Source organism: Mirounga leonina, unplaced genomic scaffold, assembly GCF_011800145.1.
Source record: "Mirounga leonina isolate KUSES-001 unplaced genomic scaffold, KU_Mleo_1.0 Mir_53, whole genome shotgun sequence".
Lineage (NCBI taxonomy): Eukaryota > Metazoa > Chordata > Mammalia > Carnivora > Phocidae > Mirounga > Mirounga leonina.
Window position 1 is genome coordinate 34,510,189 of NW_023270807.1, and position 72,089 is coordinate 34,582,277.

Below are 72,089 nucleotides of genomic sequence, written 5' to 3' on the forward strand. Positions count from 1 at the left end.
AGGGCTATTTCCCCCTTCATTTCTCTCCCTTGTATTCAGGGACTGGAATCCTGAAAATCACATTTTCTAGACTCCTTGTCAGCAAGTTTCTTATTTAGATTCTGTCAACGAGAGGCACTTATATTGGATTTGGAAGTCGGGGAGAAGTTAAGACCCTATTTCAGTGAGAAGGTAATGGGTTTCGTGAAGTTTTGTGTCCTGAGAATTACCCCTTTCATTGGTATCACCAGCTGAGCTCCTCAGCACTATCTCCCTGCAACTCCTACACTTCCTATGCCTCCCAACAGTTTAAGTTTCTAATTCCTAGATTTAAGTCCCTTCCTGTTCAGAATACCTGAAGTGATTCTTGCTTTTCTGATTCAACTCTGAGCATCCAACTTCCAGCATTCAAGCTGAGCATTCCACGTCAGTATGCTAGAACTTCCAGATACTTTCAGAATTTCCTCCATTTTCTCTCACATGTTAGGCTCAGTTAGAGGTCTGAGTGTCCTTGTCAAACAGTATTACTCAGACTTTCCTTCCCACATTACTCTAGCCATCATCAAACTGAATCCAATCTCCTTTCCTTCCCTTTCTACTAAACCTGTGTATGTACCTTCTGGAACTCTCCATTTCTGTTTAGCAAACCCTACTGCATCTTCAGTATCTCCTCTGGATTTTTTTTTTTAACCTCCTTAAATTAAAATCTGGCTGTCCTGGAGGACATTGCTTTCCCTGAAGTTATTTATCTCAGAACCATGAATTGGGCAATGTTTTCCTTGCTTTCCAGTGTTTCAGTATTTCAGGGCTGTTTCTAAATCATTTCTCTTAGTTTCTTTGAAGAAATTATTATTTTTTATTAAGTTTTTAAATTTTAATTCCAGTATAGTTAACATACAGTGTTATAGTAGTTTCAGGTGTGCAATATAATGATCCAGCAATTCTATTTATTACACAGTGTTCATCACAATAAGTGTACTCTTTTTAAAGATTTTATTTATTTATTTGAGGGAGAGAGAGAGAGAGCGAGAGGGTGCACGAGCATGCACAAGCAGGGGAAGTGGCAGGCAGAGGGAGAGGGAGAAGAGGGAGAAGTAGGCTTCCCAACGAGCAGGGAGCCCAATGCGGGGCTCCATTCCAGGACCCTGGGATCATGACCGAGCTGAAACCAAGAGTCAGATGCTTAACAGACTAAGCCACCCAGGTGCCCCTTTTCTTCTGTTTTTGATTTTAGCCACTCTGACATGCTTCAAACACCCAGAAAACAACCCTGCTCAGCAATCATTATTGTTCTCTATTAAGCTTGCTTTCCCACTCAGGGAGATGACTTATTATACTTTCTTCTTTTTTCCTATATCCCACACCCTTTCCCTCTCTCTGATGATGATCTCAGCTCACACTTCATTAAGATGATACAGATTAATTTGGAAACTCTCTCATCTTCCCTCTACCACATCATTTCTCCTTAGTACATCTGCACCCCACCCCCTTTCTCCCTTCCTATTTCCATCAAGTAAGTGGTCCTCCTTTGATCACAGCCTGTCCTTCTAATTGTTCTTTGCACCCTTTTCCCCATTCTTTCTTAGGATCCTACTCCTTGTGTTATACACTCTTCTGTTGGATCATTGCCATCAACCAAAAAAGCAAAAAGCTTCAAAAACAAACAACTCCCTACAAACATCCTCTCTCTGTTCCCATTCACAGTAAAACTTCTGGAGTAGTATCCTGCAATTTCTGTCACCACTTTCTGGCCTCCCATTCACTTTCAGCCCTTGCCAATCTGGTCCCACGCTGCTGCAGACACCGAGATGGCTCCTGAAGAGGTCAGTGTCTCCATGTAGTTGAAGTCAGTGGCCCCTGCTCTGTCTTCATGTTTATCAACCTCACAGTAGCATTCAACTCAGTTGAACCATTCTCTTCTTCTTGAAGCATTTTCCAGTTCTACTTAATATGACCCCACAACTCCTTGGTTTCATTCAAAGTTCTGTTATTTTTCTACCCAACCTTTGCACTAGAGCATGTGTCTGAGCTATATATTCAGATCTTATCCTTATATCATCTCTTAATGTCTTGAGTCTATGAATACTAGTATAAAGTAGGGAATAAGAGCATGCGCTCAGGAGCCATACTGTCTGCTCATACATCCTGGCTCCACCATTTACTAGCTGTGTGACCAGGCAGATTACTTGACTTTGTTGGAGCTCAGTTTCTTTATATAATGAGGATAATAGTGCTTTAGTTACAGGGTTATTGTGAAGATTATATTAACAGTGTGCAGCTTCTAGTAAGCACTCAATAAATGTTAGCTGTTATTATATACTGAAAATGCTCAAATTTATATTTCCTGCCTAGACCAAACCTAAGGTTTAGATTCACATGCAGCTGCCTATTTAAGAATTCCACATGGATGACTAGTAGGATCCCCAAAATTTAGATCTTGATTAGCCCCCAAACCTCTTCTTCTCAGTCTTCACTCTCTCACTAAATGGCATTGTCTTCAACAATTCAGCAAATTGAAACTGGAGGTGCCTGTCAATGTTTCCTATAGTTTTTTCTTCTTTTGTGTGTGTGTGTTCTTGGAAACATCTTATTACAAGTGTTCTTTAAAAATTCATTACATGTAGTACAGAATGGGTATAACAAATTCACTATCTGAAAACTGTGCCTATAGTTCTTAACAATCTGAAATTAGAAAATTGAACTATAAGTAGGCAGGAGAGTTAAAACCATTGTAGTGTTTCTTGGATTAAATAATTTTACTAATAGCCAAAAGCACCTTGTTGAACTCCCGTGATACAAAGCTCTTCCCTCAGTGTGTGTGTGTGTGTGTGTGTGTGTGTGTGCATTGGCATTGGTGTGTTTGCCTTCTAGAAGTTAGGAGAAAAGTGACATGTAGCCTAGAAACAGAAGACCTGGTCCCATGACTCCTATTCCAGAAGACTAGTTTAAATTACTTGGGCAGATAAAAACAGAGTACATACCGAATCACACATATCTTTCAAACACTTGTGAGAAAACCATATGCTGTCAAAATAATTGGTAAATATCTGTCATGTCTTCATGATTACATCTGTCACTTGTTCCACTTCTAGTATTTCTTCCAGGGTTATTATGACATTTTCTTTTAAGCGGTTATTTCTTTTCTATAATACTTAATTCCCCTAGTCTATGTTTTTTGGCTACTTTTTTTTTTGCTTTCATAGTGACTCCAAATATAAATATGATATTCTTTTCTGGTGCAGTTATCAAAGGGAAGGAGGTTTGAGTTCACAAAGAAAATAGATGCCCTAGAATTTCATGGTGTTAGAAATTCAATGATCTTTTAGTGACCATTATATCTATCACACAATACCCTTTACTAAGCACATACTATATTCCAGCCACTTGACTAAAATAGTTTTCATGCATTGTATCATTTAAGCATCACAATAATTCTATCAGGTAGGAGTATTATTAACTACAAATACCAGAGCAGAAAATGGGCTAAAAGAGGCTTGTTATTTTGCTTACAGTCATATAGCTAGTAACTGACAAAGCCAGCGTTCAAGTGCATGTCCTCCTATCCCCAAAGCCAGTGCTCTTCATCATTAATATAATTTAAACCTTTTCATAGCAATTACAAAGAAATAGTTTATTCCTTAGTATGCCTTAATAGTTTATTAAGTGGCTTATTTTTTCTATATGTATTTTGTCTTTTTCCAGTTGATGAGTTCCTAATTTTTTTGAGATTTTCATATGAACAGCTTTATTAATTTTTTTACATGCTGGATAGAAAACTTCATTACCTCATTCTCTATTATTTACCCAATTGTAAGATTCAGCTTCCAAGTTCCAGCTAAGGGTTTATAAATCAGTTTTTGTTGTATTCACCATTTCTCTTAGTACTATGGTTTCATTGTGTGATGATCATTTTGAAGTCTGCATTTAATGCAAAGGTAAGACTTTCCACATATTAGTTGTTTTAAAAATTTAGCTCGATTCCCAGATCTTGTCCTTGGGTTGCCAAAAGGACTCGGTGGCAACGTTGAAAACTGATGATAAATAGGGAATGTTTAGATTGAGACCCGTGGAACTGGACTGAAGCACTTATCTTTAGATCCAGTTTCGGTGATGTATGTATTATAATTCCTGGCAAGGAAAAAGCCGTTTCTAGTTGATGGAAACCTTTTTCTGAAGTAGGCTCTCACAGAAACTCCCCAGGTAGCAATGAAAAGAAAATGTTAAATTCTCCAACTTTGTTATTAAAGAGTGTAGCAAGCAGTGTCTTCAGCAGCAGCTTTATCAGTCGTGCAGAAAATGTCTTTATGTGGCTGTTTCCATATAAAGCTGACATTCCACTGTCAGCTTTCAATGAGCATTTAGGGAATAATTTTTACATTGTAGTACTGAAGATATTCCCTACAGGTTGCTGACCTGAGGAAGGCCAAAGAAGTAACTTTCTTTTTTTTTTTTTTAAAGATTTATTTATTTATTTATTTGAGAGAGAGAATGAGAGAGAGAGAGAGAGCAGGAGAGGGGGGAGGGTCAGAGGGAGAAACAGACTCCCTGCCGAGCAGGGAGCCCGATGCGGGACTCGATCCTGGGACTCCAGGATCATGACCTGAGCCGAAGGCAGTCGCTTAACCAACTGAGCCACCCAGGCACCCAAGAAGTAACTTTCTTATGACCAGACCAGATCAGAAATAGTGCTGAGATTATTGAACCAGAGTGATTTGGCTAGAATGTTTCTTAGATTTTTTTTTTCTTCTGTCCGTCTTAATTAATTAATTAATCAACACCCCACATCATTCTGTAAAAGTTCCTAACCACGTTAACATACCCAGTTAAAAGATCAAACAACTGACGAAATTTGGGCAAGGAGAAGAGCTAAGTAAGGAATTAATAGACAGCAGCCACATTGACGCCCATAACACAACCCCCTGAAGAGTATGTATAGTAACCAAGAATTGGGCTCTAAGTTTCCTAGAGGTTAAAGAAAAAGTGAAAGGTAATTATAGAAGTCAGTGTCTGTAATAAAGAGACCAACTGAGTCATGAAAAGCATGACTATTTTCTCCCATGACTATATATAAACAACCTAAACTCCCTAATGATGTCATAATTGATGCAGTTACATATTGTAGTGTTTGAATATTTCATTTGGTGTAAGGTGAGTACATGATTTATCCTCATCATTTAGGGAAAGTAATTCTGTTGCCAGAGTTAGGAGTGGGAACAAAATAATTGGGCCCAGTTGTTAGCTCTGAGATAATATGACTTGTTTCAAGGGAAAAGTTAGACCATCTAGCTATATAGTTAGACCATATAGCGTATGTGAATGGACTATATATTCTTAGGACCATAAATATTTTCTAATAGTAATCTTTCATTATTACAAAAGCATCGTGTATATATATTGTATAAAATCAAAAAATATAGATAAAAATAAGAAAGAAATCATTTTACCCCCACTCAGAAAAAGATGATCATAGTGTGTTTTGCAAAAAAGCTGTATTATGCATAATTTTTTTTGCATTTTTTTTATTCTTATGTTAATCCCCATACATTACATCATTAGTTTTAGATGTAGTGTTCCATGATTCATTGTTTGTGCATAACACCTCGTGCTCCATATGCATAATATTTTAAATTGCTTTTTCCAGCTAAATCCTTAATTAAAATATTTACTTTTTCATGCCAATAAAGTTTTTATTTCTTTTAATTACTAGTCCCTATTCTATTCTCCCCTACTCCCTCTTCCAAAGGTTTTTTTATATAACTGGTTTGTTGTAACCAGAATCCAGTCTAGGCCCATGCATTGATTCTTATTATTATGTTGTTTCAGGTTTGTTAATCTGGAGCAGTGCTTTTTATCATGACACTAACTTGCTGAAGACTCTGCTAGTTGTCCTACAAAATATCTTATCTTCTGGATTTATCTGACTATTCTCTTAGAGAAAATCATCTATATTTCCTAATGAATTGGAATGAATTCCAATTAAACAATTTTGTCCAGAATACACCATGGGTCCTTCCTGTTGCATTACATCAGGAACACATTATATTTGGTTACCCTACTCTTAGCAATGCTCAGACTGACTTGTGGGTAGGGGTTATGAAAGCCTGATCCCCACTTTGTGCAGATATGTTTCCTCACTGAATCATGTAAGTAATCAGTAGGGTGTTACTTTGTCACCATATAAATGTACAGTTCTCCATCAACTATGATTTTAATGAGAATTGATAATCCTTATATGAATTCATATTTTTTCTATCATTTGATATTTATTTGCTGGTATTCTTCCAGGGCACTGAATAATAGGTCCAACTGAAGAACAGTTTCTGTTGGAAAATAAGGATACCTACTTAATTGTTTTACTTTAATGATCAATTTTCAAACTACAAAGTTGTCTTAATAGATACCTTAGAGAATGAGAACTGCATTTTCTGGTGTTCTCTTTTTCTGAGTATAATTGTGTGTTCATGAATTTCTAGGAAATGCACATGTTAATTTACTAGAACCACTATATTTTGTGTTGCTCAGATGTTCACAACTTTAGCCAGGGGAGCCCCTTCACATTACCTCATATCCTTTTGACCAACCCCACTAGTATTGGAAAGCTTCTTGCTTCCTGTCTGTATATTTCAGACTCACTTTGTACCATCCCTGCCCCAGTCTTGGAATTTGCTATTTCTCCAAGTGGAGAGCCTGAGATCTGACATAGCTACAATGGCAATATTTGCTTCTCATGATTATAAATATTTTTTTTCCTAACTGGTTTTTAATAAGCACTGGCAGCTGAAATGTCAAAGATGTGTTCACTCGTAATTACCTGGAACAGCTAAGTTACTTATTAAGGGCAGATGTTTATAATGTAACAACCAGTCCAAAGGTGGCATAAGGTCCTCTTAGGAAAATTAAGAAGACCTAATCCAGATTGATGCCTGAATGAATGACATTCTCACCTTTGCAAAAAGGTGAATTTAAAGGCAAGTCTTCAAATCCCAACCAACTTAGTTATTATGCACTTCAGAATTTAGCAAAGCTTATGAATAGGAGAGTTGTGCCTAAGTCCAACTTTTCTTCTTATGTAGCATTTTTGTTAAAGACACAGTTTTGCAGTTCTTGAAAAGCTATAATTTGAGGGGCCCATTCATCAAATGGCTAGATCTGTAAGTTTGGCAAAAGACAGAAAATAGAGCTTTTATGAATAGGAAATTTGATCCATAATCATCATTAAATACTGTCTCCAGAACTTCTTACTTATTTCTGTATTGACCTATTTGAAAAAAAAAGCAGAATATAACAGTATGGAGGTTCCTCAAAAAGTTGAAAATAGAGCTGCCCTATGACCCCGCAATTGCACTACTGGGTATTTACCTCAAAGATACAAATGTAGGGATCTGAAGGGGTATGTGCACCCCGACATTTAAAGCAGCAGTGTCCACAATAGCCAAACTATGGAAAGAGCCAAGATGTCCATCGACAGATGAATGGATAAAGAAGATGTGGTATATATATATATATATATATATATATATATATATATATATACACAATGGAATATTATGCAGCCATCAAAAGGAATGAAATCTTGCCATTTGCAACGACATGGATAGAACTGGAGGGTATTATGCTGAGCGAAATAAGTCAATCAGAGAAAGACATGTATCATATGATCTCACTGATATGAGGAATTCTTAATCTCAGGAAACAACTGAAGGTTGCTGGAGTGGTGGGGGTGGGAGGGATGGGGTGGCTGGGTGATAGACATTGGGGAGGGTATGGTGAGCGCTGTGAATTGTGTAAGACTGATGAATCACAGACCTGTACCTCTGAAACAAATAATACATTATATGTTTAAAAAAAGAAGAAGATAGTAGGAAGGGAAAAATGAAGGGGGGGCAATCGAAAGGGGAGATGAACCAGGAGAGATATGGACTCTGAGAAACAAACTGAGAGTTCTAGAGGGGAGGGGGGGATGGGTTAGCCTGGTGATGGGTATTAAAGAGGGCACGTTCTGCATGGAGCACTGGGTGTTATACGCAAACAATGAATCATGGAACACTACATCAAAAACTGATGATGTAATGTATGGTGATTAACATAACAAAATAAAAAATGTTAAATAAAAAAAGCAGAAAATAAAAGTGTTTACATTTAATGAATGCTTTCTTTGGATTCTCTTTGAAATGCAGCCTTTTTCACTTTGCTAGACCATTTTTTTTAAACTTCTGAGACTTACTGAAGACAAGAAATTGTATGGCTAGTTCCTAGTATTCCCCATTGTCAGTGTAGGTTTTATATCATCCTTTCTTTTTCGTTTGCACTTTTGTATTTTTTGGTGCCTTGTGATTGTGGATGTATATTTCCCAGAAAATTTAAGGATAAAATAATGCAAATTATTTGGAATATAGATTAACCATTGTTTAAAGAAACCCACACGTGACCTCAGACTTCTGAGCCCTGCCCATCTCCAATCTTATTTCAGATGTGTGATTAAACTCACAAAACAGAATAAAAATAAGTAAAAAAGTTATTTATGGAAGAAATGAATACTTTCTACTTTGTCTAAGTTGTCTAACAGAAGGAGATACATCAGAACACTTAATTACTAAATAGGGAATAACTCTGGCCCTTTGACATAAAATTGAATAGTCATAGGTTGGGATTATAGATTTTTGGCTAAATATTTTTCTCTTTCATTAAGATACCATAACCACAGGCATCTATAAGTCTATGTTCACATCTATATCTACCTATATCTCAGTTGTCTATTACCAAGTGCTGAGGATTAAAAACCAAGTTATAAACTTCTCCAACCCCGGAACTCCCTGATTTATTCAGAGCCTAGGAAGGAGGAATTCCTAACTCTGCCCCCCAGAAAACTCTTCACTTACTTTTGGAAATATTTTGTTGCTCTCTAATTCCTTGGTGTCTTCATTTCACTTTTTAAAGCCTTTGGACACAGCTGTCTTCATATTTCCTTTTGAAGCTGTCTCATGATTTATAAACCACATGCTTGTATTTCAGGCAGGGTTTGATGCACAGCCTTCGTAATTGTGTGTGGAAGCCTTGGTGTCCAACATACCACAAAACCTTACCAGAATGAAGTTAGTTTGTTCTGAGTAGCACAGACTAAAAGAAACTATTCATTATACGCCCTATGATTCTTTAATCTAAACAACAGAAACATCGTTCATTTATATCTGCTTTCTATGATTTAAACTATTGAGGGTTTTAATGAAAATATTTATTGAATAATACTGCATAGTTACCAACCTCTTATTTCCACTTTGAGAACATTTACGTTTAAGATGAGAAATCATATTTCTAAGAAATTTTATTTTAAAAATATAAATTGCATGAAAAGCATATTAATGAAATATAGAATATTTTCCATGGAGTTAATGTTTTCTGAAAGTTAAATGACTTAGATTTCTCTACATATTATAATATTGTTAAATGCAGTTCCTCCAGAAGTAATGAAAAATAGAATCTAAATCACAGAATCTAAAACAGAGTTTTAGATATTATAATTTCTTGCTTTGGCAATTTTACAATTGTTATAAGGTGCCATGGTAATAAAAGAGTTTAAAAATCTGAAAAAATGTGTCTAAGGTGATGTTGGTAGAGGTGAACTAAATCTTCACAGATGTGATATAGTTTTTAAGAATTGACAGAAGAATTATTCAAGTCATAAGAAAGAAGTATACCCAATAATGCTTATCCCCAAATCTAACACTTGCCAAATGTGTTTTATATATTTTGGGAGGAATTTTTAGGAATATTCCAAACCAACCCAAAAATCAACACCATATTGAAGATGTTACAGTAAAGTAAACATGTAATTATCATCAAAAATAAGCTCCTTATAAAGTATTGGAAGAAATGCAAATTTGCAAAAATTTGTTGACTTCCAAAATTATATTTTAAATTTGAACTGGTTTTATACTTTGTATTACTATAAATTATAGTATATAGTCATTCATTTAACAAAAATTTAATAAGTCCTATGTTCCAGGCACTGTAATATACCCTGGGGATATGAATTGGTATAAATTGCTATGATGGAAGTTAAATTCTATAGTAGTTAGAAGTAATTTTGGTTGTAAGTAAGGAAAACCTGACTATCAGTAATCTAAATGAATAGTTTTCTCTTACTGAGGATTTCTGGAGTTGGGAGGCTGCTGGTTTTGGTCTAAGGTATATGAATGATGGGATCATACTTAGGGCCATTCTTTCATGCTTTTAAGTTCCAGGAATTGGCATCATGACTACTTTCAAGATGAAGAAAGGGAAAGGAGCTTTGCTAATGATATCTGTTCTTTCTATTAGGAAAACAAATGCTTTCCTAGATGTAACCTAGAAAAATTCCATTTATTTATTGTTGGCCAAAACTTTGCTACATGCCCACTTCTAGCTGCAAAGGAAACTATAATTGAGCATTCAGTTTCTTTAACTTTTGTCAATGGAGTGGAATGGAAGAAGAGGGATGAATATTGAGTTGGGTTAGCCTGTCAATAGGGTCTACCATAACTTCCCACTTGAGAAGTGATTATGATGTATGGTAAAGAATCCAACCATATTTTTCAGCAACTAGAGAATGATATGTTTGATAAACTTTTATATTTCTACATATTGTGGTTTAACAGGAAGAAGGGCTCCACTAAGAAATTAGAATAAGCCTTTGAAGTAAGAGTGGAAATTATTGCAATAGAACTTCAGTATATCTTTTAAGGGGAGAGGTAATTTTCACACATCCCTTTTTTAAGGGAAGAGGTAATTTTCACAATAATTGCTTTTTTTTTTTGCCTTTGACTTTGTGGCAGTTGAATACATATATTTTAAATATTTTTCATTAGAAAGTAGGGAACTTGTTTATTACTGTTTTCTACTCAAGTAAGTAGGAGTTGGGTATTATTTTATCTTAAGTACTGTAATTAGGAAGTTTTGTTTCTAGTAATAGTGAAGTAGCTAGTATTGGACTACCATCATGCAGAAAAGAATAATAAATTTTTGATGAAATAAAAACCAACTATTTGAAGGCAGTGAGAGTGACCAAAAGTAGGCAGAAACTGGAGGAGTGTAGACCCTTGAAAACAGGAACTGGACTGGATGAGTTTTATGAATTTTTTGCCTGAAGACATTCTCTACTAGAGTGATATGGAATGGCTGGAACTCAAGCAGAAAGTTGTGGTCTTACTGGCTAACAAAATGAAGGAGAAGCACCACATGATCATCTCAATAAAAAATCATTTGCAAAATTCAATATCCATTCATTATAATAACTTTCAGCAATTAGGAGAAGAGAACTTCCTCAGTCCAATAAAGAGCATCTACAGAAACTCTTTAAAACAGAAACTACAGCTAACACCACACCAAATGGTATAAATTCTATTATTTTCTCATAGGATGAGAAACAAAGCAAGAATGTCTGTGCTCACCACTTCTACTCAACATTGTCCTAGAAGTTCTAGTCAGTACAATAAGGTATGAGAATGAAATAAAAAGCATAACAGTTGAAATGACAGAAATAAGATGATCTGTATTCACAGAGGGCATAATTGTCTTTCTAGTTATTCCTAAGGAATCTCAAAGCAATTATAAGAAATAATGAGTGAATTTAGAAATTTCATAGGTATGAGGTCAATTGACCAAAATCAGAAGTATATCTATATACTAGGTGTAAATATAAAATAAAACATTACACTTAAAAATTAACAAAAATAAATTTAATAAAGTATGTGAATGTCATCTGTACTAAAACATACTAAACAATGCTGGAAGAAATGGAGTAGAGAAATATACCATATTCATGGTTCAGAAGGCTTAGTTTTATTAATTTAATTTTTTGAACTTAATTTGTCATATCAATGAAATCTCAATCATAATATCAACAGAAATTTTTATACAGATGATCCAGTTCATTATAAAATTTATATGAAAATATGAAGATCCTGGAATCTTTAAAATAATTTTGAAAAAAATGAGGTTGGAAGATTCTACCTCAGTTCAAGATTCATAATAAAGAATTGTTATTCAAGAGAGTGTGGTATTGGCATAATATAGACAAATAGATCAATGAAACCAAACAGAAAATTTGGAAGTAGATACACATGTATATAGTCAACTCATATTTGATGAAGGTGCTGAAGTACTTCTATGGGGAATGAACAGTATACAGTTTACCACAAAGGACAAACTAAATCTCTGATGTTTTTAGAAAATATAGGGGATTATCTTTGTGACCTGGGATTGGCAAATATCTCTTAGAGAGTAAGTACAGAATAATAAAAACAAAAAATGATTGAATAGATTTCTTTAAATTAAAACATCTTCTCATCAAAATACACTATTGAGTAAATTAAGAGGCAAACTAGACTGGGAGAAAGTTTTTACAAAGAGAACTTGTAGTCCAGAACATATATTGAAATAATACATCATAGTGATAAAAACGCAACCAATCAATAAAAAAAGAGAAAAAATTTGAACAGATAATTCCTCAAGAAAGACTTATCAAGTAGCCAATAAGCTCATTTGAAAATCTGTTTAACATCCTTAGTCATCAGGGAAACACAACTAAAACCGTAATAAAATAGCACTATGCAATTATGAAATTTACCTATTTCAGTTTGTCATATGACAAATTCTGGCCAATGGGTTGGGAGCAAGAGTGACCTGTGTCACTTCTGGACTGGCACATTTAACTGTTGATACAAAGCCCTTGGAGCTCTCTTTTCCCCTCTGGTATGATAACTTTTAACTTTTGAGATGGTGGCTGATTCAGCCACTCAGCAGATTCCTTGAATGACTAACAGTTCTAGAGCCTTTCTTCCAATCCACAATGGGTATGAAGGTTAATTTTTGTGTCAACTTGATTGGGCCATGGAGGACCCAGATATTTGGGTAAATATCATTTCCAGTTGTGTCTTTGAGGGTGTTTCTGGCTGAGATTAACATTTTAATCAGTAGATTAGTAAGGAAGATTGCCCTTCCCAACGTGGGTGAGCCTCGACCAATCTACTGAAGGCCTTCAAATAATGAAAGACTGATCCTCTCTGCCTATCTTCAAGCTGGGACATCGGTCTCTTGCCTTTGGGCCCAGACTGAAACTGACACATTGGCTCCCCTGGGTCTCCAGCTTGTCAACTGCAGATCTTGGACTTCTCAGTCTCCACAGTTTTATGAGCCAAATCCCAACTAATACAGATTTTGGTACTGAGAAGTGGGGTGCTGCTGTAACAGATACCAAAAAATATGGAAGCAGCTTTGGAACTGGGTATGAATAGAGACTGGAGGAGTTTTAGGATGTCTGCAAGAAATATGGGCATTAGGGTTCTTCTGGTGAGATCTCAGAAAGAAAAGAGAACTGAAGAAAAAGTTTCCATCTTAGAGAGTATATAAATAGTCATGAACAGAATGTTGGTAGAATATGGATGTTAAAAGCCATTCTGATGAACTCTGAGACAGAAATAAAGAGCATGTTATTGGAAACCAGAGGAAAGGCAATCCTTGTTATAAGGTGGCAAAGAATTTGGCTGAATTGTATTTGTGCCCTAGTATTTTTTTGAAGATTGAATTTGTGGGCAATAAAATTGGATATTTAGCTGAGGCTACTTCTAAGCAAAGTGTGCTTGCTTCCTTCTGACTGCTCACAGTAAAACGTGAGAAGAGAGAAATGAATTAAAGAAGGAATTAAGCAAAAAGGAACCAGAACTTAAAGATTTGGAAAATTCTTTGTCTATATTGCAGAAAATGAGAAAGTGTGGTTGGAAGAGAATGCCCAGGGTGTGCCTGGAGTATCACTTGACAAAAAGATTATGGAATTATATGAGCAACGCTGTCAATTTTAACTGAAGGAGATAGAAATGGAATGAAGTGAAGGAAGGCTGTTGGACTTCTTAGATCTTACAGGATCAGACCAAGGAACTATTTAGCTGTGAACATGTGGTATTCTTCAAGGAAGGAAAGTATGATGCCTCAGGGGTAGGGGCCCTGCCTGGCAGAGTCTTGGGGACATCACCCCACATGTCAGGGCCTTAGGATGTGACCAACATCCTGTAGAACCTTGGGATTGTGATCTTTGCCTGGCAGAGCTGTAGAGGTGGGTCTGCTGCTCCAGGTGGGTTCAGGAGGCAGAACATCAAAGAGGATTCTCAAGCCTCAAGATCTGATGAAATTTGCCTTCCTAGGTTTTGGACTTGCTTGGGACCCATCACCCCTTTCTTCCTTCTGATTTCTCCTTGGAATGGGAATGTCTGTCCTATGCCTGTCCCACCATTGTATTTTGGAAGCACATAGCTTATCTACTTCCACAGGCTCACAGCTGGGAAGGAATTTTGCCTCAGGATAAGTCATGCTTCCATTCTCACCCATATCTGATTTAGATGATACTTCAATGAGATTTTGGACTTTAGAGTTGATACTGGAATGAGTTAAGACTTTTGGGGAGCTTGGGATTAACTGAATGTATTTTGCATGCAAGAAGGACTTGAACTTTGGGGGTGCTAAGGTGTAGAATATTTATATCCTCCCACAATTCATGTTGAAGCCCTAACCCCCAGTGTGATGGTATTTGGAGGTGGGGCCTTTGGGAGGTTATTTAGATGGGGTCATGAGGGTTGGTCCCTTGTGATGGGATTTGTGTCCTTATAAGAAGAGGAAGAGAGACCAGGGCTCATTCTGCCATGGGAAGACACAGAAAGAAGGCAGCCATCTGCAAGTTAGGAAAACAGCTCTCACCAGGAACCAAATATGCCAGCAACTTGATCTTGGACTTCTCAGCTTCCAGAACTATAAGAAGTAAATGTCTATTGTTTAAGCCATTTAGCCTATGGTAATTTGTTATAGCAGCTCAAGCTGACTGAGACAATGTATGTGGAAAGAATTACCTTTTGTTTTTTAATGCACTGAGATTTTGGGGTTGTTACTTCAGCCTAACCTAGACTGATACAATAAAATGATTATAAAACTTGATTTGACTGTCTACATTCCCTAGGTCTAACATTCAGGTTCAGAGCACAGTTTTTGACTACATTACCAGTGTTAACCTGTTACATGGTTAACAGGTTGTATAATATGACTATTGTCTGTTGGTGTATGGCAACTCCAAAATATTGACTGCTGTGCAGTCATGGCCATCAATGGTCTCTTGGGATGCCAGGCCTGGGAGAGACTGAGCATCAGTGTGAGCACTGGACAACACCTACCACAAAGAATAACCCTTTTATTTTTTACTTCAAAAATAGGTTGTCATACTTCTTATATACTCTGGTAAGATTGTTTCACTAACTCTGCTATTTCTCAAATAAATCATGGAATTCAAAGATGCCAATATTTTAGGTAAGGCCAATTCTTATATATTAGTTTCTAATATTACTATTTTTCTCTAAATTGTGTGGTTCTACTTTATGTACTTCCCTTTCTTACTCTATAGTTTAGTCATTTTTCCTCAACATGATATAACAAATGGTATCCTAAAAAAAGTGGCGACATCTTGCTAATATTTTATCTTATCAACAAAAATTAATTTAAGTAGGAACAAGTAGGATCTAATTTGTTGGTTTGCAAATTTAGTGCAAAAATTAGAATTGAGCATTTTGACTTTAGCCTTATATGTATACTTTAGATGCAGTCTCTTTTGTCTGAAATACTGTTGAAAGTACTTAATTATTTATAACAGCTGAGATTCCTACTTTGGCCAGAAATTAGGAGAAAAATGTCTTCTACTAAAGCCAAAGTTTGTCTTATAAAAAAATTCCCAATACAAAACTTTTTTTCACACTTATCATATGACTTAATATGATGCAACATAATTAAATATAATTTCATTTTCTATTCTTTATTTTACCATGTCAAAGTATATCATATTAAAGTGATTTCTCTTGGAAGAAAAGTCAACTTCTGAAGTATTTGTGGTATAAACCAATAATTATACAGTGGCACAGGGCTACTTCTGTTCTAAGACTTTAGAATTTTGAAACACCTTTTTCTGAACTTCAGAGTAGACTAGACAGAATTCTGTCACAAAAAAGGCTAGGAAACCCTCAATGATCAGCCCCACGGGAACTTGTGATGTTCTGTGCGATACCTGGAGTAGAAAAGGGATGGTGTAGGTCACATGAAAGGCAAAATAACTGAGAATACTTTAAGAAAGTCATGTACATCCAAAGCAGTCTCATGGAATCTCTTCTGGTTCTTAGCTTCAGCAAATCTTAGGTAGGAGGATTAAGGTATTTATTTGAGCAGAAGCACTGTGAAGTTCCGGGTGTATTTTCTTTTTAACACCATGGATGTGGTCTTGAAAATTCTGGTATAGCTAACTATTTTAAGCCACTGAGGTTTTGAAATTATTTAGAACTTTTGAGAGTGACAAGGGGACACAATAGTTATGCCAATAGCATGAATAAACCTGGACTTCAAAAAGACAAAGTGGTGTGTTTATATGTACTTTCTTACTAAGTTTTAAAATAATTGCATAAAGAAAAAATATAAATAATACAAAATACAAAAATAATTACATGAATAGTTACATAGGCACTTAAACTTCATTTAACTTTACACTCAGATTTAGCTTTTAGCACATACATAGCTTTCTATAAGGGCTAGTTAAACTCTAATAAGCTGAAGCCAGAAATAGATGGAAGTCTCCCTATTGTCTTTCTCACTGAGCAGTGCCTGAGTGATTCCTGCTCTAAAAAAACTCCATAGCTAAGAAATCCATGGACAAATCAAGAGGTTAGAAACTAGTGCTAGGCTTCATTTCCAAGATGCTCTGCTTTGTGAGCTGGGCACCAACTCGCAACTCTTGCTCTCACTATATAGATAGTGAGAGAAGCCAATGTAGGTGCCACAGAAGAAGAAAACAAGCGAGCAAATTTTCAGAAATGCTTTGTGCCCTGATTTAAGAAATCCAGTCCACAGTTGTACAAGCAGAGAGTCATTAGAAGTAATTATTTCCTTTAACATAAAGCAGGACTAAGTTTTGATTAGCTAGGATAAGGGTTGTGAAGGAAATTATGAATACCCAAATCCACGGTTAGAGTAAAAGTAGTTAAGTCTGATTATACAGTAAAATGATTGTAAATTTATTTGGTTGAAATTACATTACATGTTTGAAAACACATTCAATATTCCAGATATTATCCATATATGAAAATAATAGACATAAAATAATTTAAGATTTTGAAACATTATATACTTTTTAATGAAAAAAAATTTTTTTTTTAAAGACTTTATTTATTTATTTGACAGAGAGAGACACAGTGAGAGATGGAACACAATCAGGGGGAGTGGGAGAGGGAGAAGGAGCAGCAGGCTTCCTGCCGAGCAGAGAGCCCGATGCGGGACTCGATCCCGGGGCTCCAGGATCATGACCTGAGCCGAAGGCAGTCGCTTAACCAACTGAGCCACCCAGACACCCCATTGCCTTATTTTCATTTATTGCCTACTATTACCTTCATCTATGTGTAGATTCCTTTCCTCTCCTGTTTCTATTAGGTTTTGTTTTGTTTTTTATAAGATTTTATTTATTTGACAGAGAGACACAGCGAGAGAGGGAACACAAGCAGGGGGAGTGGGAGAGGGAGAAGCAGGCTTCCCGCCGAGCAGGGAGCCCGATGCGGGGCTAGATCCCAGGACCCTGGGATCATGACCTGAGCCGAAGGCAGACGCCCAACGACTGAGCCACCCAGGCTCCCCTTTAATGAAATTCTCTATCTGTTGAGATGTCTATGATTATGTTTTTGTCCCCTGACCGATTTCCTTTTGTCTGTCTCTGTCTTTCTACTTCTGCCTCTTCTCCCTTTCCCTCCTCTTCCCCTTCCCTTGCTTTCTCCCTTCCCATCCTACCCACCCTCTGTCTAACAGAATGAGACCTGAGTTGGGCACAGATGCAGCGATCCATGCATGTTCCCTTCCTCTCCTTTTCAGCTCTCATTTAAAGCCTCAGGGGCTCCTGTCTCTGCTGTGTTGCTCTGCAGTGTGCTCTGCTGCTTGGCAAAGGATGACACATTTTTGCAGGCCGTGAATATGGGTTGGTGTCTATCACTGTGATGGAGGGTCAGATGTTAGAGGTAAGCCTCCCAATTGAGGGGTCTCTGTGTGTGGAGGGGACATTCACAGGAAGAGTAGGGGAAGTGAGGGGATGCCTTCCTGGGAATGGAGCAGGGCTGAGCCAGGTGTGGTGTGGGGTCTTTTCTCAGTCCAGTACATGTGGTCACACATGCTCTGGAGGCAGGATGAGCCTCTGCTTATTGTCTTCCTGCAACCATTCATGCAGTTTTCCACCCATGACCCCAGGCTTCAGTGACATTTTATGATGTTCTTTACAATGCCAAAGAATTCCCACCAGTTGCTAGATATTTTCTGACCTTTCCCTCTATCAGATGCTTGAAATTGGAATTTTAGTATTCGTTTTTTTTTGAGAGAGAGAGAGCACGTGTGTGAGAGCAGGGTGGGGGTGGTAGAGTAGGGGGGCAGGCAGAGGGAGAGGGAGAGAGAGAACATCCCAAGCAGGCCCCATACCCAGCACGGAGACCTCCATGGGGTTCAGTATCACGACCCTGCGATCATGACTTGAGCTAAAATCGAGTTGGATGCTTAACCAACTGGACCACCCAGGTGCCCTTGGAATTTTAATATTCTTGCTGTTCTTCTTTACTTTGGTCTGGTATTACCATGTCTACATCTTTTAATCAGCTGTTACAGATCAATACAGTTCTCCAGATCACAAAATAAGTGGCAGAAAGAGAGAACCATGTGCAGTAAACATGGTCTATTGAAGAATTGCCTTGTCTGAAGTAGAGTGGGAGAGTGCACACTGGTCAAGGGCAATAATGAAATGCGCAGCTCTCACTGGTTGAGAGAGAGAGAGCTCTGAGTGTGTGGCCAAAGTAGGCTTTAGCAGTGCACTGGAATGAACATGATCACAATCACTCTTGAGAGTAAATGCTTTTATACATCTTTTATTTTAAATGTGCGCAAACATCGATGGCATTTCTGTAGTACAGGCTGTCCAGGGACCTCTTTCTTATCTGTGCTTCCTTCTCCTGCCCCCATCCATGTAATGATTTGCATTCATATCTATCCTTAGCACATCCCTGTCTCAGTAGAAGTAGACTTTCAGATTAAAGTTACTTCTTCCCTGGGCCTCTGGGGTAAATCCCCTTCCACACCTCTTCAAGGATCTCACTTGATTATTTTCCAAAGGTTGGGGATTGCTAATGCAAGTACAAATCTTAAAAGTAGTAGCAAATATTCAACTGAAAATTGAAGGCAATGTCTCCATTTTTCTTGTTGCTTGATATTGAGAAATTCTCTTTCTTCTCTTTTAACCCTAGAGCTCACTATAAATGAATCTCTTCCAGAATCCAGATTTTTGGGGGGCAGCTGCTAAAGGCAACTCCTGTGATGTATAGTCATGCTGTTGACAGCTTATGTCTCCTATTTTTTTCCCCAGCAATTCTGAGCTATTGACAGTAGAGAGTTGTCTATAGAGGGAGAACCAAAAGCTTCTTAGCTATTTTCTCATGGTCCTAAACACAGTTAAAAAGAAGTGTCTTTCTGTAACTCTGAATCTTACTTTGTTTTGGGTAAAAAGCATAATATAGAGAGGGGCATTAAAATAAGCAAACAATTAACATAAAACAACTGCAAACTCACATATTTGAATCTTATCCTGGTGATTCAGAACATGTTTTTAGTATGGTAAAGTAGTAAATGGCTTAAATAGATTTTACTGAAGTTTAAAAATAAGCTGATCCCTAGACGCTGTAATTGAGAAAAGGACTGCAGATCATGCATTGGTCGTTGTAGCTACACACCCACACATGGATATCACTGTCAGCAAGATCATCTTTGCATAAAAAGAAAGAGAATATTTGTATTATAACTAAATCTAAGAGAGATAATAATCTCAGGAGGGTTTTAAAATTGTCCACCACTTTTAATGACCTTTCCTTTTAAGTATTAGTGAAAATAAGGGAATATTTTTTATTAAAATAAGAACAACCTTAAGTAAAACCATATAGCATAGCAGGATAAAGACTAAGAAAGGAGACTGAGCAGGGGCATTAGAAATGTTTGGGAAGAGGGTCATGAGAAATTGAAGAGAAGACATGCAAAGAATTATCTTAATTTGGGTTAGAGCTAGAATCAAGATAGTAGCAACTGCTGATTGATTACCTGGTCTACTGCTCAATTATGCACTTTATATATTGTTTTCTTAAATAATCACATTAACCCTACAAGGTGGATATTATTCTTTTTATACATGAGGAGCTGAGATGCAGAGAGAGCACATAATCCAAATGACATGGCTAGTTGGTGGTAGAATTTGAGTAGGTCTCTGACTTTATAGCCTGTGTCCTGCTTTCTCAAAAAGGTAAAGACTGAACAAAGAATGAAATACAAGGTTGGCTTCTCAGGTGATTTCCATGCTCCTTCCAGCTCAGACTTTCTCCTTAAATTTTCTATGTCCATTTTCTTTTTCTTTTTTAAAGATTTTATTTATTTATTTGTCAGAGAAAGAGAACACAAGCAGGGGGAGCAGGAGAGGGAGAAGCAGGTTCCCCACTGAGCAGGAAGCCCAATGCAGGACTCGATCCCAGGAACCTGGGATCATGACCTGAGCCGAAGGCAGATGCTTAACCGACTGAGCCAGCTAGGCGCCCCTCTAAGTACATTTTCTTTTCTTTTCTTTTTTTTAAGATTATTAAATCAGTAGTTACATGATATAAAACTGTAAGGGACAATTTTAGATTTTTTTTTTTTTAAATTCATTAGAGTGAGAAAGAGGGCACGAGCAGGGGGGAAGATGAGAGGGAGAAGTAGACTCCCTGCTGAGCAGGGTGCCTGATATGGAGCTCAGTCCCGGCCCCAGGATCATGACCTGAGCCGAAGGCAGATGCTTAACCAACTGAGCCACCCAGGTAGGCTCCTGTAAGGGATAATTTTAGATTCATTGAAAGCATTTAAGCAATGTAATTCAAATCAACAGGCAATCCTATCAGAAAACCTCATTTTCAAGATAAATTAGTATCATCTTTAATACTGATAAATTGAGAATCTCAACATTAAGGAACTTGCACAGTTTTCTAATGAGTTAGGGTAGTTGTAGATTGATTTAAGAATCTCTTTTTAAAAATATCAACCCCATTCGTCAAGCTTAATAATCATTACATTCCTTGCTATGTGTTCTGGGAACTGATTTATATTTTTAAAATTTTTGAGAGCCTGGAAATAACTTGTTGAATACAAAACACTAAGTTGTGTTGCTAAAGAAAGTCTGTATAAGCACATGCTATCTCATTGCACCAGCTCTTGTACAGTGTTATTGCTGAGGGTGGATAAGGGGGACCTAGAAGTATAATATGAATGCTTGTGGCTCAGGCAGGGTGCATTGCTAGCATGCTTCTGGGCAGAAAAGGGATACTGAAGCCATGAGAACTGGTCCAGACTTCCCATTTCTTAAGCAAGATCTGTGATTTCAAAATAACTGGTTTCTGCTTTAATCTAGCATTCCACCAGGAGTGTATCATTACATTTGTGATTTATCGATCTGTTTATTGCTGAGTTTATATATGGTACCTTTTGTCCAAAGTTCTAGACACTGAATAAGCTTCAGAAAGAGATTGTTCATAAAACAGCTCTTTGAACAACAAGCATATATAAAATTATGTAAAAAGAACTTCCTGTCATTAGTTTGCCACAGTCATCTAAAGCTCAATTATGTGGTTCATTTTTGTGGAATTACATATAAGTATAAATACACTTATTTTCATATATATTTGTATGATGAAAAACTACTAGTCTATTTCTGTGGACACTGGAGGGCTGGGGAATTCATCTTTCTACCACAAACTGGGTGCGTGCCCTGGGCAATTTAATGAAAGTCTTTAAACTTCAGGTTCCCATTCTGGGTTGTTGAAAATATATGAGGCTGGGCCCAGATCAATCTCTTGTCCTCCCCTCTTACTTTACGTTTGTCAAATGCTACAGTTTTCCATTTCTCTGTTTTGGATATCACTGATCCCTCTCTCTGGAATGCCTTTTCTTCTTGCCAGAATCTACCCATGATTTCTTTTAGAGTATCAGTAAGAAAGGAAATGTTTCAATGAGAAAGTAAAACTTGTATGTGGATCATTGTAAGATGATCGTAAGTTAAATAGACATTATGCCCTGAAATGGTTTCATTTAATTATTAAATATTTATTGAACAATTACAATTTGTCATACACTGAGCTGAAGATACAGCTAGGAAACCAAACACGACCCCCACCCTCATGTTGCTTACAGAGTAGTGTGGAGGACAGTAAGTAAGCCAATGGGAAGTTTATGCACTTTCCTTTGTGGGGTCTTAAAGGATGGTATAGATAATATTTTTCTAAAGTGGTAGAAGAGGAAATATCTTCCTGATGGTCAAACGCAAATATTCAATGAAGTCAACTGTGTTGTAGATACTGTGCCATTACACAGATTAAGTGATGAATTAATATTTGTGTCTTTATCCTCATCAGCCGGGCTGACATTTACTCTGAATTAAAGTGCATCTTGCTGCATCTAAGGCAGATAGACCACCTGACCCAATATCGCAACTAAAAATTCCTTAAATTGTTATCAAAGGGATAAATGTACAGAATTTAAAAGTCAAACGTACTTTAAGGTTTATAACAAAAAACAGCAGCCCCCCCACCAAACCCAGCATCTAGTTTCTCTGCTAGAGGTGACCACTAGTGAACACTTTCAACTCATAAAGCAGTTTATCCTGGTATTTATCTACATATTTAAAATAATATACCTATATTGTTATTTGCTAATTTATTAATTTAATTAGTTTTAAGTGTTATATATCAACTACTAATTAAAGTATGTAAGGGTTAACTTTTTAAATAACACTACCTTGTTTCTCCTTCTAAATAGTTGTAAAATAATTACTGATTAAATCAATATTCAGTGTTTACATTCTTATTATAATGATATATTATTGCTACGTGGTGTATTCTGAAGACATTTGCTTTTTTATACAACTTTTGTTTTCCTTGAAGTTAATAATAGCTTCATATTTTCATTTGCTTAGTTTGAATTTATTTCTTCCTATGATACTTAGGACCAGGTTCTGTAGTTACAGTGACAAAAAAAATATAAAGTAGTGGCTTAAATAAGGTAGAATTTTATTTATCCCTTAGAAAAGAGTCTGTAGGTGAGCAGTTCAGAACTGTTATGGCAGAACCTTGATTATCAGTGTTTAAGGCTTTCTTTTTATCTTACTGCTCTTCTATCTTCAACATATGGTTTCTACATTATGATTAAAAATAGTTACTCAAGACCCATCTGTTTGCCTACATCACATCCAGAAGTAGGAGGAAGAAAAAAACAAGAGCATACTTCCTTTCTTTGAGGGTACTTCCCAGGCATTTCAAACATCACTCCCACTTACATTCATTGACCATTCATATGACCTTAGTCATACAGCTGCCCCTAGCTGCAGAGGAAGCTAGGAAACATTTTCCTTCTTATTCCAAGAAGCCACATGAGTAAAAATCTAAGAATAAAAATTGTGGGACACTTAGAAGTTTCTGCCACACTTCTCAAAGATTCCAACAAAATTGTAAAACCTTCAACATTCTATTTTATAGACTTGGAATGCCTTTTCTTCCAAGGCATTGGAAGAAATCTGTTGGTGTCTTTACCTTTGAGGAATTGTCTCTGGGAGCTTTTAGTCTTCCCACTGCACATTTCCATTGCTCTTTGGGTCTGGTAGGATCTTGGAACTCCTGAACTTTCTCTGCTAATACCCTATCTAATAGCTTGTGTTTTCAAGATTTTATATATATTCTTCTTTCTGTTTTCTTGTTAATTTTGGTAAAGCACATCCTTCAGTAGTTTCCTGAGAAAGACTACATAAACGGTACATTGTTTTTGAGATTTGGATAATGTGAAAATGTCATTATTCTAACCTCAAACATGATTGATAGTTGACTGGATACGGTCTTCTAAACTGAAATTTATTGCTAGTTGAAGTTTTGCAGACAGAGATTAGTCAATGTAATTGAGCTCATGAAGTTTTTAAAGATGGAGGCATAGTTTTTAAATTCCACCGAATATCCCTGTACAACAAACAACTAGAATGGGAAAAAACTAAACTGCAATGAACAACATCTACTACAAAGTAGTATTCCAGAAAATACCAAAAAATGAGTAAGTAGGAACAAATCACTAATAGCTACACAACCGATGTGGTATCAGAAGCAATTCAAGAGAAAGAAGAGGGAAGACAATAAGATTTTGATGATCCAGACTGGAGAACACTACTGTCACAATCAGGTACTCACTGGAAAGATTTATGGGCAAGTCTGAAGACAGCAGATGAAACTGAGAGAGAGCTGTCTAGTCTTAAATTGATTATAAGAGGGCTACAAGAAATTCTTATGTGGCTGGAGCTTTGGTGGCATAACCTTGCAGAGATGAACTGTTACAAGTGACTTTATAATACAGTGATTTGACTATACATTCCTAGTTCTGTAAGGACCAAAGAACTGCAAAAAAAATTTAAACTCTTATAGTACTTGTAAAGTTGATGATAGTATTAGTATTATTACCCTTGGATGGTTTCCTATGTGTCTGGGATAAAGCAAATAGTAATTATGTCAGTGTCCTTTAGAATAGATTTGTTATTGTCTTTCTTATGAGAGAAGGGAAGATTTGACAGGTAAGTAAAAACTGTTGAATTTTAATTAGAAGTGTCAATGATGTGTCATTGATGTATCATGATATATTTTGTTTCAAAACTTAACATATTACATATCTTTAAGCTCTGTCAACTGAAACTATCAAGAAACAATGAGCAACCCAATATCAATGTATCTACCTAGTACCCAGATTATATCCTTTAAATCCGCCCCCCCCTTTTTTTTTAAAAGAATCAAGATCCTTGGCTGATCCTTGGTATGGATCAGGAAATAGAAAAGATAAACCTGGGATATTTATTATATCAAAAAGGAAGGAAGCTGTCAAAACTATTGAATCCTGTCAAAAGGCCTCAAGGGCCAATTTAATTAGGCTTAGGTGGCCAAAGATGGGACAATTTCAGCGTCAGTAAGAACAATAACCTCAGTGAATTGAAACACATGAACACATCAAATATACTTCAATTCATTAAGTTCATATGAGCCCTCCAGTTCATTGGTTATCATTGGAAGATACCAGCAAAGTAACTCATTATTTTGAAAATTGATAAATAGAGAAGAATCAGGAATTTATCTGACTTTCCAGTGAGAACTATGTCAGGTAACTAAACAGTTGATAAGAGGACATTTTATTTTTCTCTTTATATAAAGATTCCAGTTAACAAATTAAGAAGAAGGAAAGATAGAATAAGAGTGGTAAAGTTTTGCAATCACCAGTGAATGAATGGATGCAGACATGAACATCAGTGGTTGCTGACATCATCTTTATGTAGTTCTTGATTGAAATTCAGAACACAACCTATGACGTAGCCTATCTAAAAAACAAAACAAAACAATACAAAACCCCCCTAAAACCCCCCAACTTGGTCCTAAATCTGTTTAAACCTCAGGATCTAATGACCAATTTACAGGAATTACAAAGGAGAGAGGAACACATTAACTTACATCATAGAAAGGTAATTAACAAAATCCAGGTGGTGGTGAACTTTACAGGAAAATGACTCCATTTCCTCAACAAAAATTTTGCAAGGAATAAAAGAGAGATGGAGAGGAAATCTACTATTAAAAGAGATCAGAGAAATACTAACAATGACAATTATATGAATCATTCTTAGATCCAGATTCAAACTGTTAAAAACAAAAAGAAAGAAGAGACCACTTAGAAAATAATCATGGAAATGTGGACACTGACTTGTTTAGTAAAGAATTTTACATAATTATTTAGGATAAATAAAATAAAAGGAGTATTATTTATTTATTTATTTTAAAGATTTTATTTATTTTTGCGAGAGAGAGAGAGAGAGCGAGTGGGGGAGGAGCAGAGGGGGAAGTAGACTCCCCGCTGAGCAGGGAGCTGAGTGCGGGACTCGATCCCAGGATCCTGGGATCATGACCTGAGCTGAAGGCAGACACTTAACTGACTGAGCCACCCAGGCACCCAAAAGGGTTATTTTTTTAGATATGTATTAATACGCTTAAAAATGATATATGTTGCCTGGATTTTATTCAAATATTCAGGGAGGAGGGAGAAATAGGTGGGGGTAAAAAGAAGCAAGGCTGGCCATGAGTAAATAGTTGTTGAAGCTGGGTGATAGGTACAATGAGATCCCTTATACTGTACTCTCTATTTTGTATATGCTTGAAATTTTCATAATCAGGAGTTAAAATTTGTGGCTGTTTTCCATTGTCTTCCAACCTCCAATGATGCTACTGTGATGTCTCACATCAGAATTTTGTATATGACCTCTAAATTTCTTTGTAGAAGTCGTTAGGATCTTACCCTTATACATGGTGTTTTAGAATTTCATAGTGATACGCCTTGGTCTGGGTCTTTGTTCACCCATTGTGCTGAGCACTTACTGACACTTCAGCCAACAAACTAAGTTTTCAGTTCTGAAAATTTTTCTTTTGTTATTTATTTGGTAACTTCTTGCTTTCTGTTTTACCTGTTATCTATTTTTGCAATACTTATTAGTTGTTAGTAAGATTCTTGCTGTGAGCTGCTTATATTTATCATTTCTCTCCTATTACTAATCTCATGTTCTTTAATTCTGCTTTCTGGAACAATTTTAACTTGGTTTTCCAATCCTACTATTGGATATTTTTATTTCTTCTATCATCACTGTAATTTTTAAGAGTTTTTTTCTTGTTTTTATTTTGTCCCTTCTGCTCCTCTCCCCCATATGTGCAATAATTTCTCATCTTTCAGAGGTTAGTTTTGAAGTTTTCTTCTGTTTTGTATCGTGTCCATAATGTTTAAGTATTTTTCCCCTTGGTGGGGGATACTTTTTCATACTGGAAACTTTCCTCAAATATCTGGCAATTTCCATCCACTCATATTTGAGAGTGAGGAACTAAAATCCATAGGATTCATAGGATCCAGAACTTTGCTGTTTTAGTGTGGGATCATTGAATATCAGTCTTTGTGGCATTTTCTCTTGAATCCACTAATAATTTCCTGGAGAGTCATCTAGATCTAGCTTCTGCATTCAGGGAGCCAAAAGGTGGGAGGCATAGGAGGAAACTAGGCATCAACTGTTCTCAATGTTAACTTTCATTAAACTCCCTGAATTTAGTAGGCACACTTTCCCTCAGCTCTTCCTGATTTTCTAAATACATTGTCCCTATTTTACACACTTTCCACAGAATAATCATCCTGGCTACTGGCCTAGAGGCAATAATGTAGATCTATTGTACCTTTGTGATTTTCAATTAATTCTGAGATTGTTAGCCCCACCTTCTCTGTTTTGAGATGTACCTGAATCCTCCAATTCCTGAGATTGTTGGCTCTACCTTCTACACCTTTGGATGTCCTGGAATCCTCTACTTCCTGAGCCTTCTTGACCAGGAACAATAAATAGGTTTCATCATGTGTGTGTCACATTCAACTGATAATGCTTCTCTCGAAAACTGTTTGATATAGATTCCATTTGGGTAGGGTTCATGATATGATGGTCTAGGACTGATGGGCATGGCAAGGAAAGGTTTTGAGGCGAGGATTTCAAAGAGAGTCTCGGAGAGTAAGAAGTGATTGGATGGAATCAATTGAAAAGTTGAATAGTTTGATGTTCATTTAAACAGATTGTCAGGAAGTTTCTGAAATAAACAATAGAGTTATTCACAACTTTTTTTCCCCCTGGGCAAAAGTTTCTTGCAGTAGTAAAGTCATGTTGATAAAGACACCCTATGAGTACTGTTATATTATTATTATTATTATTATTTTTTATTTTTTATTTTTTATTTGAGACAGAGACAATGAGAGAGAGAGAGTACATGAGAGGGGGGAGGGTCAGAGGCAGAAGCAGGCTCCCTGCCGAGCAGGGAGCCCGATGCGGGACTCGATCCAGGGACTCCAGGATCATGACCTGAGCCGAAGGCAGTCGCTTAACCAACTGAGCCACCCAGGCGCCCCATATTATTATTATTTTTAAAGATTTTATTTATTTATTTGACAGAGAGAGAGAGAGAGACAGTGAGAGAGGGAACACAAGCAGGGGGAGTGGGAGAGGGAGAAGCAGGCTTCCTGCTGAGCAGGAAGCCCGATGCGGGGCTTGATCCCAGGACCCTGGGACCATGACCTGAGCCAAAGGCAGACGCTTAATGACTGAGCCACCCAGGCGCCCCAGTACTGTTATATTATCGACAGGACACCGTCCTATACACTGAACGGGTGTAGATGGTTTCATTTCTCACTGATGATAGTAAAATGAGAAGGATTTAATAGCCATTCCAGGAATCTGGCAGAAAAATATTGATTCTTGCTTATATTAGGCAGGATTATTTGGGTTGTACTATAGTAATGATTGTTTTTTATTTTTATTATGTTCAGTTAGCCAGCATAAAGTATATCATTAGTTTTTGATGTATTGTTCAATGATTCATTAGTTGCTTTTAACACCTAGTGCTCATCACAACATGTGCCCTCCTTAATACCCATCACCCAGTTACCCCATCCGCCCACCCCCCTTCCCCTCTGTAACCCTCAGTTTGGTTCCTGGAGTCCAGAGTCCCTTACGGTTTGTCTCCTTCTCTGATTTCTTCCTGTTCAGTTTTCCCTTCCTTCCCCTGTGGTCCTCCATGCTATTCCTATGTTCCACATATGAGTGAAACCATATGATAATTTTCCTTGTCTGATTAATTTATTTCACTTAGCATAATCCCCTCCAGTTTCATCCATGTCGTTGCAAATGGTGGGTATTTGTCCTTTCTGATGGCTGAGTAATATTCCATTGTATATATGTACCACATCTTTATCCATTCATCTGTTGAACGGCATCTTGGCTCCTTCCACATTTTGACTATTGTGGACATATAATAATGATTCTTAAATCTCAGTAATTTAACATAAGTTAGTGATGTGCAGTCCCCTGTGGGTTGATAGGATGACCTGCTTTATATGGACCTTGGCTGATAGAGGCTATACTATCTTTTAGCTTTTAAACTCATGGAGAGGGCAGGTAGGCAAGGGAGAGAGCTTTGCACCTGCAATTAAATGCTTTGGTCTAGGGTTGAAGCATACTACTTTTGTTCATAGCCTACCAGTCAGAGCTAGTTACATGGCCCTTCCTAATTATTAGGAGGCTATGAAATGTACTCTTCCATGTACTCAGGAAGTAAAAATAGTTTATCACATTGCTTAAGAAATAGCTAAAGACTAATTATACTGATAGAGTAATATTTTAATTATTTTTACATTTCTTAAGTACTGACCTGTATTTTTTATTGATATCCAATTCTCATGGATTGCTATTCTTATTAAAACCCAGTCTTAGTTTTTACAAGGCAACATTCTTAAGAACTCTTTACTTTCTTTTCATCTCCCATTGATGAAGACATAAGTATGACAACATAGAGTTGTAACTTACTCGTTTTTAATAACTCTGTCCTTACTAGGCTTAGGAATGAGATATTTTGCAATAACTGGAAAGGTAGCACATGAAAAGAACAGTGAAATTTATATTGCAAAGTATCCAAACTTGGTTAGGTCTCAAAGGAATCTCCTATCCCCATCTCTCACGCTAAGTATGTTTTTCTTATGGTATTTCCTCCACTAGACTAGTAAATGATTTAACTTCCATCTGGACTCAATTCTGAGCTATGTCAGTGATGACACTGTCCAGACTATAATGCAGATGGGATTAGAGAAAAGGAATGTCTATAATCACACACACAAGTGTTCTTATACAACAGAAGACCTATAATCCAATATAGTCTTATGTAATACCATCCGTGTGTTTGAATGGGGCATAGTGTGATATGGGTATTATTGAAGATTTACCTACTTGTCTTTGGAGCAGTATAAACTTTGTATGCTGTTATATTTTTGGAATTACATTGTATTGTATTTCAGTATCCATTCTTTTGGATAAAAATGCAAAATCATTTCCCTTTTAGAGCAGAGCTAACAGCTAAAACTTCTGGAGCTCTTATTAGGTGCCAGAGAGAATACTAAGTGCTTTATATGGGTAATTCATTTAATTCTCAAAACAGCCTGTGATGTTGGTACTGTGAGTAACCTGCCCTGGCCACATAGTTTTAGTAGAGGCTCTGACTCTGGTATCTGACTCCAGAACCAGTATTCTTAGCCATGGCCATGACTCCTCTAGAGTCTAAACTTCTTCATATACATTCTCAGCAGTTGGGTGTCCCTTTGGAGTTTTATAAAAAGTGGGATTAATATAGGCCATTGTATTTAAACATAATTGTAGGGAATATTTAATGTTTAATATTTCCCTAAGCTCTGTAATTCCAAGATCCCATAGGAAGCCTAAGATGAATTATTTTATCCCCAATCTGATTTAAAGTAAAAAAATTAAGAAAGAGATGTTATTTGGGGCATCTGGGTAGCTCAGTCGGTTAAGCCTCCTACTCTTGATTTTGGCTCAGGTCATGATCTCAGGGTGGTGAGATTGAGCCCTGTGTGGGGCTCTGTGCTGAGCATGGAGCCTGCCTAAGAATCTTTCTCCCTCTCCCACTGCCCCTCCCTTCCACACGTGTGCACATGCTCTCTCTTTCTCTAAAAAAAAAAAAGGAGGTGTTAGACTAGAAGTTATATACTAGGATTGAGGTTTAAAGTCCAAATGCTATTTTTTAAAAATAGGATTTGACCCAACTTCTCAATTGGTACCATCAAATCACTGTTTACTCTCTAAGACTCTCTTTGAAACTCTTGCCTCAAAACCTTGCTATGCCCATCAGTCCTAGACTATCGTATCATGAACCTTACCCAAACAGAATCTATGTCAACACAGTTTTGGAGAGAAATGCTTTTCGACTTGCCTGTTTTTTAATTCTAACTCTTTTTTCCTTTTCTGTCTAGTCTTTGGGAAGTTAAATTCATTCATTTAGTTTTAGTGTCCCTGTCTGAAAAATAAAGTTATCACTACCTTAAAAACCTCACTGAATTGTTGGAATAATCAACTGCTGGTAACATAGGTACTATGGAATCACACATGTAAATTATTCTCCTCCTCCCTACCTCATCCCTTATCCTCATTTTCCTCCTCTTCCTTTCCTTCATCATCATTCTTAAATTTTTTTTTTCTAGTAGTTGTTACCACCAGAACTTAGAAATACCTTTTGACTGGGCGCCTGGGTGGCTCAGTCGGTTAAGCGACTGCCTTCGGCTCAGGTCATGATCCTGGAGTCCTGGGATCGAGTCCCGCATCGGGCTCCCTGCTCGGCGGGGAGTCTGCTTCTCCCTCTGACCCTCCTCCCTCTCGTGCTCTCTGTCTCTCATTCTCTCTCTCGCAAATAAATAAAATCTTTAAAAAAAAAAAGAAATACCTTTTGACTGAATTAATGTTGAGTTAAAGTGAACATTTGGATGAGATCTATGGAATTCTTACATACTATAAAAAAATTAGCAGAGAATTTCACATATTTTTCAGAACTGAATAGCTGTCTCATTGACATATTTAGATATTTAGATTCTATGTAAACATAGCCTAAAGCAACATAGAACCGAGGCAAAATTGAGGTGTTTGGGGATCATAAAATTTCTTATTATACTCTTAGAGCAGCAAGTACTGTGTCAATAAGCTGAAAATCAATTAGCTTAAAATAAATTTGAAGGAACTCAATTCACAAAATTTACGAAATCCATTCATTTTAGTCAAAATTTGTTTCTTCTGAACTATTTTAAAAGTATGTGTAAATTGTGGAATGATATTAACACCTTCCTGCAATATTTTAATCAACTGTTTTATAACAGCAGTAAAAAATATTCAATTTACCAAAATCTAGTATGACAGCTTAACATGGATATTTGCAGTTTATACTGATTTTTTAGATCATATTTTCAGTAACTTTTTATTTTGCCAAAATGTTAGCATTTTTTATGATTTTATCTTCAATTGCTTAAGTAGAATATCAATCTTGGTTTGTGACTTATAGCAATTAGCAGCTAAAGTTTATTATTAATTTCTAATGAATTTCTTATTTTATCTTCTATATTTGGGGATTTTTTTAAACAATTTCTATTATTTGAAAATTTCTTTATCATTTTATTCGTGGTTATCAAATACAAAATTTTAGGTACCAATCATATGTTTAATTCTAATAATCTCTTCCTAGCTTTCTTCCTCACTTCTTTTCTGTTGGGTTAAATGTTTTCATGATTTTATTTATATTTTCATGCTTCTTTCTGCAAGCTGCTATCAAGCTGGAATGCTCCTTGTAAAGAAAAGAGAAGTTGAGTTATTTTACTATGTGGGTATTGTTTTAGTTAATTTGAATGATTTTGAATGTCATTTCTATTGTTTCAAACTTTAGCCCCTTTTAGTTTTTGTTTTCATCAATTCTTCATATAGCATATGTGTCAGAATGTCTGGAGGTAGAGCCTAAGCATCACTATTTTTTAAAAGTTCTCCAGGTGAGTCTCGTTTGCAGCCAGGGTTGAGGGCCACTGGCTAGGATGTGATTTACATTATACCCATTTGTAAGGTCCTTTCTCGGTGGAACCTGGTCTCCTCATTCAAGAGGCTCCATGAATTGGTACAAGCTTAGCAGCTTGGTAAGAGGCTGAGAATTATGATAAGGGTGCCTAGAGTCAGGTTACTGCCTACCAGGCCTTGAATTCTCCGTTTATAAATATTAAGATGCATTGCAATGATTTTATTCTGATCAATTAGCCATTGCCACAGATATCTGTGGGTCAGAACACACTGATTACTGCCCTATCTTTGCCCCTTATATGGTTCTGGCGAGTGGGCCCTCCCACCTGGCTCCTGCCATGCCAGGATCCCATGAGTGCCATTAAAATCAGAGAGGCTGATTCCTTTGCAGCATCCCTCCCCATCATCTATGATCTACAGAAGACAGACTTGGAAGAGCTTTGCAAGAATGTTGTTTTCTCCTTCGCCAATGCATTCCTTAGCGCCCTTGTGAAAGGGTGTCCCCTGAGCCTTCCCAGGGGTTAAGATTAGGAAGTGGCTGAGCAAGATGTGCACAAATTGATTGAGCCAAACAGTCTCATCCTTATGGAATTTTGGACTCTTTCTTCCACAGAATGTCAGGGGTTTAAGTTCTGGCATTTCAGTCTCACTCATTATAAGCCACAGTTGAGTCTAAGCTCAAATGATCAACCCAACAGACTATTATTGTTACCCACACATATTAAGTCCCAAATCCTGCGTGATTTATTTATTTGTGCCATTGTAATATAATATTAGAATTCATCTTCTTGTACATACTCCCCAGATTCCTGCTGGTTTATGTTGCCAATAATCTGCAATTCTTCAGGTGCATAAAATATCTCTGTCTGGGCCAGGCCTTATTCTACTATGACTAGGCTATGCTGGAATCTAACTTTCATATGCACCTGGAGACAATGAGGGTTGTTGGGGTAGGTCCTCAGAGGAATAGGCATTTTCTTGTCAGTCAGCTGCCCCTGGTGATAGTAGGAGAATGTTGATTCCTCTCTGCCAGAAGGCCCTGACCTGCTTCTGTTGGTAGGAAAAGTCCGGGAGATTTTGGGACTCAAAGTTCTCAGCCTTATCTTGTCTTCTCCATGTTTTCATCCCATGTCTCAGGGTTCTGCTCCTTCCCCAATAGTGCCCTTGTCTTGGAATAAGAGACATGTCAAAGTTACTCATTTATCTGGTGTTGCAACTCTTAAACCCTTATACTCAGGCTTTGTACTTGATCTTTGGCCATATCTACTCTGTGGATACAGATAAGGGACTCCTTTAAAGCTACTACAGGGGCTTTCTGATTTTAGACCTGTGCCCTTTTGTGCATTTGTAAATTTTAATTTTTTTTCCCTGTGATGTTTTCTAGAATTATCAGGACAAGGCATCATATGATACCAGTTTTATAATAGCCATTATCATCATAGCAGCCAAATGCTCCATTCACTTGATTTCTCAATGCCTTTCCTCTACTTGCATTCTCTTCCAGGCCACCACTGATAATTTGAGTCATCATGAGGCTGTTGCACGCCATGGATTCCTAATGTCCTATGTTCCTCCCCCACCACGTAGGAAGGTTATCCATATGCCCAGTAAACATGTAAGCAAACTGATCCTAGAATCCAATTTTGAGGTTTTGTTTCTTTGGGCCTGTTGTGGTGACAATTATTTAAAATTTTAGGGTCCTGGAAGAGAATAGATACTGTGTATAAAGGGTGATTATTCAATGTGTATTCCTGGATTCAAACCTCAACCAGAATTTTTTTCTATAGGGGACATTATTAGATCAACTGGAAAAAATTGAATAAGATCTATAGGTTAGAAAATAATATTGCATTAATGTTAAATTTTTCCTTATTTTTATAATCATTCTATGGATATCTAAAGAGAATGTCCTTGGCCTTTGTTTTTAGGAAATACACACCAAATTATTACACACACACATACACACACAGACAGAGAGAACACCAACATATTCACCATTGGGAAATCTGAGTGGAAGGCATACAGAGCCTTTTAAGATTATTTTTGTTATTTTTCTATACATTTAAAAATACTTCAGAATAAAAAGTTAGAAAAAGAAGGGTTGATGGAAGAGTGTTTAGTAAAGGGAAAAAGACATGGGCAAGGTTAAAGGTAACTAACAAGGGATGGTGAAGCATCCAGAGTTGGCAGCTGGAATGGAGTTGCTACCCACCGTACATCTGAGCAAACAATTTGAGCAGTTGCCACAACCCAGAATAAACCTGCAGCTGTCAGAGAGCTAATTTAGGAAGAGCTTCCAACCTGTGGCCCAACAGTGAAGAATTCAGAGAAATGAATATCCTTATCCTCTCATCCTCTATATTAGTTTAGGTCCTCCAAGAAGGAGACACTAAGATGAAATTAGTCATGCAGTAGATTTGTTGGGGGAAATGCCTGTGAGAGAAAATAGAGAGGGAACAGGAGGAGGCTGTGAGAATTGTCAGACTACCTTCTACCACCTATGGGAGTGGGAAGGACTATTTGGTAGGACAAGTCAGACTATGATGCAGTTCAAATAAAGTTTTAAAAAAGCCACTGGGAAGTCCTCAAGCCAAAGCCATTCATCATAGAAGTTCTAGGTCTTGTAGGAATGGACCTCTCTTAGTTTCTCCGCTATCCTCAATAACTGCCTGGAGGTAACCCATGGGAAGTGTGCTCTTGACAAAGATGCAGTGATGCATTTCAGAATGCAGCAACTGGGGCTGTCAGTTAACTCCTATTCTGCATTTGGAGATCTGAGAGGTACATTTTTATGGCTCTCAAACTATCCACTGCCCAACTAGTTGAGAGCTAGAGGGCAAAGAGGTCAGGTTAATATGGTTTATAAAGGTCTAATTTCCTAAAGAAGGTTGGGAAATTTGGAATAGGATGGAATTGAGTGGATCTGAAGTCCAGCAGAGCCCACGAATCACAAAAGAATTTTTCAGGTAGATGTAGAGCCCCTGAAGACAGTCTAGATAGCTGTCCTTAGAGGATGAGTACAATTAAGAGGGCAGGCAAGGTACAACCAACCAGACAGTTGAGATGTGAAAAGGAAAAAAGAGAAATTGCCCAATTCCTGGCAGTGATGAAGTTTACAGGGAAGGAAAGGGGACAAAGATTCCAAGTGTGATATGGCTGGTATTTAGGAAAATGGCTACATACGAAAAATTTTAAAGTAATAAAAGAGTTAAGATTCGTGACACTAAGAACCCAAGTTAAGTCAGCTTACTTGATTAAGCCAGACTGCATAGCAATGGATTGTCCTCCCTCAGAGAACTGTGGAAACTGTGATGGAAGAGGGGCCAGTGAGCCTTCATACTTGAGCATATTCTAAACCTATTAGCATTTATTTTGCTAAAGGGACTAGCCTAAAACGCTGGCATCCTTGAGGTAACAAGAAGAAATAGCAATAGTGAATTGATTATAATTGAAGCACTCCCTGTGGTTCCTGGTTCCTTCACCAACTCTGGATAGCTTGTCTGATGTGGGAACAATTCAAGACCAAGGTTGAGCCCTTCAAAAGTTTCTCTAAAATTTTTTGACAGTGATTGACTAATTTAGGTGCAAAAAAATGTTTACATCTTTTATTATGCTCAAATATAAACAATAGTCTCAACCTCCTGTGATGAACTGGCAGGGACTTTTTAGGACTTTTTCCAGTTTTCATACAAGAATCTGAAGGAGAAGGAAAATGAGTAGGTAAAGTAAATGGTAAAGCAGTTGATAAAGTTTTTTGAATCTTATACTGCCACTTATTCAGGAAGGTCATGAAGGTTTGCTGAGGGACAGAATTCAATAGTTGGAGAAAGACTAAAGGAGAGAAAGGGGAGTAATTGATTTGTGCAATAAAATATAACTAAACAGTGTTGGGAAGGAAAAATTTTCCTTTAGTCTTCTAGGTTCTTTGGCTTGTAAATTGATAATAAGACAGATTAACAGGAATAAAACAAGTTAATTATGTATGTATAGAATCCTCATGAGAATATAAGACCCAAGGACAAGTCAGGCAATTGAGATTTATGTGCCATCCTGAGCTAAAGAATGGGATAGGGGCCTGGGGCTTTGAAGGGAAGGAGGGGGTGATTCACAGGACAATAAGAAAGAGCAGATATTTTGCCATTTGTGACAATATGGATGGACCTAGAGAGCATGATGCTACATGAGATAAGTCAGACAGAAAGACAAATACCATTTGATTTCACTTGTATGTGGAATCTAAAAAACAAAACAATTAAACAGCAGAAACAGACCTATAAATACAAAGAAGAACGGGTGAAAGGGAGGGAGACATACAGGCTTTCAGTTATGAAATGAGAAAGTCATGGGATAAAAGGTACAGCATAGGGAATATAGTCAATGGTATTGTAATAGTGCTGTATGGGAACAGATGGTAGCTACACTTATGGTGAGCATAGTATAATATATAGACCTGTTGAATCACTATGTTATATACCTGAAACTACTGTAACATTGTGTGTCAACCATACGTTAATTAGAAAAATAAAAAAGAGCAGCTGTTTTGTAATGAGATGTTTGCCCTGTCGGACAGATAGGTCATTCAGATCAAATTTATCTCTGGTAATAGCTCCCTCTCTGAGCCAGGCCCCCAAATTATATTCTTTTAGGTAATTAAGGGGGAGGTAAAAGATTTCTTGACTCTGCTGGGTTTTGATTTGCCTTTGGCTCAAAATAATCCATCTGCCAAAGTGGCATATTTGGGGATCATGTATTCTGCTCCCCTTTAATAGCAGAAGGTGCAGGTTGAAAAGAGAAAAAAACAATACATCAGATGCTGAAAGCTCTTTTCTTCCATGGTAGAAACTGTAAAATAGTGTTCCCAAATTCAGCTCCTTCCTATAAAAAAAAGAAATATAAGTGTAAACCCTTTAGTCACTTCAGTCTTGTTACCACTATAGTGATGTATTATCTAGTTTCTAAGGTTCTCTATTTGTGATTTTGGGGGAAAGGTAGGGAAGTAAGCATTTCTTTTATAACAAATTTTATGATATTTCAATAATTAATACCAGTTTGAGAATTAGTACCACTTTGGCAGCTCTTTCACTAATGACAAAGGATTATCCAGTGAATATTTTCTAAGATTTATAACAGATGGGAGTTGCAAAATGTTAAAATAATTTAGTGTCCTAACAAAAATACCTATGAAAATTTACAGCTTTGATGTTCTGTGACACTTTTTTGGAGGACAGAGTGTAATATAACACACATGCTTCTTATTATAATACTTATTTTAGATTTGTTTAGCAAAATTCCTAACCATAATTTCTCCTAGTTGAGGACTTCACTGAACTCAATTATATACACAGATGGCTTTTCTAATAGGTTGCCTTTTTATTCTAGATGTTGCAATATATTGGTTGTTATCTTCTGGTTTACCAGTCAATTAAGGGTTCCTGACAATGGCACTCGGCCACTTAATCCACATAGCCCAGAGCATAGTGGCTGACAAGCGATGGTAGTGTAAGGGATTAGAGAGAGTAAATAATATGCTGGAATCTATTGTATTATTAGAAAATAAAAGTTTTAAAATATTTTATATGGCTGGATTGTAATCTCTTTAAGGCATTTACTATACATAGTGTTTCATTATAATTACAATTCTATTTTTATCTGTTGAATTTTTTAGAATTTATACATTTTTTAGTATTTATACATTTTTTAGTATCTTATTACAGCATTTTTTAGTATTTATACAGTTGCAATGTTTACTTGAATACTTCAGCCCATTAAAAGTAGGGCTGAAATGTCCAGAATGAAGGAGTTTCTGTGATTTAATATTTTAATGACAAATAATGATGTTTTAACTGTAATTGTAGTTTTAAATTGTTGTATATACCTTATCAAATAAAACAGATGGGGTTTCGTAGGAGTCAGTACCCTGGTAGTTATTATTTAAATGGTAAATGGTCGATTTTTTTCCTTTAGGATTTTGAATCGGTCAAGTTAGTTTCATCAGCCAAACAAATGGTCTAATGTGTAAAAATAAAGTTCAAATTTGTCCTTTGTCTTTATGGATGAATTAATCATCAGTTGATCCTTTGACCTTTGAAGTTGACCTTTGTTGTTCTGTGCAGTCTTAAAATCTCCATTTCTGGCACAATCCAGTGATTAAAATATTGTGAAATTCTCGGGCACAGAACATTCAGCTCTTTTGAACTATTATATTAGGAAGAAAATTGTAAAATGTTAATAATATCATACCTATTAATATAATAGTATGATTACTATAACTCAAGGTATTATTTAATGTTGATTATCACTATCACTGCCATTTAAAAAATAATATGTATGAACTATTCCCAAGCTTTATTACCATGCTTGTATCTACACAAACTATTTTAAACAGATATTATATTTATTTCCTGTGGTTTTTATAGCCTTTAAACCAAAACTGATAATATTGACCAGTAGGAGAATCTAAAATATTTGAAAATATTGATTTGGCAGAATGAAGTATGTTGATGTACAAATACATAATAAAAGGGGAAAAAAAAACCTCCAGAAAAAAATTGGTCTAGACTTTTTTTTTCTGTAAAATGAACTAACTTTTGGATGACTTTGGGAACAGAAATCAAATGAATCATTGATTCAATATAAGAAAAGCTTCTTAAGCTGGTCTGTACATCTCTAAGCCGAGGGGAATTAACCTTTGCTTAGCTCCTGCTCTGTGACATAAATTACACTGAGTTATTTGCCTACTTTATGGAATCTATCTGAGTTCAATTCTGGTGAGCACTTGTAGATAATTCACAGCTCTAAGACGTTGTCCAGAAGTTATATCCACTGTTTTATACAGATAAAATAATTTCATGTTTTACTTAGCTATAAAGCATAAACTAAATGTAGATGACATAAGCCACTTGAACAAATAATTTTATGTAAAAACAAAGACTTTTTTTAAAATATAAGGGTTTGTTTTTTCTTTATCTGGAGTGTATGAAAACTAGAGGCTACAGATAAAATTTTTGAGGTCACCTTTCCTGCATCTGTTTAGCTTTAAGCTGAAGTAGATTAAAAAGAAAGGGATGCTAACATAAGAATAAAAAAAAAAAAAAAAAAAAAGAAAGGGATGCTAATATTACAAATAGGATTATGTCTCCTAGACTTCCAACAGTGAATAGGAAGGGCGAATTGCACTTCATAAGAACTAGATTTATGATTATTTATGTAAACATGGCAACAGTCAGAGAGAATTTTGTTAATTAATGTTAAGCAAACCATTTGAAATGTGAATGTATCTAGTGTAGGAAATTTGTCTGATCTACTTTTTTGTAGTTTTCAAGAAAACATATATTTACTTTTAGATGCTGCCCTCAATAAACTTCTCTTGAGACTGTTTGATTCCTTCAGCAGAGGCTTACTGTGACAGCCTAAGTGAAGGTAGTGGTCATAGAGCCTGGTCCATTACAGACACCCTAGGCTAATTAAAAAAACAAACACCCAGTTTTATTTGGTACATATTGCATTTTTTTATAAAAAGGGTATGAGGTAGCTTCCATGTTTATCTCTTGTGGTATGTCACTCTAGCCATGAATCTTCATCTCCAGTTTGGTAAGCCAGCCTCTTACTTTCTCTCTTCTCAGTTTAAAAATGTGCTTGTGTCTCCCCTATTCTTAATACACAGACTATAGTCTTTCTTTCTCTAACCCTGCCTCTCTCTTGAATTGATATATATTTTTTAACATTTTATTTATTTATTTTAGAGAAAGAAACAGAGCAAGAGAGTGGGGGCGGGGAGGGGCAGAGCTAGAGGGAGAGAGTCTTAAAGCAGACTCCATGCTGAACATGGAGCCCCATGCAGGGCTCCATCTGGACCCTGAGGTCACGACCTGAGCCAAAACCAAGAGTCAGACACTTAAACAAATGACTGCACCACCCAGGCACCCCTAATATTTATTTCTTTTCTGTAATTTGCGACTTCTTCATCATCAACCTCTTCTTCGTCAACCATTTCTTTTTTAAGCCTACAAATTGGCTTTGGCCACCACTGCTTGATTGAAATGCTCAATTTAGGGGGTTGTTGTGGGGATTAAAGCTAAAAATTTTAAAGTTCTCAGTGCAGTGCTGGTATAAAGAGCCATGAAATAATTTGCAGCTATTTTTATTTAATATCATTGGAGTTATATTTGAATCTAGTGTTTTTCAGCATTTTTTCTACCCCAATTCTGAAAGATATAAAAATACTCCAGTTGGGGCACCTGGGTGGCTCAGTCGGTTAAGCATCTGCCTTCGGCTCAGGTCATGATCCCAGGGTCCTGTGATCGAGCCCTGTGTGGGGCTCCCTCCCTCTCCCTCTGCTGCTCCCCCTGCTTGGGCTCTCCTGCTCTCTCTCTGTCGAATAAATAAATACAATCTTAAAAAAAAAAATACTCCAGTCAGTAAACTGGCTCACTATGGCAGGAATTTTCAATGAATAAAAAGGAAAGATATGTCTAGCTTAGAAAAAGGGCACCAGGTGACCCTGGCATTCAAGCTCTTGGGAGGTCAGTGTCTCTATCTCCTCTCTCCACATGCTTTCGTTCTAGCAAGTTCAAAAGACTTCGTTATTTACAAATGTAAATTTAAATAACATAATTCCAAGTAAAATAACATTCTATTATATCTTCCTTACATTTCTGAATATTTTTAAACATTTTTTATTATTATGTTCAATTAGCCAATATATAGTACATCATTAGTTTTTGATGTAGTGTTCAACGATTCATTATTTTTTATCCCATTCAGACAATGTGCTTATCAATCACCTAACACCCATTAATTAAATCCGTACTGTTTTAGCTAGAGTAGAAGTGTTAGTACTAGTTATTAAAACATAAAACTTGGTTGTAGCTCTTAAAGTTTAGAGTGCATCAGAATCACCTGGCGGTTGTGTTAAAATGCAGGGTCCCCTGACCAGGATTTCTGATTCAACAGGCCTGGGGTAAGGCCTGAAGATGAACATTTCTCACATGTTCCCAGGTATTGCTGGTCCAGGGACTATACTTTGAAAACAATTTTTCTGGTGGATAGCATGACGGTTTAACTTACTTCAAGTATTGGGGTTCCCCCCCTCTTCTTCTCCTCTTCCTTCTTCTTTTTGCTTTTTTTTTTTTTAACCTGGAAATCTGATTTCTCTCCCTCATATATATTTAGGTCATTGTTAGAGTAATGACAGTCCCAAAGCTATCTATGGATTTCCATATTACCTAGGATTATTGACTATGTCTTCCTGGTGTAAAGACATCCATCCAGGTAAAATAAAATGAAACATGATTTTTCCTATGATCCAAATTGTTGATTTTTGGAAGCTCAGTGTTACTAATGGGAATTTTTGGTTTTCTCTCTGTGAATATAGCGTTGTTTTTTTTTTTTTTTTTTTTTAAAAAAACTTCACAGCAGAACAGTGTGTGGAACGTGTGTGATCATCAAATGCAGAACACAGGATTTTAACCTAATGAGAGCTTTCACTTCCCAGGGTGACCTGTTTGTACTCTGTGCCAAAAGACCTCTAAGAGGCCCACAGCTGCTTTCATTTTGTCATTTCAGACTTGAAGTGCAGCCCCTGCAGCAGCTGCAGAGCCCCCCCCACCCCCACCTGCTCTGCATATACTCAGGAAAGGGGCTCTTTAATCTCTGGACTTGAGAAAAAAGTTTATTAAGGAAAGAAATGGGGCCACAGAATTCCTGGGGTGAGCCTTAGGAACACAGCAGGTGATGGCCAAAAAGCCATGACAAAATTAAGGAAAAGGATTCAGATTCTTTTCAAGGCTATGCGTGATTAGCAAAGTACATGTGGGTTACAGCTGTCCCTTAGAGAAGACCACATTTTTCATTTCCAGAATGAAGGGCAGCCTTCCATCTAATGAACTTGGAAGGCTCTCTTGGCAGGTTGCTTTGTTATAAGTAGGTATCTCCAGTTATACTTTGTTTTTATAAAATCTTTTCTAAAACCAACTCCATTCAGGCAAGCAATCCTAAAAGTTCTTCCAAAGTTTGCGATAGGAAATGAGATTTTCTTTTTCTTTCTTTCTTTCTCTTTCTTTCTTTCTTTCTTTCTTTCTTTCTTTCTTTCTTTCTTTCTTTCTTTCTTTCTTTCTTTCTCTTTCTTTCTTCTTTCTTCTTTCTTTCTTTCTTTCTTTCTTTCTTTCTTTCTTTCTTTCTTTCTTTTTCTTTCTTTCTTTCTTTCTTTCTTTTTCTACTCAGATGTGCTCTTTATTAACTCTTGGACAAGGCCTGCCTCTCTGTTGCATCAATTTCAAGAAGCCCTGCTGGTGGTGATGGCTGTCTGTCATTCTGTTTCCAAAGTAAACTCACCAGGTATTGAAGCAGAGGCAGAAAAGATAGAAACAGAGGTCAATACTAAAGACAAATGACAGCAGCAATAGCAGGTTCTTTAAAGACTTTAAAAAATACCAACAACACTGGAAGTTTTTAGGGATGATTGGCTAGAGAGAAGTCAACTAACAGTCTCATTTCAGTATAGACTCATCCTGGACCCCCAGCAACTATGGAATTAACAGTGATGTGCATGGCTTCCAGTGTGTCATATCTCATGAGAGATTAGGGGAACTTGATTTTTTTTCTTCTAAATCAATATCCTATTTTTTTTCCTCCTCCCTGTAAGTATTTCACGTGTTTGTATCCTGTGTATGTTATCTTCTGGGTACCAGGTAACTGAAGTGGAATAAAATACCCAATTCCTCTAACTATAAAATGCTATTGTGTTCACTTTTCACTGCACATGCTATCCAAATGTTCTTAATGTTGATTTGTTTGCATCCATATATCTGCCAATGGAAACAACTCAGTGGCAAAATTATTTATTTTACTTCCTTCTTTTTCCAAATGAAGGCACAGATCAAAATAATTTGCTCTGCTGTTATCCAAAAGTTAAGAAAAAAAACTAATCAAAAACTAAGCTGAGATCTTGCCATTTGCAACAACGTGGATGGAACTGGAGGGTATTATGCTGAGCGAAATAAGTCAAACAGAGAAAGACATGTATCATATGACCTCACTGATATGAGGAATTCTTAATCTCAGGAAACAAACTGAGGGTTGCTGGAGTGGTGGGGGGTGGGAGGGATGGAGTGGCTGGGTGATAGACACCGGGGAGGGTATGTGCTCTGGTAAGCGCTGTGAATTGTGCAAGACTGTTGAATCTCAGATCTGTACCTCTGAAACAAATAATGCAATATATGTTAAGAAAAAAAAAAGGAAGAAGATAGCAGGAGGGGAAGAATGAAGGGGGGAAATCGGAGGGGGAGATGAACCATGAGAGACGATGGACTCTGAGAAACAAACTGAGGGTTCTAGAGGGAAGGGAGGGATGGGTTAGCCTGGTGATGGGTATTAAAGAGGGCACGTTCTGCATGGAGCACTGGGTGTTATACGCAAACAATGAATCATGGAACACTACATCAAAAACTGATGATGTAATGTATGGTGATTAACATAACAATAAAAATTAAAAAAAATAAACACAAAAAACCAAAAAAAACCCACCTAAGCTGGCTTTTGCAGATAACCTTTATATTGCTTGCTATGTTTTTGCCTTGACAGGAAGGTATATGGAAATTATGTGTTAAATACTTCAAAACATTTGGTCAGGTATTGGAAACTTCCTTGCTCAATGTAACCTATTTATAGTCAGTACCAAATGCCTCTCAGGAGGACTACAGCTACTTGCATTTTGCCATTTTAGACACAAACTATAGACGCTGCAGCAGCTTTGGGTACCCCCTTCCCCTTCCATAACTGCATGTTTCCTTCTCTCCCACTTCACAGATTCCCCTCTCCACACTACATGCCCAGGGCCTTCATAGTGACTGACAGCTCCCCAAGCCCATTATGCACCAAACTGATGGGAACCTTGGCCCCAAATACCCTTCCCCTCTTTCTTCATTTGATTAACTTTTACTGAGCCTTCAAAATGTAACTTAAATATCACCTGCTCCAGGAAGCTTTCCTTGATCTGTCACCTCCCCAGCTCTCAAACTGTATGTTTCCTCCAAATGCTTGCATAGCACACAAGATTGTATTTTGTAATAACCTGTATTATCTGTTTGCCTATTTCCTTTTCTAACTAGTTTGGGAATTCTTTGGTGAGAAAAAGTATGTTTTACTGATTTCTGTGTCCTTCATATCTAGTTGATCCAGCAATATTTGTTGAAAAGGCTATCCTTGCTCCATTGAGGGAGACATATTTATGTAGGTCTATTTCTGAGTTCTCTAATCTAGGGCATTGATCTATGTATCTATCCTTCTGTCAATACCATATAGTTTTGATTATAGTAGCTATCTAATTAATTTTAAAATTGGGTAGATTGATTCCACCCACTTTATTCTTCTTTTTCAAAATTGTTTTAGCTATTCTAGATTTTTTGCCCTCTCATGTAAACTTTAGAATCATCTTGTGTACACATACTAAAAAATCTTGCTGTTATTTTGATAAAATGAGTTAAAACTTTATGTCAGTTTGAAGAGAACTGCCAGATTTACTATACTGTGTCTTCCAATCCACAAACACACCATATGTCTCTACTTATTTAGATCTTTAATTTTACCAGCATTTTGTAGTTTTTAGCATACAAGTCCTTTATGTGTCTTGTTAGATTTATACCTAAATATTTTATTTTTTGAGCACTTTAGATGGTATTATATATTTAATTTTAGTGTCCATTGCTAGTATATAGAAATACAATTGATTTTTAATTTTTATGTTGTATTCTGCAAAATCCCAAATCCATTTATTAGTTCTACATGTTTTTTGGTAGATTTCTTGGGATTTTCTACAGAGATAATCATGTTATCTGCAAGTAAGGAGTGTTTTATTTCTTCTTTACTGGTCTCTGTGCCTTTTATATTTTCTTATTGTCTTACTGCATTGGCTAAAACTTCCAACCCTGAGTTGAATAAGAGTCATAGAAGCAAGTCATCCTAGGGTTGTTCTCGATCTTAGGGGAAAGTATTCAATCTTCTATCCTTAGGTATAATGTTACCTGTGTACTTTTTATAGATATTCTTTATTGAGCTGAGGAACTTCAGAGTTCTTATGGTGAATAAGTGCTGAATTTTGTCAAATATTTTTCTGCACCAATTGATATAATCATGTGATTTTTTTCATTGTTAGCCTGTTAGCATGGTATGTTACGCATATTGATTTTTAATTTTTTAATTTTTATTTTTTAAAGATTTTATTTATTTATTTGACAGAGAGAGACACAGCGAGAGAGGGAACACAAGCAGGGGCAGTGGGAGAGGGAGAAGCAGGCTTCCCACAGAGCAGGGAGCCCAACGCAGGGCTCGATCCCAGGACCCTGGGATCATGACCTGAGCCGGAGGCAGACGCTTAACAACTGAGCCACCCAGGCGCCCCCACATATTGGTTTTTGAATACTGAATGAGTATTCAGTATACTGACCCATGGTGTGTAATTCTTTTTATATGTTGCTAACTTCTATTCCCTAATATTTTGTTAAGGATTTCTGCATCTATATTTATGAGTGGTATTGGTCTGGAGTTTTCTTCTTGTACTTTGTGTGCTTTTGTTATCAGGGCCATACTAGCTTCATAAAACATATTGGAAGTGTTTCTTCTATTCTATTTTCTGGAAGAGATTGTTTAGAATTAGTGTTACTTCTCTAAAAATTTGGTCACATTCTCTAGAAAAACATGTAGTCTGATATTTTTTCTGAGAGTTTTAAAATTATGAATTTAATTTCCTTAATCATTTTGGGAATATTCAGATTACTTATTTCATACTGGGTGAATTATGGCAGGGTGTGTTTTTTGAAGACTTGATCCATTTCAACTAAGCTGTCAAATTTATGTGCGTAGAGTTATTCATAGTACTTCCTAATTACTTTTTTGATGTCCTCAGAGTCTATAATGATATCCCTGTTTCAGTCTTATACTGGTAATTTCAGTCTTCTCATTTTCTTTCAGTCTTGCTGAAGGTTTGTGGATTTTATTGATATTTCCAAAGAATCAGCTCTTTGTTCATTGATTTTCTTTATTTTTAAGTGTTTTTAATTTCAGTGTTGTCTGCTCTTATCATTATTATTTCATTCTTTCTGCTTGCTTTGTTTCTTTTTTTTTCTTTTGTAGGTTTTGAAGTCAGTGCTTAGATTTATTGATTTGTTTCCTCTTTTCTAATGTAAGCACATGGTACTACATATTTTCTTCTCAGCACTGTTTTAGCTATGTCTCACAAACTTTGATAGGTTGTGTTTTCCTTTTCATTTCAATTCAATGTAATTTTAAAATTTCCTTTGAGATTTTATCTTTGACACACAGGTTATTAGAAGTGTATGTTTAGTTTCCAAGTGTTTGGGGGATATTTCTGCTACTCATTTCTAGCTTGATTCCATTGTGGGTGCAGAGTACATTCTGTATGATTTCAATTATTTTAAATTTGTTGAGGCCCATAAAAATGGTCTCTATCCTGTGCACACTTGAAAAGAATGCTGTATAGAGTATTATATAAATACCAATTTGATTCTGTTGATTAATGGTGTTGTTTAGTTCTTCTGTATCCTTTCTGATGCTGACTTTCTGCCTAGTTTTCTATTAATTTTTGAGAGAGGTGTTGAAGTCTCCAACTATAATTGTGGATTTGTCTATTTCTCTCTTCAGTTTTTAAGTTTTTCTTTAAATGTGTTTTAGCTCTGTTGTTTACAGCATACACAGTAGGATTGCTTGTATTTTTGGTAGACTGACCCTTTTATCAGCATGTAATATCCTCTCTGTCTCTGGTAAACTTAATTTTTTAAAGTTTTGTGTTTTTTTTTTTTTGTTTTGTTTTTGTTTTTGTTTTTAGTAATCTCTACACCCAATGTGGGGCTTGAACTCATGACCCCAAGATCAAGAGTCACATGTTCTTCATGTGACTTCTCAGACTGAGCCTGCCAGGAGCAGCTCTGGTAAACTTTTTTTGTTCTGAATATACTTAATCTGATATTAATATAGTCATTCTTGCTTTTATTTGAATAATGTTTGTGTGATATGCTCTCTTCCATCCTCTTACTTTCAACCTGCCAATATCATTATATTTGAAGTGAGTTTCTTTTTTTTTTTTAAAGATTTTATTTATTTATTTGAGAGAGAGAGTGAGAGAGAGAAAGAGCACAAGAGGGGGGAGCGGGAGAGGGAGAAGCAGACTCCCTGCTGAGCAGGTAGCCCTATGCGGGACTCGATCCCGGGACTCCAGTATCATGACCTGAGCCGAAGGCAGTCGCCCAACCAACTGAGCCACCCAGGCGCCCTGAAGTGAGTTTCTTATAAACAGCATATAGTTGAATCATATTTTTAAATCCAATCTTCCCAATCTCTGTCTTTTTATTGATATTTTGAGACCATTTATATTTAGTATAATTATTCATATGTTAGGCTTTAGTCTGTCATTTCAGTTCTGGTTTTCTGTTTGTTTTGTTTTTCACTTCTCTGTTTTCATTTTCCTACAATCCTGTGGGTTGCTTGATTATATTTTAGAATTCCATTTTTAATTATCTATGGTGTGCATTAGTGTATCCCCGGTCTTATAGTCAGGTTATTTTGTTGAAACTTAGTTATAGGTAGCTGCTTTCAGGCTCCATAGGGAAGAATGAAGTGATTTATTAATGATGTCTTCCATATATTGTAAAGGGAATTGGTAGCATTCTATATTGCTGTAGTCAGTGAAAAATTAATATCATTTGGTTTGGCAGATACTTTAGTCACCTATGCAACAGCCATTCTTCTCTTTCTTTTGTCTTGCTGGTAGAACCCACTTCCCATATTAAAGAGTGATAATACCAGATACTTGAATTTCCAATCAGCCTTTTACCTTGGAATGAGCTTGTGATTCAGTCCTGGCCAAAAGAAACTGAGAATAAATATTCTGGAGATTGTAATAAAAAGATAGAGATACATGAAGAGATCCTTTCTGTGTTGGACATGTGACAATTAGATACTTAGAGTTTTTATGGCTCCCATGTCACCCTGACAGGAAGACCAAAAGAATTGCAGACAAGGTAATTAAGAGCCCTAGCTTTCTTGATATTAAATCAATAGTATTATCAGTCTTGAAGAATTGCTTGGGACTGGCATCATCAATATGGTGGAATATTGAGGCCCATACTACTATCTTCCTCCAAAAGAACACCTATTTAGACAGTCACCCACAGATGAGAGTGCCTTTGTGGAAGGCCAGGAGTCCAGTTGAGAAGATCCAGCACAATGTTAGAGGAAAAAAAAGCAAGATTGGACACCTTAAAGAGGGTAAGAGGGAAGAGTTTTACTTTACATGTATCATCCATCACCCAAGGCAGCACATCTCAGTCACAAAAGAGTTCTTCTTGGCCCATGACTTCTCTCATGGAGGAAAGTGAGAGCATGGGAGTGAGCACTCAGCTTCCCATTTGTGCGGGATGCTAGCAAAGAGACCTACTTCTTTCTTGCCCCATCCAGAATACAAAGGGGTGCTACAAGAATGGAGGACAGGGAATGCCTGGGAGAATAGCAGCCAGGGCTCTTGGAGGACATCAAAGAACATGATCCTGCTGTTTCACAGATCCATCAGGAAGACCACCCTAGAGCTGTTGCAGATGTCTCACCTGCAGATCTCTCCAATTGGTCCACAGCACCCTCAATGCTATGTGTGCCTCATGCACATCTCATTTCACACCAGGGCAGCAAGAGAGATCCTTTACAGAAAAAACAATCCTGAAATTTATATGGAACCACAAAAGACCCTGAATAGCCAAAGCAACTCTGAGAAGGAACAAAATCAGAGACATCATACTTCCTGATTTCAAGCTATAATATAAAGCTATAGGAATCAATACAGCATGGTACTGGCATAAAAATAGACACATAGACCAATGAAATAGAATCAAAAGCCCAGATATAAACCCATGAATATATAGTCAACTAGTGTTTTACAAGGGGTCCAAGAAGACTCAATTCAGTGGAGAAATGATAGTCTCCTTAATAGATAATGATGGGAAAACTGGATGTCATATGGAAAAGAATGAAATTGGAACCCTATCTTATACCACTCACAAAAGTTAACTTGAAATGGATTAAGGTCTTAAATATAAGACCTGAAATCATAATACTCCAAGAAGAAAACATAGGGTAAAAACTCCTTGATATTGGTCTTGGCAGTGATTTTTTTGGATTTGACAACAAAAGCACAAAAGCACAAAGCCAAAAATAAACAAATGGGGCTGCATCAAACTAAAAAGCTTCTGCATAGCAAAATAATCAACACAATGAAAACATAACTTACAGAATGGGAGAAAATATTTGCAAACCACATAAGCAATAATGGGTTAATATTCAAAATATACACGGAATTCCTACAACTCCAAAACAAAAAATTATCGAATTAAAAAATGTACAGGGGGCACAAATAGACATTTTTCTAAAGTAGACGTACAAATGGCTAACAGGCACATGAAAAGATGGTCAACTGAAAATCATCAGAGAAATGCAAATCAAAACTGCAGTGAGACATCTCACATTTGTTAGAATGATTATTATCAAAAAGACAAGAGATAAGAAGTCTTGATGAGAATGTGGAGAAAAGGGAACTCTTCACTGTTGGTGGGAATATAAATTGATTCAGTCACTATGGAAAACAGTATGGATACTCTTCAGAAATTAAAAATAAAAATTACCGTATAATCCAGTAATCCCACTTCTTGGTATATATATGGAGGCAATGAAGTCACTGTCTCTAAGAGATGTCTGCACCGCCCCTCCCCCCCATGTTTATTGCTGCATTACTCAGAGTAGGAAATGTATGGAGACAACCTGAGTGCTCATCAATGAATGAAAATGTCCATATTTATATGATGGAATGTTATTCAGCCATAAAAAATAAGGTAACTCTGCCATTTGTGATACATGGGTGAGCCTTGAGAGCATTATGCTAAGTGAAAAAGGTCAGACAGAGAAAGAAATATACTAGATAATCTCAATTACATGTGGAATCTAGAAAAGCTGAACTCATAGAAACAGAGAGTGGAATAGTGGTTCCTAGGGACTGAAGGGTGGGGGAAGTAAGGAGATATTAAGGAGTACACACTTCCAGTTATGAGATGAATAAATTCTGAGGATTTAACATACAGCATGGTATTATATACTGAAAGTGGCTAAGAGAGTAGATCTTAAATGTTCTCACACAAAAAGAAATAATTATGTGTGGTAATGATGTGTTAACTAACCCTACTGTGGTAATCATTTCACTATATATATATATATAAAATCATTCACTATATATAATACACATATATATAATTTCACTATATATATATAAAATCATCACATTATACATCTTAAACTTACACGATGTTATATGTCAGTTATAACTCATACAGCTGGAAAAATAATGTTAACTTCTTCCAGACTTGTGGCAATGTGAAAAAATAAGCCACGATTGTTTAAATTACTATTTCTCAAATTTCAATGTGAATATGAATCTCCTGGGCATTTTTCTAAAATAAAGATTTGAATTCAGAAGTTCTGAGGTAGGGCCTGAATGTCTGCATTTATAACAAATGTTCAGATGATCCCAATGCTGTTGTTTATGGGCCATGCTTTGTATAGTTAGGGATTAAGCCATTTTGATCAGGAGTATTCATAGCCAAAACATCCTAAGTGATTCCCTAAAACTTGATGATGATGAGAGCCACTAAGCTTACTATAGCAAAAAATTTCTGGCAAAGAAGAGCAGAATAAAAAAAATTTTTTTTAAAGATTTTTAAAAATTTATTTATTTGACAGAGAGATAGCACAAGTAGGCAGAGTGGCAGGCAGAGGGAAAGGGAGAAGCAGGCTCTCTGCTGAACAGGGAGTCCGATGCAGTGCTCGATCCCAGGACCCTGGGATTATGACCTGAGCCGGAGGCAGCCACTTAACCGACTGAGCCACCCAGGTGCTCCGAAGAGCAGAATAAATTTTAAGGAATTTGATGATAGAATATAGAGTTTAATGAATTTAACTTAGGCTACCTACAACAGGGTGCTGATAAATGTTTAACAACATGCTCTGGGGCTAAGGGAAGGCCTGGATTAAAAAAAAAAAAAAAGGGCTCTCTAGGGAGAAAAATGCCATGCTAATTTCCTTCGTATAAATACTCCTGCCGTGGCTCATTTCAAGGTGCTAATGTGATAGCATTGAAAGTGGAGTTGGGAAGAGATTTGCACAATAGGCTCTTGAGGTCTGGTAGCAGTCAGCTCCACTGCACCACTAGCTCCATAAACCACATTGTAATTAATTAACTAACTATACACTGAAGAAAGCTCTGGTTTAAAAAATAGTATTCCTTTCTCTGATTATAAAATAACATATATTTATGTGAGTAATAAACGTGAGTATAAAGAAGAAAGGAAAAACAATTCATAAAATTTCAGATAACTCACACTTAACTTTTTGGTAAGTATTAGTCTGACTCATAGTCCTTAGTTATAAACAATAAAGGCTGATTCTGGTTTAATTAAGCAGGAAAGGAACGCATTAAGTGAACACTTGGGAGCCTAGAGAATTGCTGGAAATTTGTGACTGTTAGATTTACTAAGCAGCCAGAGCAAATAGCCCAAACCTAGAACTCGTTCTTTTGGAGGAACTCTCCTTGCACTGCCAGATAGAATACTTTGTCTCTTATATCTTGGGACAAGAGCTCTTGAACCAAAGTCTGTTATAGTTGCACCAGAAAATTTATATGTCTATGACTTAATTTCAGAGGAATGTGGAAAAAATAGTATTGGCTCCTAAATTTTGGAGGTCACTCTTGCCTCCACCAAGACTTAAAAGGCAGAACATTTCCCAAATAGTGGGTAGATATTGCAAAGTCAAAAAGAGTAACACATTTTTACTGTTATATTAAAATTGGGATCACAAAAGTATAGTTATATATTTTGATTTTAAAATTAACATTTCATCATGAGACTTATCTTTCAGTGTCCTTTGAAAGCATGGTTTTATGGTTACATATTATTCCACCATACACTACTTGCCAGTTGCACAAATCCCCAATTTTTTTTTCCTGAAAATACCAATCTTTTTAAATTTCTTTAAATGTTTGCAACTTTTAATTTCAGTGACTTATCAAATATTTGATTTCATACAATTTATCAGATCTGGGAATCAGCTTTTTTGGTTTCTTAATCTTAGTCTAATATTTTGTAATTTAAAAAATTTCAACCATCTTAGATTTTTGGCATATGGATTGAAGGAGTATCTGTTTCCAAGAAGGAAATACCTTTGTGGCATTTAGCACACAAATGATGCTATAATGTCACTTTATAGGTATGCATGAGCTGGTTCATGGCAAACTTCTGCTAAACTCTAGATTTCTTCACCTATTATTAAGTAGCCTCTCCTAAAAACTCTCAATTCATTTGGGCTCTTGTTTTTGAATAGTTGGAATGCAGTCTTTTATTTTTCTTTGTAATATTTCTCAGAACTATGGTCTCAGAAATTCTTGAATTTTAATTTTACATCCATGTATTGTATGAGCAGTAACGACATAAACCTAGAGAACTATAATATCAGCTTAAAATGTAGCTACTGACTGCTAACCAAACTTGTCATGGTTAAGAGTTTTCAGATTACTAGTGTGCCTTGGAACTCTCCTTTTTGTTTTTTTGTTTTTTGTGTTTTTTTTTTTTACTTGCTTGTGTAGTTTCTCACGCAGAAAACTAATGTTTTATCTCTTTAAAAATTCTGTCATATAGCTGTGTTGACTTGCTATTAAATTCCTTCAACTGCTTGTACAAAATAACTCTGGAATGGTTTGAATTAATGTTGAATGATGAAAGAAGAAAAACATCAGTTACTGTGTGACTTTCTTGAAATTCAGCAAGTATATTTAATGAATGTTAAGTTGAATTTATGCATGTGACTGAATGTCTAGTTTATTCTTTCATATTGTCCTTCAATCTAATTTGATAAAAACTTCATTATTTTTAATTTAGATATTTCTCCTTATTTTTTATTTTATTTTTATTTTTTATTTTTTAAAGATTTTTATTTATTTGACACAGAGAGAGAGAGAGCACACAAGCAGGGGGAGCGGCAGGCAGAGGGAGAGGGAGAAGCAGGTTCCCCGTGGAGCAGGGAGCCTGATGTGGGGCTCTATCCTAGGACCCTGGGATCATGACCTGAGCCGAAGGCAGCCACTTAACTGACTGAGCCACCCAGGCGCCCCATCATTATTTTATTAATGAAACTTTTACCAGAGGTTTCCTAATTAAAAATAGCTTTGTTTATCATCTATCCAATAAATATGTCCTTTTCTTATTTTTTTGATCTGTATGTAACATTATTATAATATACTTTATATAATATGCTGACATCACTATTGGTAAAACAGTGAATTGTTTTGAAAACCATATAAAAACTAAAACATTTTGTTCAAATGTGGCATAATTCTGGAAAATTAGAATATTTTTTCTTAGTTTATGGGAAAGGAAGTCACTCATTTAATTGACAATCATTTCCATTAATTTGGATTTGAACTATTTAAAGTGCTAAGGCATTTTATCTTAATTCAAGCTAATTTTTTAAATAAATATTATTTATTTATTTATTTATTTATTTATTTATTTATTTATTTATTTGAGACAGAGAGAGCACATGAGAGGGGGGAGGGTCAGAGGGAGAAGCAGGTTCCTTGCTGAGCAGGGAGCCCGATGCGGGACTTGATCCAGGGACTCCAGGATCATGACCTGAGCCGAAGGCAGTCGCTTAACCAACTGAGCCACCCAGGCGCCCAATTCAAGCTAATTTTAAAGGGTACTATAGCTACTAAATTTAGCATTAGAAAAATATACATAAAAGTATAGGCCCTATTAAAGTAAGAAAATTATTATATTTCAGAAAGGAGGAAATTTCAGAGAAGCTAGTAATAACAGTTTATCAATTTTTAAAATTCACCTCCCAAATTTTGGTATTTAGATATTTAAAAAAATAGAATATTTTTAGAAAAGTCATAAACTTGTCTATTTTATCATTAAACTTTTAGAATGAAAATATGAGGGAGGTAATGGTGAAGGTTGAGACATTAAAAGTTTTCACTTCTTAATTCTGCAAGCCGTTTTTTAGTGACATTATTGAAGTCCGTAGAATTTGTTCTCCCAGCTAGCTACTATCCTTGAATGGTGGCTAGCACTAATTGATTAATGTGGTATGAAAACTGAATTCTGGGCTCTATAGGTCCAGCTTTTTGTAAGCAAGAGTGACTTTAAATGTATTCAATTTTATATGTGAAAGTGGCACTGGCCCACCATCTCTGGGGCATGTGTTCTGAGATTTTGCTGATGGTGGGAATGAATTTATAATGATTCGGCCACATCTTTTGCCAAGACTCCATTTATGGTCAACAAGTTGGCCAGGGTTACAGGCTGCTTGCTGGCTCTAGACAGATCTCAGGAAAACTAACTGCCTTGCCTGGATGTGAACCTTTTCCCTGTTGGTGTTATAACCTGGATTTGAACCTTATCCTTGTTGGTATTATAACCAATCAGGATCTTTATAAATATAGAGCTTGTTCTGAATAGTAGAGCCTATGGGGAAAATCTTCAGCTAAGGCCAAACAGGTATGCTATGACTGCACCAGACGTAGTCTTTCTGGCATAAATTCTGAGAGTGGAAAGATAAAACATAGGAGACCTCAGTGCCAAAGCATTTCAAGTCTCTGGAGCTATTCTGGGCATTAATAATGCCTGTCAGCCTATCAACAACACAAATACTTTTGGAAGAGTTGGACAACTTAAAAAAGAATTATTCTTAAAAGCTTCTGTGGATAACTGATAAGAAAATACGTGAAGAATATACATATATGAGCCCACACATAAATGGTATATGCAGGTAATAAATATTCAGCTGAAAATAACAGCTAGGTATGGAAATTCTTTAACTTTCCACAACTCTGTGCCAGAAGTACTTGTCCATAATTGATTTTATTAGCCATCACTAGTCAATGTGTAAAACAAATAAGGAAAACACGTATTTTGGAAACCATTTCAGATAGGATTCAGATAGAATATTTACTTAAAATGAACTGATATATAATGAAAATAAGTTTAAAAAATGAACTCATAGTCCTAACATATAAATCTGTTGCTCTCAGATTAGTGTCTGTTTCATGGAGGTTATACAAGATGCCCTTCTCTCCAACTATTGGTGTTCTGTGTATTACAGGCTGTGATCTGCTAAAGGATAAAAAGGTCTGTAGGGACTTGCTTTGTTAAGTCTCCAGGAAGATCTTATATATACCCATGGAAGGAAGACCATTGAATCAAAAGTGTGGAGTCATTGAAAAAATGTACTTGTTTTTGAAAACATATTTATTATTTTTCTTGACTGGGGAAACCTCCAAGTAGTTTGAGTAAGTATCTAAGTGCTTTGAGTAAAGGGGCGCCTGGGTGGCTCAGTCCTTCAGTGTCTGCCTTCAGCTCAGGTCATGATCCCAGGGTCCTAGGATCAAGCCCCGCATGGGGCTCCCTGCTCAGCAGGAAGCCTGCTTCTCCCTCTGCCTGCCACTCCCCCTGCTTGTGTTCCTGCTCTCCCTATCTCTCTCTCTGTCAAATAAGTGCTTTGAGTAAATATGCAGCATTTATATTTTTCCATTAACATATGAACAATAAACATCAAAAATAATTACCACAAAGATCATGTTTAAGAAGAAAACAATTCACCTTTGTGACTTGTATTAATTTTACTCAGACACTATTGAGTGATTTCAGCTTTTAACTGGCTTCCTCATGACCTGAAAATTTTATCTCCTATTTTATTTTCTTTAGAGAGTTAGTTTACTCACCAAAAATCTAACTATGCATTATAGTTAGATTTTTTTAGTTTGATAATATAGACTTAATTTTTTTAGCCTAGTAATAAGATATACTTTCACAAGGTGAATGAATTAACTCTTTTATAGAAAGCATTTTTTTGTCAAAAGAAGTTATGTTAAAATATATGTTTATATTTATCTTAACATTTTCTATTTTATGATGGACTCCCATTTTATTTGATGTGCTCTATATAATCAATTAATAATCCCTTCATATAAAAAATTTATTATAAAACTATAAACAAAACCAAGTAGTGGTATCAAATGAAACCAAGTAGTGGTATCTCTACCCCATCCCTACGTCCCACTATTGAAATATAAGCTTTTAATTTTTTATATATTTAACTTTATAGTGATCATTTCCATAATCAAATAAAACATTTATGCCTTTATTTCTAGATTGACATAGTTTAATCAATAATTATAGAATCCTGCTAGAAAAGATGCAACATTTTGCTTCTTTACACTGATAGTGCTCCCTTCATTGTATCATTGTTTTATTTGTACTTAGTTTCAATTCTTCAATTATTTGAAAATCTTGTGTTGTTTACTTTTAAACATTGAATAATATGCATAAAACTCAACTTTATAAACCAGTGTTTTTTTTTTTTTACTACAAACTGTGTAATAAGAAGAGGTTTTCAGTGTTATAATCATCTTTACTTTTTTCCCCTTTACCTGTCAACTCCTATTAAGCACTTGCTGTGACTTAAAATTTACAGATCTATTTTTTCCTTTTTACTTAGTCACTATGTTTTATCTATGGATTGATTCTCTAAAGTAGTAAGTAATTTCAATAATATAATATTTTGATATTATCATTTATTTATAATATTATTCATTGAGATACAGGTAGTGTGACTTGACCGTAGAAAAGTAAATGTAAAAAATTCTGCTTTTGGCCATCATAGAATAGGTAATTTGGACCAATCATCCCACTTAGAACAACTAGATGAGGTAGAAAAATTTGTTTGAGAAAATAGAAAGCTACCAAAGCAGTAAGGAAATGCGGGGCCAGTATCCAGGAGAGGAGAGCACTATAGAAATGTGAGCCCAGAATTTGGGGCTGCTTTTATTCAGAGAAATATGCTGATTTTTTGTTGTTGTTGTTTAGATCTTATTACTTTATTTTAGAGAGAGAGACAGTGAGTGGGGGAGGGACAGAGGGAGAGAGAGAGAGAATCTCAAGCAGACTCTGTGCCAAGCATGGAGCTCAGCGCAAGGCTCAATCTCATGACCCTGAGATCATGACCTGAGCCAAACCCAAGAGTCAGATGCTTAATGGATTGAGCTTCCCAAGTGCCGTAAGAAATATGCTGATTCTAAAAGTGGTAGCTGAGAAAATAAGAAGCTGAGAAAGTCTTCTAATAGATTTCTCAGGCTGGAGTGGTGAAACTGGGATTTGGAACCTGATGAAAAAAGGCACTGAGAGAGAGAAAAAAAAAAAAACCCTAAGCAAACAAGCTTTTAGTTGGGTTCTCAAATGGCTTCCCTCTAAGAGTAAAAGTAAGCCATCAAAATGCTATCTCAAGGGATTTAAGTCCAGTTTAAATCATCTCAATATCTAATTTGATTAAGATAATCTGAAATTTCTACTTTTCCTAGTCCAGCTGCCTGCCAAAACAAAGTAAATTCTCTCAGGTAGAAATGACATAATTCACAGCCTAAAATTACCTCTAAAATTTTCAGACAGAATGTCTGACACTCAAGAAAAATAACTAGACAGATGAAAAAACAAGGAGTAATCCAACTCAAGGGACAATAATAAAAATTAAGTGACTAACAGGGAATTCAGATAATGCTATTATCAAACACAGATTTAAAAACAACTATGATTAATATGTCCAAGCATTTAAAAACATGACTAAAAATTTGGAAGAGAAGTGAAAACAATTAAGAAATACCAATTTAAAATTTTAGAACTAAAAAATAGAATTATAAGAAAAAAATAACTGAATGGACGAATTGCCTGCAAATTAGACACAATTGAAAAGAGAATATATGATCTGGAAGATAGGTTAGAAGGAAATAACAAATTCAAGGTTTTAAACTAAAAAAGGGAAACAAGAGTGTGAGAGTTTAAATATCTAGCATAGGTATAATTTGAGTAGGAGACAAAGTGGAGAGAATGGGGCATAATTAACATTTAATGACATACTGATTGAGAGTTTTCTACATTTGGCACAAGGTATCAACCAGACAAAACAGTTGAAAACCAGAGAAAATTTTAATTGCAAATAAGACACATTATCTTAAAAGCAGTGACTTTCAGATAGATGGCTGACTTATTAATGGAAATTTTGGAAGCAAAAAGTCACTAGGTTTTAAAAATCTTTAAAGTGCTGGAAGGTAGGTGGGGAGGGATGAAACTAATTTCTATCAATAATTATAGTTCTTTATGAGACAACACACCCACTTGTACTAGGCAGAGGACCCAGACACCAGAGGAAAAAAATAACTGCCAATCTAGAGTTCTATATGTGGTAAAAATGTCTTCAAAAGTGAAAGCACAGATTTCTATACAAACAAAAATGGACAGAATTTGTCATGAGCAAAACTGCACTAAAAGATCTTACTATGTGCCATCTGGCAGATGTTGTGAAATAGTTGTCATTGAAAGCACATGAGAAAACTTGTTCATAGTTGTATAAAAACTTCTGTTTATGTTTTGACATTTTGCTAAAAACACTCTTCAGAATGGGTGTCAGCATCTTGGAAAAAAACTTTGACACAGCAGAGGAACATGTTTATAATAAATGCTTCTTCTCTGATGTTCTTGATAAGGCAGAAAACAAATGTGTGTGGAAAAACATGGATATAGATGGCCCTGGGTTAAAAATTATTCATCTAGGCCAGGAAAAATATATAAGATGAGCCTGATGAATCTTGCAGTGCCAGAAAAAAAAGGAAGTGCTAAAAAAAAAAAAAAAAAAGACTCACAATAATGGGGCTATGTCAAAGAGATAACCAGAGCTGAAAAGATTTTCCAATGGCCCAAACTGGAACAATTTAAGTAACAAAATAAGACTAGAATTGGATTGTAATCCAAAGTATAAAATAAATATCCATGAGTCCATATTGATACAAATAAATACTTGGATAAATAAATGAATAGGGAGGAAGAGACAAATCTCCCCTGCATAAGAATTTTAAATAATTTATATACATACTGCACCTTCAAGGAGGGTTGTGCAAGTATGGGTGTGCATAGTGACTTTCTTCCAAAGCATGTAGTATGGAAAGAGTAATTTTACAGTGGAGAGACCAGACAAACATGATTTCAGCTAGGTGTTCAAGGTTAACATCAATAGTGATAAGTCGTCTTGATAGTACATTCCCTTGATATGATGTTATGGTATTCTTCTACAGAACCCATAATCCCAGTCTAATCATGAGATAAACATACGACAAATCCTAGTAGAGGAGCATTCTAAAAAATAACTGACTAGTACTTCAAATTGTCAATGCCATCAAAAACAAGGAAAGTTTGAGAAATTACTACACTCTATGGGAGCCTCAGGAGAAAATGACAATTAAATGTAATGTGGTGTACTGGATTATATTCTGGAACATAAAAGGGACATTAGGTAAATACTAAGGAAGTTTGAATAAACTATGGACATTAGTCATTAATTTATCAATATTAGCTCATTCATTGCAACAAATATACCATGCAAATATATTAATAATGGAAGAAATAATAGAGGAAACACTGGGTGTGGCATATATTGAAGCTCTACTATCTTTGCAACTTTTCTATAAATCTAAAACTATTCTAAAGCAGTTTATTTTTAAAAAGTGATTCAGAAGTATTTGACTTTGAATGTGGAGCTGTTTTAAAAACAATTTAACACAGGGACGCCTGGGTGGCTCAGTCATTAAGCGTCTGCCTTTGGCTCAGGTCATGATCCCAGGGTCCTGGGATCGAGTCCCACATCGAGCTCCCTGCTCAGTGGGTAGCCTGCTTCTCCCTCTCCCACTCCTCCTGCTTGTGTTCACTCTCTCTCTGTCTCTCTCTCTCTCAAATAAATAAATAAAATCTTAAAAAAAAATTTAACACATTTTATTTGTTTTTAATATATAATGAAAATTAGATCTAAATAAATCTAAGAAGTTTTAAGAACTTTTTATAGAAAATTCAAAGCATTTCCAGTAGAGAGAATAATACAATGGACCCAAATGTATCTATTATCTAGCTTGCAAAGTTGTCAACTTCCTATCATTTTAATCTATCACTGCTCCTATATATTTTTTGGGTGGAATATTCAAAGTCAAATGCCAGATATCATGCCATTTTTAAATTCTTTATTGTGTATCCCTAATATTTAGTGAATTTAAAAAATGTAACTATCATAGCTCTATTTTGCTCAGTAGTATTAATAATAATTTTTCAATAAAAGCTAATGCCCTGTCCATATTCAGTTTTCCCCAATTACCTGAAAAATTAATTTTTACAGTTGGTTTGTTGGTATCAGATTTCAAACAAGATCCACATGTTGCATTTGGTTAACATGTCTCAATTTTCTTTTAATCTATAATAGTTCATCCTTTATGCTGCTTTTTTTGTAGTTGTTACATAAACAGGTTTATTTTTGTAATAGAATTTTGTACATTTTGGATTTGGTTGATTATATCTTTGTGGTGTCATTTAATATGGTCTTTGAAATAGCTCTTTCAGGGGTGCCTGGGTGGCTCAGTCTGTTAAACGTCTGTCTTCAGCTCATGTCATGATCCCAGGGTCCTGGGATGGAGCCCTCCACTGGGCTCTCTGCTCACCAGGGAGTCTGCTTCTCCCTCTCCCTCTCCCTCTGTGTCCTCTCTCTATCAAATAAATAAATAGAATCCTTAAAAAATAGCTCTTTCATTAAGTATGAAATAAAATTCTAAATGATAAAAGATGTGTTGTAACTTAATGCATTAGAGTAAAGGCCAATTAATTTCTGTATCTCAGTGTCCTCTCTCTAAATGTAGAAGATTAGATAATGATTTCTGGGGATCTTTCTCATTCTAAAAGTCTATGAATTTGCATGTATGATGAAAAGATCTTATAAACACTAAGCTAGTAGAAACAGATGTAAGTAACTTCTTTGCCCATCTTGGAGTAAACAGAACTTCTTTGCATGTCCCTCAAACAAATCCAGTGTCACAATGTTAGGGAGTAACAGATTTTACTAAATCTGTGTACTTTGCAGGCAATGGACAGTATAGCTCATAGATTATAAAGTAAGTCTTAAAAGAAAAAGACCATTAGAAGTTCTTGTTCTACCCCTCTCCAAATTCTTAATTTTGCCTTTCATTGCTTTCTCTATTGGAACTCATCTTGCTGGTCCTTCAGTTCATTTAATCTTTCTCTACTTCCTGGAATTTTCAGATATTTTTAGATCTTTGTATTTTTCCTAAGCAGCTAAATTTGTCTCTTTGTTGTCTTTGCATCTTCATACCCAGCACATGTATCATCAAACAATCTACTCCCCTTAAAAGGCAAGGGGTAGGGGCAAGTGGGCAAGTGGGAGATTTACTTCATAATAACAAATAGTATTTTACACATACATTTATACTGAATTCATGCCCTTATGAAGCACCTACTGCATATGTGCCAGGAATAAGGCCTGATATTTACGGTCAAATTATTTATACATATTAGTAAAATGTCAAGGTTAGGTACAGAATGAAAGTCAGTGTGGAGTGATTTACAAAAGGATAACGACTATTCACACTTTAATCCACTTTTGCAAATCTGTGGAATATTTGCATATTCTTTTAGGGTTTCTGGGTGACAGCAAGCTATAGTGAAGCCAGATTCTCCTGCCAGGATTCCAGCAGGAGTTACACGCTGGCTGTGTGTCCCAGTCTGCATTCAGAGCCAGGACGAGAAAACTTTGCCGCAGGAAATGAGATAATGCATCCACAAACTCTTCTCAGGAAAATATGTTACCCTAGGATGTATATTTATGCCCTAGACATTTTAACAGATACACAGCAGTTAACCTCATTTTTCTTTTTTAGTGTTCTTGATTCACAATCATAATTAAGCCTGCTAAGTATACCTTTATGTGAAACAAAAGAAAGTTTTTGAGTTTTCTAGGTAAAACATTCCAAAATGACATTTTTCTGTAAAAAAGACAGCAAGGCGGCATAAAGAGTGGGGGCCACGGTGATATAGGGTGAGAAGACCTTGATGGATTTGGGCCTTGATTTTGCCATTTAAAAGCCACGTGACCTTGAGCAAGTCCCATAGCCTCAGTTTACTCATTAAATGGAAAAAGGGAATCTCTCTAATTCATAGGAATTTTGAGAATTAGATAATATGAATGAAAAGACTTCCGAAATTATAAAGCACATGCAAACAGAGACTTGGTTCTTGAGTCTACTGGGAACAGACTATTACTTTGAACTTTAATGCCCCCTCCTTCAGGTTAATATGCAAAAACAAATATAAAACACTTAAAATGTACAGAGGTAGTGACATCACTGGCTGAATTGACTCAGAACTCAAAGTTTCAATTCAAATTGGTCAACCTGTCTATATATGGGAGAATTTCCATTCAAATGGGAACATTTCACTAGACCACCAGCAGCCTTAGACATGGTTTCCTGTTTACCTTGAAATGGATGTTATGGTTTGTTCTTAATGATTGGAGGAAGTTCCAGTTCGTGGTGAAATGATCTCATTTAAACATAGAGCAGGATATGAGAAAGAATAATTAGCTTGTGGTTCTGATTGATGTTGTATATTTTAGACACAGCTGGATAGATCTATGAATATAATAATTTCTTTCATTAATATTTATTGAATATCTATTATGTCCCAGGCATTGTTGTAGGGATGACAACAAAGAACAAAATATAGTCCTTGCTTTCAAGAATCTGGTAATCTTGTTTAGAAAATAGGCAAAGAAATCAGTGATTACGGTATAATGTGGTAATTCTTTTTTAGAAGTTGGTGTGATCTGTTTGACATTAGATATTTCTCAGCTATTGCCTCTAAGGTCATTTTTAACTGCTACGTAAGAATTATAATGTTCATGAAAATATGCAAAGAAGGTTTACTATTCAGCTCAGTTTCCTTGTTAGTTTCCTACCTCCTCGTCTCCAGCAGGCACTTAACTCAGTTCTCTTTATGTGACACACAGTCCTTTACAACATCATTTTCCTTGTCCCATACTTATAAAATTTCTGCCATTGCGGAGAGAACATAGTCCCCAGAAATACAGACATGGATTAGTTTAAATAGTTTAAATTAGTTTAAATAGTTAGACAAGAAGGTTGGAACATTGCATACTCACAGCCAATACTGTTTTGAGCAAATTGGAGGGAAGCCAAAACTTTCATAGAAATCAGCTGATAATGATTCAACACTTAAAAATTATAATTTGAAAAGATACAAGGGAAAGAGGATTGTTTAGGAATGAAAGCCCAGAAGCCCCTGTATTGGTACTGACTGTGGGAGACAAGAGGGACACAGAGAGGCTCCTGGCAAGGCCAGTGTCTTTGTCTTGGTTTCTCTGGCTCAGTTATCGTGAGTTTTCTAGTGAGGAAGAACTTGAGATTAATATCAGAACTTACTGAATATACCACATAGGTCAGTGTGTTGTGGGTGCTATTTTCACAGGGGTATATGAAAAATACAACTTTTTCTTGCAAATCAATTTAAATTCTCAATTTCTTAGCTCTCATTCTGCTTGATGGTAGGAAATTTAATCTAGCCAATTCCAGATGAGCTCAGACATCTTCTAATGTTTTATTTCCCTTCAGGAAAGCATCTAAGTTCTAGGGGGCTTACATAATGTGCTGGCTTCAGGAGAACTATGCAACCCATGCTGGCATCTATCGAGATGCCTGTGTTCGCATCAGTCTGTGTGTTCTACTCATTCTGGCTACATGGCCTCTCCAGATCTCCAGGTCCTTTCTCCGCTAACTTCCCAGCTCTTTTACTGTTTTACTTTGCCACTTGCCGATAGACTGCAAAAGACTCCCTGGGCCGTGAGCCCACTTGGCCCAGGCTCTTCTGCAGCCATTCATCCCCTACTGCACCATAGAGGCAGAAGGAACTTTGGCCAGGCTGCCACCCGAGAGTTCCAGACAGGCAGACTGCACAAGCCCCTTGACTCTGGAACCCCTCAGAACATGTCCTTCCCTGGAGCTCTGCCTGAGCAAAGATGGCAGAGCCATCTCCTCTACCTACTAGTCTAAGGATCTTCAACTAGTTTTGGGGTGAGAGATGCTGATAAAAACTTTGCCCAATCACATTATCTATCAAATATTACACCATACTGATGGACTGTGCTTTTGAACTTAAGAATCTGAGAATTTTATGTCTTTCTTTGTGCTCTGATTCTGCTCTCCTTCAGAGTGATGGAATACTTATATCTAGTTTGATAATGAGGTATGCAAAAACACATTATCTGCCTTCATCATTAAATATAAATATATCATGAAGTGAAAAGGGTTCTTACTTTAAAATGCACAGATAGTTATTTTTGAGAAATTCTATTATCATAGACTACTTGGTTTAATAATGCCTTCAGGTATCTTTACAGGTACATATATCTACTGGGTCTCTCTCACATGCACAGTTTCAATGCTCAAGGCAGGTAAAACTGGTAAGCACTATCCTTGGAGAATTCTGTCTAATGGCTTCTCTCTGCCTGGAGTAGTAATAGTTAACCTATGTGAAGAGAGCAAAGAATTATAGAAGAGGGATAATGTTAATATTTTAATGGAGGAACACAGGAAGTGATGATTGGTTGAATTTATTTTACTACCTGTGCCCCTTTGGGTATAGGGCATAGAACTGGTAGACATTTATAGCTGGAAGACCTAAAATGACCACTTTATGGGAAACTCCTTAAGGAAAAAACCTACATATTATAGCATTATATTAATCCTTTCTTGTGGAACACATAATAGGCCCTTAAACTTTGTAGCATGAGCATGGTTTCAGGCTACTGTAGTACCTAGCTGCCTATAAATTTTGTCAGATAATGTTGCTATTTTCCGAGCATATTCCTTAGGACACAGTGTCCCACAAGAAGCCAAATGACAAAAACAAAAATAAAACAATAGAAGAAGAGTTTCACAGCAAGTAAGTTTGGAAACAGCTGTATATCACATGCAACTTTGAGAGAATATTTTGAATAACATTGTACCAAAATTCCGTTTTCTTTCTGTATTCCCTCTATTCATATGCTACTTTCTTCCTTTTCTCATTTATTAAATATGAGAATTTAATACACTGAGTTTTTTTTCTTTTTTATGAGCTACAGCTGATAATCTTGATAGTCATGATTTATTAAATAACAAGGCACAACATTGGCGGGGATAGGAAGACTTCTAGGTGAGCTTCATTTATTTCAGATGTCTCAAGTATATGACTTCTTCACATTTTTAATAATAGTTTTCATATGAGATGGTACTCAAGGTTGAAAAAAACACATTGGAAATCCACTCAAGTTTTAGGAAAAGTTTCTTTTTTTTTTTTTTTAATTTTATTTATTTATTTGAGACAGAGAGAATGAGAGAGACAGAGAGCACATGAGAGGGGAGAGGGTCAGAGGGAGAAGCAGGCTCCCCGCCGAGCAGGGAGCCCGATGCGGAACTCGATCCAGGGACTCCAGGATCATGACCTGAGCCGAAGGCAGTCGCTTAACCAACTGAGCCACCCAGGCGCCCTTAGGAAAAGTTTCTAATGTATAATGCAAATGCCAACCATCAAGCAGTTTGAGGAGTTTTCTTATCCACTTTCCTATTTATTTAAAATTTAGCCTTCCTGATTTTCGTTGTGGCTATACTTGACTGCATGAAGTTGCTTTTCCTAGCCATCTGCAAACATGTTATTTTTTATTGAGGAGTGCTAAGTAACAGAAAGAAAGCTGCCATAAACTGTTAAGAATAATATACTGAACTGTAAATATGATTCATCAGTAGGATTCCATTATACTTATTTATTCTATTTATATACCAGGCTATTTCTAAAACAATTTGAAGGGACTTATTATTTCATATAAAGACGTTTTTTTTATGAAGGCCATAACGAATACAGTGAACATAGCTGTAATTATTATTCCAGCCCTGAAAGCCACTGTGATGAAGTCATGGAATTATGATCTCTTCTAAGCTTATAATTGTGTGTGAACATATGTACAAGTTTATATTACTTCAGTGGGATCCTTGGAAAGAATCACATACTGCAAACATTTAAGACAAAATAAGTCTTTCTGATCTGTTAATAAAGTAAACAATCTTGATTTAAAAAGAATAAATCATATGTTGGGGACAAAAATGTCACGTCCTTTGTGTGGGGACATAGTTCTATGTTTTCTTCTCTTCAAAAATGGAAAAACACACCCATACAGTTGTCTTTATTGTCAAAATATAAATAACATATCCCAAAAGTCTCCTTAGACTAAATCAGCATCACTTGAAGATTTTTTTTTCTTCTTTGAGTTTACACTAGGCCCTGCACTTATCTCTTAAAGTAGATAGGACTTGTTCTCTAGAATAATTGGGACATCAGTTAGCAGTCAACCCTGGGGCACAGGGAGGTAAGAAAACATTTCAGAGCTATTAGACACCTAACACCCACTTCTCAAGAGGCTGTGCTTGGTGAGAAAAGGGCCTGGCCATCCAAATGTCTGCACTTAGAGATTCTGCAAAGAGGCTTTCCCTTACAATGATTCCTTTATACAGCCCACATTTGACTGGACAGAAATGAAAACTGTGAATTGATCTACCTGCTCAGGAAGCCAAACTTATAAAGGAAAATAATTCACTTGACTCTTCTGACCTCTTCAACTTGTCTGAGTCCAAAAGGAACTTGGCCTTTTCTTCTACCTTTTTTTCTGCTCCTGCAACTTGGCGTAAGTTGTGAATTTGGCAACAGGGTTGAAAGTCTCTTTTTATTCAGGGAAAAATATATCCAAAGACCTATAATTCTGAACTTTCAAGGAAAAATCCTAAATGCAGCAAATAATGCAATTTTAAGGAAACATGAAGCACATATATCATAATTTACTTAAATTGCTGAGGAGTTTTAAAACATAATAACTTGCATTTTACATGCTTATTGTAAAAAACAGAAAAATATGAAGAAGTAAAACAAAATCAACCATAATTCTATTATCCAAAGAAACGTCCTGTTAACCTTTTAGTGTTTTTCCTAAATATAATACATATTTAGGAATATAATAGGCACTAAATTATAATTTTCTTGCACTTGACAGTTTTGTCTATGGCCATGATAATCTTAGCAGTTAATATTAGAAAGAACCAGTGAAATCTGAAAAGTTGCTGAGTGTCTATTGTAGCAAAGAATAAATGACATGGAGAAAAACATTGGCTCTAGGGAGATCTGCATCATTTAAAACTCTTTCCAACAACGATGTGAGTGAAATTGGAAGCCAATTCTCCCTCCAGTCAAGACTTCAGATGAGACCTCAGCCTTGGCCAACAGCTTGACTGCAACCTTAGGAAAGATGCTGAACCAGAGGCATCCAGCTAAGCCACATCTGAATTCCCAATGCAGAGAGACTGTGACATAATGTTTATTGTGTTAAACCACTAAGTTTTGAGCAATTTGTTATGGAGCAATAGATAGCTAAGACATGGCATAAAATAGTCAAATGAACCTTGGTCATTACACAAACCCTACCATTCAGTTTACTGTGGAATGTTAGTCAAACCACTCAACCACTTAACTGATTTTTTCCAGTTTTCTTCTTTGTAGGGTTTGGCCAGATTAATGTTTCCTAACCTTCAGTCATTTATTTAAAACTTTCTAAAAAAAATAAAACATAAAACTTTCTAATACTTTATATATCTACTTAGAGCCTCTACTGTTATTTACTGAGTGTTCTGAATTGTACCGTGAGCAAAATTACCTTTAAGCCAATTACGCCATTTAGCATACATCTCTTTGGTAAATATTGCTAGTCCTCCAGTAGTTACAAATCTGGTAAAGGATATTTTCCTCTTCCTGACAACTTCATTACTAGATGATATATTGCAATGAATGAAAATCTTAGATAAAATTCTGTCCAATGAAGGAACATTCACCACATCTTACCCAAACTAAGATACTATCTGTTGTAAGATGCACAATAGTACTGCGGATTGTTGAGAATGAAAGAGAAACGCAACTAATCGTAATGGTAAAATGCCATTGATTGTAAGACACATCCAATTCCAGGCACGTTAAAATGTGAGAAAAGTGTGCATTTTAAGATTAAAGACATAAGGTGTTAGCAGCTAAGCACCAAAGGAGGCCATCCATTCTATCAGTATCTTTAAATTCACACTTCTGCCCTAAGTACGCTGGCCCTAGCAAAAAAGGCTTTCTTCAAACGGGACATCCGAGTGTTCTGATCATAGTGTTATTACAGCCATTCCTCTAATCAGATCAGGCTAATCTGCGTCCTCTGTGCAATGGAAGGATGCAGGGTCAACATAGCTCTGGATCTGGAGTGAGGCACTGTGGTTTTGCAGTGCCCGTGGAAGGGTGGTAGGGCCAGTTCAGTATTCATAATTCATCACCTGTCTTGAATAATACTCATTTAAGCTAATAAAGATTATTTCTAACATAACACTGATTGGCAAAGCATTTCACATAGGTTTGATGAGGGACTTACTATCTTTTAAGAATAGTTCTCTTTAGGTTTTGAGTCCTCATTGGGGCCTCAAATGGTAATCAGCCATTCCTGAAATATAGATTGGAAACAACTTGTTTAACATGCATAGCCTACTGTTCACACTGAAGCATTGTAAAATAAATTATCGTATCCATACTGTAAAAACCCTTATTTTACCAAAGCAAATTTATCTGGGTAGGAAACTATGTTACCACGACTGTAACTGGAAAATGGGTAACAATGCTATAAACAGAAGTCACCTATAAAAAGAAATACAATGCATCACAACCCTAGGTACCATGCCTCGTTAAGGCTCTAAGCTGAAGCCAATTCTCTCTTTGTTAAAAAAGGTTAGTAATTGAGATTCTTTTTCTTGACTTAATCAGAACGGGAAAAACTGGAAAGGGAGTCATTTCCTTAGAATGTTATTCAAAGTTATTTAAAGCTCCATGATTGTACCACCAGGGTCTAGGTCTTACATCTTACATGAAAAACGACGTCAGGTGATTTCAAAGTCCTTGACAACTTTAATATTCTTTGCAATCCAGTTTTTCTCTTTCTTACGTAAAATTATGGGTGGAAATATATGTCATCTCAGAAAATAGTACATAGCTCATTGGCATCTTATGCAGAGTAGTTGTTGCGAATACTGAACCAGTGAAGTATCTATTTTTTTTTTTTAATGAGCTCATTAACAAATGAGAACATTTTAGGCAATTACATATTTTTTCCTCATGGTGCCCATATTATGAATTTATAACATTTATGTTACAGATTTCTAGGCTGTGTTAAAAATGTAGGCTCAAGCCTTCCGATTTTAGAAAAAACAAAAAACTAGATGGTTTACTCATCTGAAAGCCTTTGGGATTTAAGCTTTGTTTGTTTGTTTTCTATTTCACCTGCCAGTGATAATACAGCCGGATCTGGTACAACTTGATTTTTGGCATTACTTCATCTTTACTTCACAGTTGTAAGGTTCACATGCTTCACCGGATAAATACTTCCAAGTGTCCCTTACGAAAGTAATCATGAAGTCAGCTGAGCTAAAAGAACCCATACTGATAACCAATAGTTCGGTTTTCCATCTTCTTTGTGACATATTTGGCAGAGTATCTGCATTCTTTACAACTCACTGCAGGAGCAAACTATTTTCTGTGCAAGTCTTACAAGAAATGAGAAAAAATGTTTTATGACTTCAGGGAGTGATATGGGTTTTGGTGCCTGCAATTAGTCACCTGTGGACAACTTTCACCTATACATTTCCAATAGTGAGATGGAGTGCTCAGAAACAAACATTTATCCATTTCTCACTTTTTTTTTTCCTACCATTTGTTTTAAAGCTCATCCTCAACTAAACATTTTATTTGCCTGACTCAAAATTTGGGAGGGGTATCTTTTTGAGTTCTTTTAAAAACAATTCTATAGCAGTCTAGCTGAATTTATTTCATACAATTTGACCAACAACAAAAAAAGACAAACATCGGTGTTTCTATTACAGAATTGTATTGACAACTGGTAAAGATTATCTCTTGCTGAAACCTTCTGATCTCTAACAGTGTTGCATTTTATTTTAATGTTTTATTGCATCTTAAATGTTTCTGAAGTTTAATATTGAAACTAGGTTTTTTTTTGTTTCTCTTTAATCTTATAATTCTTATCCCAAGGGGTGGGTTTTCGTAGCACTCTAATTAAATATTAATAACCACGAGTAGCTTGTATTAGAGACAAGATATAAAAGCACAAATGCAACCAAAAGTACAATTAGCAATTAACTCATGGTGCCTTTTTAAATGCTTTTCCAACTTTCTGGTAGCACTTACTCATTATGTCTATTGATTCTTTATCCTTCCAGACTTCCATCTATCAATATCCATATATTCTCTCACTCCCACATGAGATAACATGATAGCTTAACCATCTCTGAGGTTTTGGTATTGACAGCTACAATTTTCCTCAAAGACAACAGTGTGGTTTGACAATTGCCTTTTATCCAATCTAGAGCAGTAACCAACAGTGACAATTTTGGCACTGAGGCAAGAAAGTGACAAAGAGCTTTTTGTTGTAATTTGTAAGGGTTTTTTGTTTGTTTGTTTGTTTGTTTGTTTTTTGGTATGCAATAAACTACACCATGCAGATGGCTAAATATGGCACAGATTTTATCTGAAGGAGAGCATAATCTTTCACTATAGTTATAGTTTTTGCTTACTCTGCTAACAAAGCTTTTTTTTTTTTTTTTTTTGCAAAAGAATGTGTTTCTCATTGAGATACAGTCATGCCAAGTCTGAAATTTAAAATCCAAAACATATTGTATTATCTAAGAGCAAACAAAGCTTTGGAAAAAATTATCTGATGGAAAATTACTAGACTCTTCTTTCCCCTGGTACCCAAATCTATTTTTCTTTAAACATTTATCAACTAATTATTTTGTAGTTTTAGGGAAATTAGCATTTATTTGGGGAAACTTATATTCTATTAAAACCAGTAATGGGAGGGATGATAACTTTGGACATTTATACCACGTATCCTTTTCAGAGACATTAACACTGTCACAAAGGTTCTAAATCCATGTAATTTATTTAGCTCATTTTTTTTTTTTTACATTGAGATAGACAATGGGTATACATTAGAACCATTGACCATTGTGTAATATTAATCCTGTATGAATTGTACTAATTTGACAACTGTGTGGTTGGATGTGCAAAGGAATGGGTCGTTGGGTCTGTCTAGGTTATGCTGCATGTGTATAATTACATTTATCAGTAGCTGTATTTTTAGCCAAATGTCATCTTAAATGATTCCTACCTTTCATTTCATTTGTCCTATGACCTATGCTTGTTCTGAGATATAACCAATTCATACACTCAGGACAGAAAGGCCTTCCTGAGGGTGAGAACAGACAGTGTAGGGGGTGATTAGCAACATGGATTCTATATTTAATTAGCCAAACTCTGTTTCCATTACTTGGTTATGGGAGTCGTTTAACTCCAGCGGCTTTAGCTGTAACATTGGGATTATAACAGGCTGGAGACTGTGATGACCACATATATAAAACAAATAACACTGT